The following is a 72089-nucleotide window of genomic DNA, read 5'->3' on the forward strand; positions in this document are numbered from 1 at the left end:
GATATCAGAAGAACCTTTATAATTTTTAAAAAATTGATTGGTTAATTCACTGAGCAAATATTTAATAATAAAGAACTTCTACATGTCATTCATTGTTCTGGGATCCAGGTTGTGATGGTGAGCAAAAACAGACAAATTATTGTAGATCTTCCAAAAATTCTTGACAGCGGGGTACCTTGGTGGCTCAGTCAGTTAAGCGGCTGACTTCAGCTCAGGTCATGATTTCGCGGTCTGTGAGTTCGAGCCCCATGTCGGGCTCTGTGCTGACAGCTCAGAGCCTGGAGCCTGTTTCAGATTCTGTGTCTCCCTCTCTCTCTGACCCTCCCCTGTTCATGCTCTGTCTCTCTCTGTCTCAAAAATAAATAAATGTTAAAAAAAAAACAAAAACAAAAATGCTTGACAGGGTCTATATCAGGATGATATATACAAAGCAGTGTATGATACTTATTAAGTGCTTTAGTGATTTTTCCAAAGCAAATTAATTTTCATTGTCAAAGGTATAAACCAATTGTAAATATCGTTATCTTATGAATTAATAGTGTTTGAAATATTTTAAAGAATTCAAGTCAATTAAATCTATGAAGGAAACTATATGTCTCATAATAACTGATGAAAGGCATGCATAGGACATTTTCATCACAAACAACTTGAGAATTTAATCTCTAGATATTCCAGAACAAAAAATAACTTTTCTGGTTGTTTTGCCTCACAGTGTTGAATAGCACCAAAAGGAGAGAGTATCTGTGTGGCCATCAAGCATGGCCCAGTCTGTTTAAACTTGAGTTTTCTCCTTGACTCCCAGTCTCCTACACGTTGCAGTTCATTGGCGAGTGGATGACAGCATGGGTACTATCAGTACAGAATTCAGTCGTGTAAGCTGCAAATATATCACCATGTATAAAATGCCACAGTTTTGCCTCTGAACTTGTAACAACCAATGCAACACTACTGTTTTTTCTCCTTAGAATAAATTATTGGTATTCCTTACATAATTCTCAGTTGTAATCAGGATTTATAATCGCTGCTCAATCCAATGAACCACCTGTTGCGTAAGAAATGCTTTGTTGTATGAAATAATATAACAGTTACTCTTGTGCTCTTTGACCATACTATGAAATACTTGAATACTGAAACCACGAAACCATAAACTTTATCTACATACTTGTATGGGCTTGCAGAGAAAAAATAATAATTTGCAGATACAGAGAATGTAAAAAAAAGAACTTAAATTTGCCTTAAGATTTTGATCAAAGTTAAAATGTATTATTTTAAAATACAGTTGAAAAAAATTGATATAGGAAATGTATTTTGTAAGGAGGTTTGTACATGTTAGCATGTGCTTGGAATTATTCATTTATATTAATGTTAATGTGTGTCTGTCATACCTTCCTGGTAGAAACAGGAACAATTTTAAATCAGTAAAGCAGATGAGTAGAATATTTGGAGATCCAGGCACAATAATAGGAAAATTAAGTACACTTAGGATGCTCTTAGGGTAACAAGACAGGAAGATGGACTGAATGAACTTGTTAGTTTATAAGCAGGATTTGAACTGAGGGTCTAAATGTATCAAAGCTGCAAAAGAAAAGGGCATGCTCAAGAGGGATTTTAGAGATCTGATGAGGTTATACACACACACACACACATATGAAATACTTACACATACATATGAAATATAGGTATAAGAAATATATACCTGTATTTCTAATATATGTAAGAAATTATATGCAGTAAAACCTTGGTTTTGAGTATAATTTGTTCCAGAACCATGTTTGTAATCCAAAGCAATTGTATATCAAAGCAAATTTCCCCATAGGAAATAATGGAAACTCAGATGATTCATTCCACAACCCCAAAATATTCATATAAAAATGATTACAATACTGTAATATAATACAAAATAATAAAGAAAATACAAAATATAAAGAAAAATAAACAAATTAACCTTCACTTACCTTTGAAAACCTTTGTGGCTGACGTGAGGGAGACGAGAGAGAAGGGTTACTGTATAGAACCACTTTCACACTCACTAATGGATGTTGCCTACAGTACAGTATTAATAAACTCTTGTGTATACCGTATTTAATGTAACTGGCAATAAGGCAGCAGAGGAAAGGGACTATATCTGCAGGCAGCCTGACCTAGAATGAAGCAAAGCATTTCTAATTTTACTCTTGTATGGAAAAGCAAAGGACAGTCTATAGGTACTTTGAAGTGAGAAAAAATACACTATTGCCAGTTGTGGGCACCTTCCAACATTCTGAAAAATCACTGATTTCTGCCAAACACTGGGGCCTGATACCCTGGGAGACAATCACCCACAATTCAGCAGAGAAAGAGAGAGAGAGAAGAATCATTGCCTCAGTTGTGATCATGTGACATTCCGGGTCACAAACTACTTGTATTGTAAGACATTACTCGTTTACCAAGTTAAAATTTATTAGAAGTGTTTGCTCATCTTGAGGAATACTCACAGAACAAGTTAGTCTCAATCCAAGGTTTTACTTTTGTGTGTGTGTGTGTGTGTGTGTGTGTGTGTGTGTGTGTATAAAAATTACTCTCTCTATACATATGTAAGAAAGTTGGGGAGACAGAATAGAGGAAGATGTAAGCCATCACTGAAATCTGGTGAGAACTTTCTTTATTCATTGAAAGCTTTCAAGTGGGATTCGTTACTTGGATAGGCAAGGACAGCCCATGCAAAATCATACCCTGGTAAGGAAAGAAACTAAGAAATAACACCTCAACTTGTCTCTTCTGCCTTCCACCTTTCCATTTTCTGCCAATGGTTTTCATTGGTTAAATGCTAAGAGGTGAAGAGTGCCTTGATACAGTCCATAAAGGCTAAAAAGGCAAATGCTACAAAGGTGAAGTGCACTGGAGAGGCAAACAGGGAATATGGATCCCACCATGGGACAAGGCTAGAGTTGTAAAGTAGGCACAGAGAGGCAGTGAGCTTGTGAACTCAAGAGTATCTTGGCTTCTATACCAGCAGATACTGAAACCAGAGAAGATAAATCAAATTTTCCATCTTGCCAATTCAATCCTTGCACTAGAAGTCACCAGAAATGATCCTCCAAGTTACTTTTATAAATTCATATGTGTGATAGACTGATCATTTGGTTGTTCTTCTTGCCTTTTACTACTGTCCAAGAGGTGCTTAGTAGTCATAGATGGGGTAAGATAGAAATGTCAAGGGGTATCTTATAATTGTACTTAAAATTAGTAGCTTAATTTAAATATTAAATTGTGGAGATGGTACATGAGAATATGAGATTAAAATATCTACCCAAAGATAATAGATATGAGAAATACACACCAACTATCTGTGTAACATAAAGTATATAATACATAATTTTATTGAGTTGCATAAAGCTACATCCAGATCGGCCTCACTTTAAATTATCTTGCTTCCCTCCTCCCCACCTTTTTTTTCATTGGAATATGCTTTATCAGTTTTCCTCTGAACATGTAACAAACCATTGAAGTCACCTGAGAAAGGCAGGCTGATTCTAGATCAATAATAGACTGGGATTTCTATGAAAATATCTAGAAAGAGAGAGAGAAAGAAAAAGCATCATCAAAAGAGAGACTAATCAGCTTGGTTCAGAGAAAATTGGAGAGAGGGAATGAGAGTGATGGTAACTACTGCCCTTCCAGTGTCCTTTGAAGGTGATTCTTTGATTCACGGATAGAACTTGTCAGTTCTAGTAGTTGTAATTATCCAGAACAACAACAGCAGCAACTATAATTGTTCAATAACTTTATAAAGCAGAACAACTTCAGGGTATGCACATGATCGTGTCTTTGATTATGGAATATTAAGTTCCACCAAATTGATGCTAACATATGGACCCCTTGGTTTCCTTATGGTTGCTTCCTATTTGGAGTTTAAAATGTTACCTTTTAAGGGGCACCTTGGTGGCTCAGTTAGTTAAGCGTCTGACTTTGGCTCAGGTCATGATCTCGTGGTCCATGGGTTCAAGGCCTGGGTCAGGCTCTGTGCTGACAGCTCAGAGCCTGGAATCTGCTTTGGATTCTGTCTCTGTCTCTCTCTCTCTCTCTCTCTCTCTCCCTCTCTCTCTCTCTCTCTCTATCTTTCCCCTCCCCCACTCATGCTCTGTCTCCCTCTATCAAAACTAAATAAACATTAAAAAATAAAATGTTACTTTTGAAAATTCAACTTCATAAAATTATACTTAAAATATTTTGAATTCCAAAGTAATAATGTGTCTATCAACATATATTAACCATTCAATAAATATGGGCTATCACTAAGCTTTTTATACATGATCCTTTATTGAATAAATTTATTGAGCATCTACTGAGTTTGCTAACTCATTTATTCTCTGCAAAAACTGTAAGAGTTATTACTATTTCTATCTAGCAAATGAAGAAAATTGAAGTTCAGAAAATTTCCACCTGGGTGATATTAGGCAAATTAATAGTTGAGCTAAGATTTGACACCAAGTTATCTGATGCTAAAGATTGAATTTTTAATTACTATTTTACTAGAATGCAATAATCTTTCAAATGTGGAATTAAGTCAAAAATAAGTTCACAAGTCAGTTAACTTAATGAAAGCTATCACTCTCAGGCAGATATACTCCAAGCAGATTTTCATACACCCAGTGCATGGTACAATTTGTGCCTTGTAGTAGAAACAGCATATTATGGAAAGCCAGACTAAGCAATCGATGACCAATGACCTTCAGTTTCCCCACAAAGTACCTGTGTGCAAAATCATGAATTGCACTAGATGGCCTTGTTTCTTTATCATTAACAATGATAATAAAAACAGTAGTTAAAAATTATACTTATGAAGTTCAGGAATCTATCTACCCCTTAGATGTTTGTATATATTTGTATATATTATATACTGAGTCCAAAAGAAACTAAGGAACTAGGAAAAAAAGAACAAAGAATTGCTGACACAAATAAAAAGAAAAAGAAAGTAAACACAGCTATTATCCGAATACTCCAATTAAAAAACATAAATTATAAGCTATCAGGATATAAAGCAAAACTCAAGTACATGCTTTGCAGAAAAACTAATTTAAAAAGATTCAGATAGCTTAAAAGCAAAGTTTTTTAAAAAGTAAAGCATACAAACACTGAAGTTGGAGTGGTTCTATTAATATGAAAAGTAGACACCAGGAAAAGGAATATTATCTGGAATGAAGGTTACATTTCATAGTGATAAAAGGGTCAGTTCATCACAAGGACATATATAATCTAAATGTGTCTGCACATAATAATAGAGCTTTAAAATGCTTAGGGTACATACTGCTAGAAGAGAAAGGAGAAGTAGACAACCCTAGATGTATAGTGGGTATTTCATATACCTTTCTTGGAAATTGATGTAAAAGTAGAAAAGGAATAATGACATAAAAGATGTAAGTACTGTTAACTAATATGAAATAATTGACATCTACAGGACATAGAAGGTCTATGAATATTTTTAACTAACTTGAAGTAAGTGTCATCTGTAGAAATGCCACAAAACAACAGAAAAAAATGCACACCCTTTTTAAATGCTCACACAAATTTATCAAGATAAAGTACATTTTTGGTCACAAAATAAGTTCTAACAAAATTCAAAGGATTGAAATAATGCAGAACATATTATTTTACCACAACATAATTAAGATAAAAATCAATACCAGGAAGATATCTGGAAAATCTTTATCTGTTTGGGAGTTTAAACAATAGAATTCTAAACGGCCCATGGGTCAAAGAAGAAATCATAAGGGAAATTAGAAAATAATTTGAAACTGAGTGCAAATGAAAATGCTGCACATCATGGTTTGTGGGATTCAGCTAAGCAGTACTTAACAGGGAATTTGGAGGTTTACATGCTAAAATAAAAACAAAAGAGATGACTAAAATCAATGGTAAAATATTTTCTGTTAAACTAGAAAAGGAAAAGGAAATTAAAATGAGGATAAGTAAATGAAACCAAATATCTTACTACATAAGAAAGTTATAAAGAAAGTGGGCAAACAATAGGAATAATCAATAAAAACAGAAGTTTGTTCTATGAATAAATCCATAAAATTGATACAGCTTTAGGTAGAGTGATCAAAAAACTGAGAGGACACTCTCAGTACTACATATGGAAGAAGAGATATTACCTGACATCCTAGAGACCTAAAATGAATTAATACAAGAATATTATTAACAGCTTTATGCTAATATATTTTACAACAAAAATGAAATAAATAATTCCTTAAAAGACATGATTTTTCCAAAACTGATTCAGGAATACAAAATTTGAATTGTGTTATATCTCTGATAGATATTTAACTCATAAATAAAAGAATTTTCATAGAGAAAGTGCCAGACTCGGATGGATTCACTAGTGAGTTCTGCCAAACATTTGAAAAAGAATATTACCATTCTTTTCATCAGAAAATAGATGAAGAGGGTATGCTTTCTAAATTATTGATAAGGCCACCATACCCAGGATATCAAAAGCAAAGATGTTACAAAAAAGAAAAAAATATATATATATAGACCAATATCTATCTTGAGCACAGATGAAAAAAGATAACATGATATTAACAAGCTGAAATTCAGCGTTACCTAGGGTTAGCTTTTTTCAACAAATGCAAGTTTGATTCAACATTTAGAAATCGATTAAGTTATTTAACCATATTAGCAAAATTAAGAAAATAGCCATATGATTATCCCAATAGAGGCAGAAGAAAAAGTATTTAGTAAATTACAATACACATCATGATAAAACTTTCAGTAAACAAGGAATAGAAGGAATGTTCTCTGCTTGATAAAGAATATTTATTTAAAAAAAAAAACAAAAACAATTTCTACCTAACATGACTTTTAATAGTGCAAAACTAATTGCTTTTGACCTAAAATCAAGAACAAGGTAAGGATACCCCACCCCCTCTTACCACCTCCATTCACCATTATACTGGAAGACCTATTGGTGCAGAAACACAAGATAAAGAAATAAAAGACATACAGATGGAAAGGAAAGGAACAAAATTGTCTTTATTCTCAGAAAACTTGGTAATATACATAGAAAATCCTAAGAACCCGATAAACAAGCTACTAAAAATAAAAAGGCAAGGGGTGGGGGGCCCTGAGTGATGAGGTGCCACAAGGGGAGGGAGCCTGGAGCCCAGAAGGAGCTTCAACCACCTCCAAGAGATGTTATAGGCAGCTCATAGGGGCCCAACGGACCCTTGGGCAGGTGGGGACTAGGACCATGTGGCCATGCAGAATGTCCCTGTCCTCACCCTTTCTCATAGACTCAGTGGGAGTCTCCAGGTACGCATACTTGGTTGGCAGTGCCCAGCATTCATTCTTTTGTCTGCACTGGGTGGGTTCAGGAGAGAAGGAGGGTTGGTCAGGGAGTTGTCCTGCCAGGATAACTGCCTCTGCACTGCCTGCTCCCTGGAGGTAAATAAATAGGTAAATAAGTAAATATTGCAAGGTCATAGAGTGCAAAGTCAACATACAATAATTAACAATATATGTATACACTAGCAATTAACAATTAAAACAATAAATATTTAAAATATGAAGTACATAGGAACAGTATTTTAAAGTATGATCAAGAGGCATATACAATGCTGAGAACAATTAATGAAACCACAAATAAATGGAGAAATAACACTAGTTTGCTATATTGAGTTTAATGTTGATAGGCCAATTGGCAAACTTGGAAAACAGGTATCAGGCTAAGTAAAAGTATTGGATCACTTCTACATCTACTGAAGCTGAAAACTTCATGATCATAAACCTAAATGAATGAAATAATATTATACAATAGTGATAGCTTTTGTATTTTGCTATATGTTTTAATCCATTCAGATTGCTATAATAAACTGGATGGCTTTTAAACAACAGAAGTTTATTTCTCGTTGTTCTGGGGGCTGGAATTACAAGATGAAATTGCTAGTATGGTCATGGTCAACTGAAAACCCATTTTCTGGTTCATAGCTGCATTTTCTCACTGTGTCCTCCCATGTTGGAAGGGACTAGGGATTTCTGTGGGGACTCTTTTATAAAGGCATTAATCCCATTCATGAGAGATCCAGCCTCATGATCTAATCACCTCTCCAAGTCCACACCTGCTAATACCATCAACTCTGAGGATTAGGATTTCATCTCGGGAATTTGGGATGACACAAACTTTCAGACTATAGCACTATCTAATATTTCTTAAATAAACATTTACTAGTAAGTTCTTCTAGACTTTGTTATCAGCAAAAATACACACATACCAGGTAATACTGCCTTCTTTTAGAAAATGAGACTCATAAAATTCAACAAATTTTCCTTTTGATGTTGGTTTCTAGGAAGTACAGAATGATATTTGGTAATAATAATTAATGTAATAAATACTATATTCCTGGTCCCCAGACAACAATTTACCACTTATTTGGTCACAGTTTCCCTTTTTAATATTGTTTAAATCATGTCAAATCATGGAGTGCCTGGGTGGCTCAGTTGGTTAAGCGCCCAACTCTTGATTTGAGCTCAGGTCATGGTCTCAGGGTTCATTGGATCAAACCCTGCACTGGACTTTGTGCTGACAGTATGGAGCCTGCCTGGATTCTCTTTCTCCCTCTCTTTCTCTCTGCCCCTACCCTGCTCATGTTGTCTCTCTTCTCTCTCTCTTTATCTCATTCTCTCTCAAAATAAATAAATAAACTTAAAAAAAATCATGTCAAATCATTTTTAGGTATAGAGCGTGAGGTATTAATGAGGTCTAACAAAATTTGCTGCTATAATCTAACTCAAAGAGTCCATATGGCTGAGAAAGGATGAAAAAAAAAAAAGGTAGGATGACTGAAGTGATATCAATTTAAAGTTCAGTATCAACTTTAGAACATCTGGAAGTGTACATTTGTGGAGTCCATCATTCTAATTTATAACCAGCTAGAGTGCGTACATGTCTGACTGCCTGTAATTATAGGGGCCTCACATATTAAGTGATTTTTTTAAGTATCCCATGCCAATTCTTACATAAAAGCAATCACAATCAGGCATTGTATATAACAAACATTGATTTGTTTCTTGGTCTCAAAATCCTCTTAAAAATTGTGTTTTAGAGATAGACAACTCACTGTCTTGCTTTTTTGTTTATGCTTCCTAGAGTTCTCAAGTGATTTTGAGAGTAAAACATCCTTCAAGAAAGTAAAAGGATCTACATTCCTTCTTCTGTGGCATGAATGGTTTAGATAACCTTCCCCTTGCTAGCAAAGTGTATCTGGTAGTTCTGCACCCACACCTTTCATTTTAAATTAAGCAGAATATTTTTCTCCCTTCTGGATTCTTCTAAATTATTGCCATTCAAACTCTCGATGATTTTTCTTTCAACCCACAGAGATAAGAAAAAAGAAATATTCTCTCAAAGGGTGTTTTCCCCTCTAGGCCCTAATCATAGTGGGAGGTAGAGCACTTTTTAACCTAAGACACCTTTGCTATTTTTAACAGCAAGACGAGAAATTTTGTTGTTTTTCTTTTAATAAAAATCTATTCCAGCAAGCATTGGAAAAAGTCAGGGAAGAAAGGAAGAAAGAAGAAAAAATGTTAATTGACAAAATTATGCATCAAATTACTTAAAAATCTGCATTATTTCTGTTGGAGTTAATATCTGTAAAAATAGATTACAGATGGATTATTAGATATATGAGTAAATGTGTACACATAAGGCTACTGTTATTTTAATAGTGAAAAACTTTAATAAACCTAAAAATCCAACGACAGAAGGATGTTTAATAAACTCTGGTACACACATTATTTTAATGGTTACACATTCTCCATATTATTGAGAAATTTTAAATGAATGTTATTCTACATTTTTCCATGTTAAACAAGCATAAATATAAATTTAACAGATACATATACACACAGAGAGAAAAATTTGGATGATATTTCTTAGAGGTGGAGCTGAATTAATTAAACTTTTATCTGAAACTCAAGAGAATACTGAATGTCTCTCCATTTGTTATATATATACATATATACACATATACATATATATGTATACGTTATACATATACATATGTATACGTGTGTATGTGTGTGCGTGCACGCGCACGTGGGTGACATTGGCTTACATGATCATGGAGGGTGACAAAAACCAACGTTGCTTGCAGTCAGCAAGCTGAGATCCAGGAGAGCTGACAGTGTAGTTCAGGCTGAAAGTTGGCAGGCTCAAGACCCAGGAAGAAGCTGATATTTCATTTCCATTCTGAAGGAAGGGGAAAAAAAACAAAAACAAAAACAAACAAACAAAAAACAATGTCCCAGCTTAAGGTAGTCAGGCAAGAGGAAATTTCTCATTTGGGAGAGGGTCAGCCTTTTGTTGTATTCAGATCTTTAGTTGATTGAGTGAGGCCCATCCATGTTAGGGAAATCTGCTTTATTAATGTATTGATTTTAATGGTAATTGTCAAAAAATGCTGTCACAGAAACATAGAATGTTTTTTCAAATATCTGGGCATTCTGTGGCTCAGTCAAGTTGACACATAAAACTAACCATCATACAGTGATTGCATTTGAAAAGTGAGTAACTGCATATTAATAAATAAAGATCATTGGCATAAAGTTATGGCTGGTATATTGGATCACAAGAAAGCATGGATTTTTGTCAGTAACTTTCCTGGAAACAAAGCAAGCTGACACATGTTCCAGAATCTAATCACTCACCCCTTATTTTGAGATTCTTCTACTCTCTTCAATGGCTTTATTAATTAAGCCTTCTAGTTGAGGTTCACAGGGATATAGTGAATATTTATTTATCCCAGTTATTACCAGCCTTCTCTCTAAGTTTATCCCTTTTAAGCTACCAGAGCAAACCCATCAAAGACCTGGAAGTGGGTAAAAGAGATTCCTGGGTCAATCCTCTAAGGATTGCCTGATTCCACAGGGGTGTCTTTGTCTTGATTGACTAAGCTATTTTACTGCTACATAGGGATAGAAGAAAACTAATATTGGAAGTAATTTAATGTAAATGCTTCCTGTCCAGAGCCATGTAATTTACTCCTGTTCATGATAATGAAATAAATTCTGTTTGATAGAGTATAAATCTCTGTAAATTAAACTCTCATTTGAACCAACTTCAATATATATCTGGCTCCCTCATTAATTAACAAATTATATAAAAACTTTGACATATGTTCATTTTATATTGTATAAAATATTTATATTTGCATTGTGCCTTGAACTTCTTTGTTAAATTCACTGTTCTTGTAATTACTCCCTCAAAAATCTGTTTTAGCCAGTGGATTACAAGCTCAGTGAAGGTAAGGACCACATTTGTCTTGTTTATTGCTGTATCCCCAGGGCTTACTATCAGGAATTTAGTAGGGCTTAGAAAATATCCTCATGGTTCCCTGAATTAGTAAATGCAAATGAATCAAAGATATTTCTGAGCAATCAAATGAGTCCTGGGGGAGAAAGTTTCAGTAGTATTAAGAAAGCATTGAATGGCCTCATTAAATCAGAACATGCAAAGTGTTTACATGCAAAATTTATAATGAAAAAGCCAACTATTTAAAGAGCTCTTTGAACACCATTGCTGAGAAAATGCAGTGTTTCTGGAGAGGAGTCCTATAGTGTCAAAAAGGCATGGACTTCGCTACCATTACAACTTGGAACAGAGACATCGTTGGGTAACAACGGGATTTACCTAGGGATTTACCTACACATTGCTTATTAATTTTCTGTATTTTTAAATTTTTCATTTTTAAGGATGACTTTTGTTATTTTTTTCAATTAAAATTTTCTGCATTCTATAGTTTTATATTCTGTAGAATATATTATATATTCTATAGAGTATTTTCCAAAGAATTAAGAAAGTCAAGCTCAAGTGAATATTTTACACTTCATCCAGTCAGACTTAGATCTCTTGCAAAAAGATGTAGTTTGTTTAGTACTACATAGGTGATTTTATATAGGTTGATGGAAACTGAAAATACATCTTTCCTGATAGACTCAGTATTCTTGTTAATATCTAAATTCCTGACACATAGCTTTCAATAACCATTGAGAAAAAAAAGTCGCCATTTCTTTGCTCAATAACACTGGTAATGAAATTTATTTTTTTGTGTCTAACTGTGGTGTTTGTATGTTACAGAGACAGGGAAATGAGATAAAAAGACTGGCTATAGATATAGTTTATTTCTTCCACAGAAGACAGCAAAAACAAAAACAGTAGGGAAAAAAAGAACTTTGAAAATCAATTTGTAATTCTGATTAGGCATTAGAAAACCAACATTCACAGACCATTAAACTTACATTAAGGTATTAAAATATCCAAAGATCTTTCCAGGATTGTATCTCTTTACAATTCTTCCTTTAGAGACACCAACGTGATAACCTATTGAGAGGCTTTTTTGCCTTGCATCAATATATTCAGTAACCATGAGAATCTTACCTTCTTTTTTAGCATAATTCCTAAGTACTTCCTTTCATTTTTTCTCTCCTATTACAAAACATTTCTGATGAGTTAATTATCATTTCCAAGTAACAAATATCTCCTTCTAATAAATGATATTGGGTAAATTAAATATCTTTGATTACCATCTAGATTTGTCTAATTAGTAATTAATATGTTTAAAATTCTAGTAGGATGGAAATGGTCATAGAAAGTAGAGATAGCTTCATCTACTGTCATGGTTTCTCTTATCTATTTATAAATTCATAACTGCAGAGACTTAGAAAAGAGACAGCTTGTCTAAGCATACTTTTTGAATGGAAAATCATAAGGCACTCAGCATTAAAATGGGGTTTTCTTATGGGTGCATCAAGACTGGGGTTTGAATTTTTTTTTTAATATTTTTTTAATGTTTTTATTTTATTTTTGAGAGAGACAGAGTGCAAGACAGAGTGAGAGAGAGAGGGAGACCCAGAATCCAAAGCAGGCTCCAGGTTCTGAGCTGTCGGCAGAGAGCCTGATGTGGGCCTTGAACTCAAAAGCCATGAGATCATGACCTGAGCTGAAGTCAGATGCTTAACCAACTGAGCCAACCAGGTGCCCCTGACATTTGAATTCTGAACCCACTCCTTTAACCAAGGTCATTCAATGATTAACTTTTGTGACCTTGATTTTCCTTATCTATAGGAATGGGATTGGAGGGTTGAATGGGAAAACATAGAAAGTACACTGCACAGTATCTGACCTGTAGCCAGCACTGAATATGGCAGAATCAACCGAATTTGTTCATAATATTGTTTATTGAAAGGAGTTGCTAATGTTACTGAAAACCCAAGTTCAGCTGCCAGTTGCTCGAAAGACCAATACTCAAGAAATGAGTGTTGATTGGAAATGAATTATGAGCTTTATTCAGGAGGCTGGCCACCTGAGGAGAAGGTAAACTCTTGTCCAAAGGCCAACTTGAAGGTTTCTGCCTGGCCTGCTGGCCTGGGGATTTTTAAAGAGTTTGGGTTAGTTAATTAATCAATAAAGGGAGTGCAGTGGTCTGTAACATTTCTTGATTACGTGCAGACTCAGTGGTGCCAACTACAGATGTTAACTCAGTGCTCAGAGGTTGTACAAGGGGGTCTGATACCTGCTTAATGACTGTGGGAGTGCTCTGTTCTTTCTAGAAAAGAATGCATGATCTGTAGATACACAAAGGAAGGTTAATTAATCAATCACACTGGCTAAGGATGTTTGCTAAGGTTTAAAGACTACTAGGTTAGTTGGAGGGGCTGAGATGGCTTTACTATGTCTGCCTTCTTGACTGAAATACTCACTTCAGCCAAAACTATTACACATATTTCTTTAGAACTAGATAGGAGGGATATCCAGGAAGACAACAAGAGAAAGGAACAAGGGAAATCAAAACATATAATGAAAACCTGATGAAGAAAATGACAGGTTGGGGCAAAAAGAAGGCAATGAAGGAAAGAAAAAAATTAATATTTTGTGTTGAGGTGAATTGGTACAGTTATTCATTTGCTATTTCATTTGCTAGCACTTATACTGCAATACAATTGGCAGTTGAGAGAACTGAATAGTTCTCATAACAACAGAACTGGTGGCCTGGAAAATTGAGACAGTTTTACTATTTATGGGCTGTGTATCTTCAGGCAAGGCACTTGATCACTCTGGGTTACTTTGTTCATTTGAGGGTCTTAAAGCAAATGCCTACTTAGCTTCTTTCCAGCTTGAACATTTCTATATTCTTTGATTTTTTGAATTCTATGCCTGTAGTTTTAATTTACTGTACTCAATTTTATCTGAGCCATTGGTCAAGTAGTTGAATTTTTTACTCTTTATTCTCTCTTCTCCAAGTCTATAATGCTTATCCCAATTAAAGGAAATACCTTTGGTTGGTTTATGAATGTTGGGGAGGAAGAATTTCCTCTACCTTTCAAGGTCCTTTTAGCTGGACTAGGAATCAGATTGACATGAGACAGATTAACAGTTTAATCAAATTAAGAGTGTACATATGGGGAATCCATATAGATATGGAATTCCAAAGACAGGCAACATGATGCTTATATGAACTAAGGAAAGGGATGGACGTTTGAGTTTACAAAGTGGGGAAAGACCACTAGCTGGAAGGTAACAGGAGATGTTTGGAAAACAAAGATTGCCCTGTTGTGCAGATAAATTGCTTAGGTAAAGAGGAATCTCTGTTAATAGCTCTGTTTCTGAGACAAGCAGGCAGTCAAGGGGGCATAAAGAGTTTTTTCTTAATCTGCTGGATTTGGATTGTTTTTAACTCAAAATAATGTTCATGCCAAACTGGGCCATCTTAGGCCAGCCTGCTTTTGGTCCTTATGTGAAGAAAAGTCATGTGCATAGTTACAGAATATTTTCAAAGTCAAATAGTGTTTAGTCATGAAATTTTTCTCTATCAACTTTATCAAAGTGGATAAATAATGTTGGAATTAGCTTCACAATCACATGGAAGATAAATGGCATAACTAATGCTGAAGTAAGTCAATGGAATAATTATCTGTGACTTGGCATCTTACCAGCAATGCCCCTCCCAACCACATTGTTCTTTAGAAAACAAAATTAGAGGCTTGTATCCATGAACCTCAGAGTTCTAATATGAAAAGGAAAGAAAATAACAAACTAGTACATTTTGTGAATCTATTTATATTTTGGAGATAGACTAAATAGTGAAAATCACATGAGGTAGTTAGTGCTGCCTAGAACTGTTATTCCCAAACTATGATGTGCAGAGAGGTACCCTGAGGGACTGTTAATATGTGCAGATTCTGATTCAGTAAGTCTAAGATTGGGTCTGGGATACTGAATTTCTAACAAGCTCATAGGCAATGCTGATGCTGGGGTGTGAGGGCCAGATTTAGAGTGATAGAGACCTAGATTGTATAATCTCAGCCTCACGTGAATTCTCTATAAATGTATGTTAAGGTGGAGGTGCCAAGGTGGGTCATTGGGTTAAGTGGTCGCTCTTGATTTTCCTCAGGTCATTACCTCACACATCATGAGATCAAGCCTGATGGCGGGGCTCTGCTCTGACAGCATGGGGCTCTGTGTTAACAACACAGAGCCTGTTTGGGATTCTCCCTCTGCCCCTCCCCGCACCTGCACACAAGCATGCATTCTCTGTCTCTCTCTCTTAAATAAACATTTTTTAATGCATGTTATGGGGTGCCAAGGTAGCTCATTCAGTTAAGGTCCTGACTCTTGGTTTCGGCTCAGGTCATGATCTCCCAGTTTCGTGAGCTTGAGCTGTGCATCAGGCTCTTCACTGGCCGTGCAGAGCCTGCTTGCAATTCTCTCTCTCCCTCTCTCTCTGCCCCTCCCCAACGTGCCCTGTTTCTCTCAATATAAATAAATAAACTTAAAAAAAATTTTAATGCATGTTAAGGTGAAGTAAACACAACTTCTCCACTGTTTTGCTTGAGATGTGCTCATGGGATAGTTGTTTTGTCTTTCAATTTTCTTCTCTGAAAAAGGGCAGAATTTTCCTTGTTTTGGCAAACAGTTAAAATATCCAGTGTAACAGTGATAGGAGATGTTTTCAGATGTTGATTCCCAATCCTCTCAGAAGCTTCTCAGGTGAAATCTGAAACAGCACCTCTATATGGAGGGCAGGGAGAGACCAAAGCAAATGGCAGCCACTCTAGGTTGTAGGGTGGAAGTTTTAATAAGCAAAGAGAACTTAGATACTAGGCTTGTCTTGGGCAGCAGCAAGACAGATGGATCCTGGCACCCATCTTATCTTGAAAATTAATGCCACATCACTGTCTTAAGGCTGTGACCTTGGAGCAGCCTCTGGGAATGGGAATAGCAAGTGGAACCCACATTCCTAAGACAGGGGAGAGAGGGATGAGTCTCCAAGTGCCTGGGTCCAGGCTCATGGGTCAATCAGTAGTCACATCTTTTTGATGAGCTCCCCCAACATTAAACAGTCTATTAGTAGGAAGTTACTGAATTCTAGTGATTTCAAGGATGTATTCTTTTTTTTAATGTTTATTTTTGAGACAGCACAAGTAGGGGAGGGGCAGAGAGAGAGGGGGACAGAGGATCCAAAGCAGGCTCTGTGCTGACAGCATAGAGCCTGATATGGAGCTCAAACTCATGAACTATGAGATCATGACCTAAGGTGAAGTCAGACGCTTAACCAACTGAGCCAACGACACATCACCACCCCTCTGGCCCCCAGCAAGGATATATTCTACTTAATTAAGAAAAGAAGAATCTTCTAAGATACTACACACAAGTAAAAAGAAACAATAGAAGGGTAAGTTCAAAAAGGCCTTCGAGGTGTCTTGAAGGGCTTCAAGGAGTGTACATATAGGTTTAGTTAGTCAAAGTCTACATAAGAGTCAAGGCTTGAGAGATGTCATTAATAATCACTGATATCAAATATTTGAGCATATGATTTATTAGAATTTCAAATAACCATGTTGTCTCCATCTTTCCCATTAAGATGAGATGGAGAAAATTAGTGATAGAAATGTAGAGAGTATTCAGTTTTCCACGCTTTGTGTCCTAAAGTCCTGGGCTAGAATCCTGGCTCCATAACTAACCAGTCATATTACATGGCATCTCTGAAATTTGATTTCCTCACTTATAGAATGAAGAGTGGGGGTAATTAATAGTGCTGATCTCATTGAGTCATTCTGAGGTATAAATAAAATTGTGCATATAAAAGATTTTGTACTATGTTTTGTCATATAGGGAATGCTTTTGAAAAAATCTAACTGTACAATGTACACATATACTCACCCAAACAAAATAACAACAACAACAACAAAATTTAAAGCCAAAAAAAAGAAAACACACACACACACAAAAAACACCCCAAACCAAACAAACAAAAACAAAAAACTAATCCTCCAAGAAGGGAATCTGTTTTCTGTATTAGTCTCCAAGATCTTAGGTTAAGAACAACATATTTCAAGGATTCATAAGGCAGTCACTATGACACGCTGCCAGATTTTTCTTTTCCTTGAAATCTGTTTAATTCCTGCTGTTTATTGTGCTGGCCACAGGGATGCACTGTGCTTCTTTCAAAATCTCTTTCAAAGCATTATCAGTTTGGCTGATGGAACATTTGAGTCAGAAAGTAAACTGAGGAAGAACAGCCCAGGAAGACATCGAATATGTAGTAGAAAACACTTGAGACTTACAGAGAGGTTCCAGTAAATGTCAAAACCTCAACAAGTCTCATCTGTAAAATGGAGGTCATAAACCTCACTTCAAAGTGAAGTTACAAGGTTGAAAGAGATAGGGGACAGAAAAATACAAAGGAGATGGCAGATAGCTGTCCTGGTAGAAAATTATTTTGGAAAGCTTCTCATTATTGCTTAGACCTGTATGATGAGAATTTCACTTTAGCTTTTGGTCCTCATTTCTCAGAGAAATATAGAATTCTGTCACTTAGACTTTCCAAGAGATTGATGTTATAAATAAAGGGGTTTTCTCTTCACTTCCAGGTAACCAAGGTCTCAGCCATGTTCACAACCATTTGAATTAATTGAGATTTTATAATAGGATCAATTCAAAACTGTGATTCACAAGTAGGTACATCCTTTAATCTTGCTTGTGGGCTGGTATTGAGCAGTAGCATATAGCTCTTGACAGCCTCTAGCCAGTTCCAGGGTCCTTCCTGAGGTCTGTGCTTTTCTTTTCTTTTTCTTTTTTTTTTTCAACGTTTATTTATTTTTGGGACAGAGAGAGACAGAGCATGAATGGGGGAGGGGCAGAGAGAGAGGGAGACACAGAATTGGAAACAGGCTCCAGGCTCTGAGCCATCAGCCCAGAGCCTGACGCGGGGCTCGAACTCACAGACCGCAAGATCGTGACCTGGCTGAAGTCGGACGCTTAACCGACTGCGCCACCCAGGCGCCCCAGAGGTCTGTGCTTTTCAATTTTGGCTTCTCAGCCTCGTAGATTGCACTGGATCAGGGAGGGCATAAGACTTCTCAACACAGAAAGATGAAACCTGGGATTTTAGATATAGTCAAGACTATGTCCTTAGAACATTCCTTAAGCCTTGGAAAGAAACAGTTCAGTAGCACAAGACTGTAGCTCAAGACTAGTCAATATTCAGAGATTCAATAAAAAGGCTGATCAAGACATGCAACATGGCAAATTTTCTCCTCAAATCTGGGAAACAGTTTTGACATTTCCCTTTTTGTCATAATATAATGCACTTTCAGTACTGTAGTGGAATCCTCTAAGGGTGAAGTCATTTATCACAAGACTAAATGCATGAGCTGTCTTGCTTCACTCTGAATCCGGACTGGAACTTTCAGTGGACTCTAAAATGTGTAATTAACATTTGTGTCTAACATTCTGAGATAATTCCCCTCTCCAACTCTGACTCCAGGTTACCAAGTATAAATTTCATGAATTTCTATTCTAAAATAAGGGGAGTTTTGCGGTATAGGTGGTAGCTTATTGCCATATAATATATATTATATATATTTATATATAATTATATATTAAATATATATATTTAGTTTAAGATCACATGGCCCTTAATTGAAAAAAATATGATTTTGTGCGTATTAGCAATAAAAACAATAATAACAGCTATCATTTTTGAGTGATTATGTGTGAGGCAAATTGTGAAATGCTTAATACATAATTTTATTTAATTTTCACTAGGATCCTGCCAGCATATGCCTTATTTTATAGGTTTGGAAACTAAAAATACTTAAAATCATAATCCAAGACTAGGAATGTCTGTTGAAAAGGTATATGGCAGTTTTTGAAGTTTTTCTGAGCCTAGTATAATTAGAAACATTAGAAAAGCAATTCTGAGCAGAAACATCTAAAACAAAATGGGAATATTTCCACTTTTGAGTATATGGAGTAGATATCCTTTTTCCAATTTCTTTTGCTACATACAACTAAAATCCCTGAATATTGTACATAAAACACAGATAATAAGACTGTGGAAGTTGGAAAGAAAAAAAGCAGGCTGACTAGGAACATTGGGACCTAAGTAATGTAATGACAATGGTGAGTTCCTTAGGTTTTCTTTTTACCTCATGTTTCCCAGCCTTGAAGCTGAAAAATGTGACAATCTGGAAATGCCAACAGAGAGAAAAAAGGCTTCCAACAAAAGCCTGTTCCCTGTAGCTAGAAGACAAAGGGAGGGTGGACCCAACAAGATGGAAAAAAAAAAAATTTAGACACAGTAATTTTATTTCATCCAAAAGTCTCAGAAAAAGGTGTTACCTTACTGCTGCACATTCTATTTCAGGCCAGATGAGGAGCCTCGTAACACTTACCTGGCTTTAGTAAGGCTGATGGGTGATGTCAAAGAAGGCCAAGTCTGGAGCTACGAGTTTCATTCCTACCATGAATAAGGAGACCAGCCCTCCTTCCCCTCAGTGAGACCACATGGGAAGCCTGGACTTAATCCCAGCTCTGCAGTAATGAGGTGATTTCCCCTCCCACTCTTCATACTGGGGTGGTGTCATAGGAGACCTCTGAAATAATTAGGAAATTTCACCACTGGTCAGCAATAACAAGGCCACTTCCCCAACCTTGGTATGAATGAAAGTCACGTAGGGAAAAGTAACAAGGAATGCCTATACTACTGAGGCAGAGAAGTATCAGTGGAGGCCTAGTGAGGAGCTGGAAAGCCCATTTACACGAGCTGTAAAGTGGAGCTCCTTTCTTGGGTATCAGTGGAGGCCAAGTGGGGAACCTGGATGTCTGTATCTACCTGATTGTAATGAGACACTGTCACTCCTTCCATTTCCCAAGTAATGTCAGAATAAGCCAGATGAAACAGAAATTCAATTATGATCCAGAGTTTCATAACATAATAACCCCAATTTCCAGGTTTCAATAAAAAATCACTTGTAGTACCAAGAACCAGAAATATCTCAAACTGAATAAAAAAGGCAATCAATAGACACCAACAATGAGATGACAGAATGTTAAAATTATTTGACACATATTTTAAAGCATCTGTAATAAAAATGGTTCAATGAGTAAAGAATATTCTTAAAATAACTTAAAAGTTAGACAGTCACAGTAAGAAATAAATATTCTCGGTAAAGAAATAGAAATATAAAGAAAAACCAAGTGAAAATTTATAAAAATTTGAAAAAAATCTTGGGGCGCCTGGGTGGCCCAGTTAAGCATCTGACTTTGGCTCAGGTCATGATCTCGTGGTTCGTCAGTTCGAGCCTGGCTCTGTGCTGACAGCTCAGAGCCTGGAGCCTGCTTCATATTCTGTGTCTCCCTCTCTCTCTCTGCCCCTCCCCTGCTCTCCCTCTCTCAAAAATAAATAAAACATTTATTTAAAAAATAAATAAATAAAAATAAAAATATCTAATAACTGAGATAAAGTACTTAATAAATTGATTCAATAGCTAAATGGAGGAGACCAAGGGCATAAATCATTGACCTTGACAATAGAACAACAGCACTTATACAATCTGAACAACAAAAAGGAAACACCCACACACCAATAAGAAGAGTCTTAGAGACCTGTGAGAATATAATAAAGGCTCTAATCATTCACTGGAATCCTAGCAGAAGAAGATAAGGAGAGTGGGGCTGAAAAAGTATTTGAAGAAACATGGCTGAAAAATATCTAAATGTGTCAAAATTCATAAACCCATAGATTCAAAAATCTGAGAGAAACCCAGTCAGGATAAATCCAAAACCATCCATCCCAAGACACATTATAGTCAACCTTCCGAGAAATAAAGACAAGCAAATCTTGAAAGTGGACAAAGAGAAATAATGCCTATCTATAGGGGAAAAAATAATTCAAATCACAGAGATTTTTCTCAGAGAGGTTATATGCCAAAAAAGAAGGGACACAACATTTTTTCAAACAAGAAAAGAAATTGTGAACCTAAAATCCCATTATATGGCCAAGTTTCTTTCAGGAATGAGGGAAAATGAAGGCACTCTCAGATGGAGGCAGAACTAGGTGTCTTACATGATGCTCACTATTTAGCCCACCTCAAAAATATAAATATATACAAAACTCTGCTAGTTTGACTGCTCTTTTTCTTTTCATAGTAGAACTCTGAGGTTTACAGATATAAGACTAATTTTGTTTTCTAAAGAATAATACCAGAGTGTGGGGAGGGGTTGCTGGTAAGATACCACACAGACAATTATTTCATGAACTTACTTCAGCATTAATTAGGACATTTATCTTCTGTGTGATTTTGAGGTGTGACTAATTACAACATCATTTATGTCATGATATCACACTATTAGATTACAGAGTCACATTCATGTCCTCATTCTAAGAGCAAATCTCTTCCCACCACACTTAACGTATATATGCTTAACGTATATAAAGGGCTTTCTTCTATGTTTCCTTCATCTTTTTTCCCCCTATCATCTTTCAAACATCTCATTTACAGTAAGTCCTCAGCAAATAGAGTTGAAGAGAATGAGATCATTTTCTTCACATAGGGCACCTCTCTTCCTTACCATGGTCTTACCACCTCATAGTTGAGATTGTAAAACTTGGCACTTTCCATTCACAGCTTTGAATGATTTAAAATTCTGTTTTGCCTTTCAGTTTTGTCTGAACCCATATGGCAAAGTCAAAACTCCAGACAAATCTGATAAATTCCATCTTGTGCTAGCCATTCCCTGTGGCTTGGTAAAGCACTGCAAGTTTTTCATTACTTAATTCTTCTTTATTCCATGGCCATCTGTATCTCCATCTTCAGACTTGGATGAGTCTCACAATTGTCTCTGAAACTCAGTATAAAAGAGCCCCAGTATGTTCATTTGTTAAGTGCTAGTCTTTGAGAGACCAAGACAGAAAACAAACCAACTTGAAAACACAGAGTTTGTAGTACTGGAGCAGCATAGTATTTCAGCACAAGTGTGTTCACCTATGCAAGATTGCTCTCAGAGTGAGAGTCCACATTTACAGTTCATAGGTTGTCGCTTAGTAACGAGCGTGAATTTTAACAAATAATAATATTATCAAGTACTAAGGACTTAACATATATGTTGCCCTAAATTCCCCAAATGACCCTTTGAACCAAACACTGGTGTTATCCCTATTTAATCTTTTAGCTTAGTTTCTTGATCTATAAAAGTACTGGGCACCCAAAAACCAAGTTACTATTTTCCACAAAGTTTAGGTTGTACATAGGAAGACCCAGACTAAAATACAGAGGTAGGCCTCAGAGATTTTACATTTGAGCTGTGTTTTGAAGAATGAGTGGGATTTGAACAGACAGAGCAAAATGTGGAAAGGATATTTTGGGATGAAAGACCAATCTGTACAAAAAAAATCCACTGGAACTTCTAATCGAATGATTTACTCAGACAACAACATGGCAAAATCTGTGGCTAGAGAGCAATGTGAGAAGGTGTCTGATGACTAGCAAAGTCACTCTGGGTGTATTATGGGTGGACCTGAATATACCAGCAATCTGAACTTCATTCTCTAGGCCACTGGGGGGTGGAAATGTGGAATGCTCTGGCCCTCTGACAACAGTGCAAATGATTCACTGAAGAGGAATCAGACAGAAACGTGAGGTAGGTCTTCTCAGACTAATTGGTCGAGGGTGAAAATGAGCCTTGAGCTCATTAATATGCTTTGCTCTCTATTAGACTTTATGTCCTGTGGCTCATTAATTCCCTGTTGATATAGCCTCAGGCTGTGTTTCCTTCTCACTGAGTTCATGGGGTAAAGATTTTCCTCTCCCCCTTAAAAGTGTATCAACATCCAGCCTCGCAGGGCTGTGCAGCATTTGCCAACTCTTCGTGTGAGTACCTCTGACCCATAAGTGACTTCCATTTCAAACTTTAACTCAAGTGCAAGGGGAAGAAAAAAAAATGTGCTGGGATTTGGCTGAGATCCTCACAACATCTATTTCTGAGACTTGATACAACTGAGATACGGTTTCTTTGTTTGTGTAATTGATCTTATTTCTCCAGAGGGTGGTAAGTGTGATGATTTGGGACTTTTATCATTCAGCATGTTTGATGAGAAGGGATGGATGAAGCCAAAGGAAAGTCTTAAGTAATTGTCTTTCTTTTTTAATCGATTGAAAATACTCATATGAGGTATATGCCTCTTGCTATATATAAACACATAAAATTAAAAAAAAATCTAAAACAAATGGATGAAGAAATTGGAACAAATGGAAAATTAGAATCAGATGATAAAATGAAGAGCAAAGGTACTACCCACAATGTTTAGCTTAAAATCCTGCACACCTGTAAGCGGCAGGCCTATAAGTTGGGTTAAGACTCTCCTTTAACCAACCCAGCAATCATGAGCCTTTTCAGTGTCTGTTAAAGGGAATAATAAAAAAGTAAACAGAAAACAAAAGCATGTGTTCACAAGCATGCCGTTTGTGTTCTTAGCTCTCCAATACTCAGTGGTACCCAGGGGAATATTACAGTTTATAATGAAAACAGTCCTTCAAAAATATTCTTATAGTACAGCTGCCACTTCAGAGAATCTTTCTCAATTTTGCCCATTAGTTTATGATTGCAAAACATTTCAATAACATTAATGCTATGGGGTTGGTAGTGGAAGGAAGAATACAGTAAGGCCATTCAAATATGAAGTTTTCTAATCATCTTACATAGTAAGAATGGGTGAAAGCAGGCATTATTCACCTCAGGTGATACTGGTCTCTGGAGAATCTTTCCAAGTGTATGCGTGGGGACAATCCTAGATTTGTTAAAACATTTCATCTTAGGGGCACCTGGGTGGCTCAGTCGGGTGAGTGTCCGACTTCAGCTCAGGTCATGATCTCACACTCTGTGAGTTTGAGCCCTGTGTCGGGCTCTGTGCTGACAGCTCAGGGCCTGGAGCCCGCTTCAGATTCTATGTCTCCCCCCTCTCTCTGCCCCTCCCCTGCTCATGCTCTGTCTCTCTCTGTCTCAAAAATAAATAGAAACATTAAAAAAAAAAAAACATTTCATCTTAGACCAAGTTTCTTTATAGGGTACCACTAAATTAAACTGGATGCAAGACATACAGCTAAGGAAGCAAATGAACTAATTTGTGATATGGTAATAGTAAACATGTCAATTTCATATTGGGAGACTTTACCAAAATTATTGATGTAGATTTTACAATAATTAATTGTAATTTTGACTTGTTAATAGTAGTTCGTTGACTTTTCAAGGAAATACTTAATTGATTTGTTTCTGAAATGAAACCTAAGTACAAAGTATTTCCTGGAATAAAAATCAAGGTGATGAAAGAAAATATGGTTCCTGAGGATCTCAGGTGCCTAATACATTGGAAGCTGGGGAGATAGCTGGGGAGAAATGGAACACTTTAGAGACCAACTTCTGCTTCACAGCCTTGCAAGTGGCTGTTCCAACTAAGGAAACATGTGAATTGGATCCCATCCAGTGATAGGCTAAAAACTAGAGGGAGAGTGTTATTTCTTGCTTTCTCTACTGAGCATTTTCAGCATCTTTGCTGCACAACCTCACAAAGTTATTTACCACAGGTGTGCTGGTAATTATGATATATTATAAACATTTACGTTGTATAATGGTCCTCAAAGTCTTCCACCTGTGACCTGGTACCCGAATACCAAGCAGTCATGCAAAGCAAGTAGAAAAACAGGCTGCCTACTTAAGATTTGTTTTCCTCTCTTCAAAGGTGCCATTCTCTTAGGACATGAATGTTTACCTAGGGATTTTTCTCCTCAGTTTTCTAAACTGTTAAAGTGAATCGCATTTTTAAATCTTAACGTATTAATTTTGAATAGAAACCTTTCCAAATGACATGCATGCTTCATTGTCTTCTTCAACTAAGTTAAAACAAATTTACATTTATTCTCTAAATGACCAAGATCTTATTTTATCAATAATTAGACCATGATGAAATGTGCCTTATTGGTGTGTATTAACAATGCACAAGCAGATTTTGCTTGTGCTACGTGGTTGCATATGTCAGTGTCTTATGAACTCTTGGCTTTGTTTTAATTTTTTTAACATTTATTCATTTTTGAGAAACAGAGAGAGAGCATGAGCCGGAGAGGGGTAGAGAGAGGGAGACACACAATCCAAAGCAAGCTCCAGGCTCCAAGCTGTCAGCACAGAGCACAACATGGGGCTCAAACTCACAAGTCATGAGCTCATGACCTGAGCTGAAGTTGGATGCTTAAACGACTAAGCCACCCAGCACCCCTTGGCTTTGTTTTATAATAACGATAACATCTTCTATTACATTTTGGCCCAACTGCTCTTTATCAGTTTGGCTTGCTGATATCAATGTTTCTGCATTTAGTATCATTCTTTAAGAAAAAGAAATGGGCATCCCTTTTTCTTAAAGCACACCAGCTATAATAGCAGCAGCAGTGGTAACAATCACCACCTAGAGCACTTAACCAGGGCCAAATGTAGTCCAAGAACTCCATGAAAAACTTTACAGCTGGTGCTTTATTTTCCTTCTCAATTACTTATGAGCTAACAATAGCTCTATTATTAACCCACATCAGGAAATTTTTAAGATTAGAGAGTTGAGACAAAGAAAGCATTTTGGTTTGGTTGCACATAACCAGAGTAGAAGTTGGTAGTAAATAAAAGCTCCTTTTCACTCCTTTTGGAGCATCCAGTCCTGAGGATAAGCACTTTTGCTCAAAGGAGACAAGAGACTTTACCTCACAGTTCTCTGGGATTGAGGATGTTCGAGATCTAACTTCCACAGAGGCAAGATTGAATTTGCTAAAATCCTGTGACTAAGAGGATGTTAGTTTCTTTTTTCTTCTAGTGAGATCATTAAGTTTACAGAAAATTAGGAGAGAATACAAATTAACACAGCCCTAGAATCCAAACGTTTCAAGATAATAATGTGGTGTTCACACAGGGAAAAAAAACCTGAAATAAACACAATAAAATATTCTTTGGAAGGAAATCCATGAGAGCATCTGTGAGACAGGTAGATAAACTAAAGCAAATATATCTAAACAAAGAAACTTAAATCCCACACTCAGAGGAAATCCCATAGACATATGAAATTTGCATCTATGACAACATAGAACATTATAAATTTTTGAATTTTTTTAGAGCATAATCCTTTTCTTTAGCTCTATTCTGTTTACTAACTTCTCCTGAAATACAACCTAAGTGGTCAAAGAGGGCCTGGGATATGGTGAGCAAGAAAGATGAAGGGGCCAAAAAGCCACAATGAGAATACTGTCCTACATGCTGAAGATGCTATTAAAAAGCTTCAGGGATCAAGAAAGGGAGTTGGTTTGGGAAAAAGAAGCTCAGTTACTGTCACGTTGATTTGGAGGTGTCAACAGTGTATCTAGAAGGCACTATTCAGTAGGCACCTGGCTGTTCTGTTCTTAGGATCCAGGAGAACAGAGTTGGACCTGGTGACTCAGGAGATACTTTCACATGAGAGGTCTGAGAAGGTTAGTCAGTAGAAGCGGGGAGACAAGAACCCAGGTGAATGCTGTATCCCAGAAACCACAAAAGAGAAGATTTCAGAAAATATGGGGGGTGGGAGTGGTGTCAGGACTGCCAAATTATTCTTTGAAAAAAACATAATCGCAGTGATCCTTTTATGCAAGAATGTGAGTTGAACCCCAGGGTGCTAGTAGAACATCAAGTTTGTTGGAAATTCTAGCCTTCCTTTCAGTTTACTGTCTTATTTGACCACTCTTTGAGAATAGTCTGTTGAATCCAATTTGTGATTCACCTGGTTTCTAACCTAGATGCTTATCATTTATACCTCTGTCTCGTCTCTTTTCACCTCTGTCTCAATTTCCACTTCTGTCCACAATTTTTCTGGTTATTCCTCACCTTTATCATGTTGTTTTACCAGCCTTCTATAAGAATTTCTCAGTTAAAAATGTGCCCTGCACCTGTCCGTCCTTGTGGACAAATTTCCATAGGACACAGGTGTAGACCAAAGGCCATATTAAGAGTGCCTACACACAACTGGAAAACTCCACATAATTATTTTGTTAATCCAAGTTTGAAACATCAGAGCCTAAAGGAAATATATTTGCTGTTTTAAGTGTTTATATGTAAATTAAGAGGTCCCATTTTATAGTTGATAACACTTGGAAAACCTGTTGCCGCTGAATATCACATTCTTACCTTGTTCATAGATAAAAACTAAACTGCTTAGATGAAAAAGGACAAGGATAGCTTCTGGAAAGGGAAATAGGTGTGAACAAAATACACAATATGTCCACCGTATTAGTTTGGTCTGCTATAACAAAATGCCATAGACCAATTGGCTTTAACAACAGACATTTAATTCTTAGAAGTTCTAGAGTTGGGACACCGAAAATCAAAGTTACAATGTATTTCTTTTTCTGGCTTGCAGTGGGCTGCCTTCTTGTCCTCATGTCCTCACATGGCCAGTCTTTCCTCAGTGTACTAATCCCATTATTGGGGTCATACCCTCCTGACTTCATTTAAACCTAATGATATTCCAAAAGGTTACCTCCAAATACAATCCCATGGCAGTTAGAGCTTAAGGGAGCACAAACTTTTAGTCCATGAAATTCAGTGAGATGAAAACCTCCCACTTCTCACTATCCTCTTGTCTCCTTCTCCCTGGCTGACTTTGGTTTAGGTTTGTTTTGTTGTTTTATAAACTGTCACAGCACTGCATCCAGATTGAAGCTCCAGGCAATTGCAATTAAATCAGGAAAAAGATATGCATTCACCAAGGTTAACACAAGTTGCAGCTTAATCAGGATGTAACAAACAGATAAACACATCCAGGACCTCAAAATAAATACAGCCATCTCAATCACATTCTCCTTAGTTTTTTTTCCCCCTAGGAAACCTGTAAAACGTACACAATCAAAAACTAAATAAGTTCCCAAATCAATATATATGTTGCTAAAATTTTCAAGCTACAAATGTAACGTGTCATTTCAGGTTATGGGCTATTGTTTTCAAAATAAGTTATGTTATTATTAAAGGCAAACGTTGATATAATAGAACCTCCTTATATATAAACTCTACAAATAAACATATTATTGCTCTAATTAACAGGTAAATACCTGTAATGAGCTCAATTGCCTTAATCTGTGTTTGAATACGTGTCTCTTTTCAAATTTGATTTCCAGATAAAAATTTTAGGAAATTTTATTTGGTGCTTTTTCTATAGCCTTATCAAGCTTACATCTAAGTAGATATACCTACTACACATGCATTGAGGATGGTCATTCACATATAATAGGAGATATAAAGTTTATATTCTTTTGATGTGGTAATACATTTATCCTTATCCCTTGGCCTGGTTATTTAAAAATAGCCTCCTATTTCACTTAGATGCTTTCAATCTCTACGAGGAACTCTATATTACTGCTGGTTATTATCCTCAAAAAAAACCCTGATTATTCATTTTCTCAAAAATGTTTTATATATCCCTATTTCCTACAGATTGTATTCTAAACTCTTCACTCTAATTGCTATAACCATACATGTTCTGTCCCACACACTTGTTTTTCCTGATTAAATCATGTATAGGGATTCACTCCAACAAAGCCTGGACTATACACTTGATGATGTCAGTTTTGGCCAAGCCTCTATAGCTTGGATCGGTATTTTCCTTACCTTCATCTCTATCAATTTTCTACTCTTCCTTCGAGACTGAAGTCAGACCCATTCTCTGTGATGCCTATGTGATGCTTCCAGCTGGGTTCACTGTTTCTTTTGCACTGCTCAGCAGTACTTTGTTTATACTTTTTGAAATAGCATGTATCTCACTCTGCTGCCTTATTTTTAGTCATTTACATGTGTATGTCTTGTTCTAAATCCTTAGCATCTTAAAAGGGCAATATCCCACTCATTTATATATACAATCTAAAATACTTTCACATAATCTAGAATACTTTTGTTACCTGTGATTTACACTGTGATTTACAGGATTAATTTATCTTTTTATCTTTCCATCTATCTATTCATTTAGTCATTATCTCCCATATGTGATATCCATTGGTAATGAGGACACAGTAACTGAACACAAATAAGGTACTACCTGCCTTGGTTCCACTGATACCCTAGTACCAGAGGCAAGCTAACAGGTAGTTGCTATAAAACGTGCAATGGGCCTTGGGCATACTTGGAACTTTGGGAAAAGGAGAATGATGTAGTCCAGGCGTCATAAAAATCCTCCTTAAGAAAGTGATATATAATATGAAGCTTGAAATATCAGAGAATCTTCACCACTCTAGGAAGTAACAGGAGGAGAATATGGGGTGTCTGAATAAGCTCTGCAGAAAGAAAAAGAATGTGGAAATCTGAAAAGATGAAAGAGGCTGTTTATGGTTATTTTCTGAAACATAAAGTGAGAGGAAAGAATGAAATAGAAAGACAGAAGACCCTGGAATAATAGTAGTTTTATGGACTGAGATCTCTTGAGGACATAGAGAAACCATTTAAATTTAGAGTTCCAAAATATGGAAAGAAATAGTAGGATATTACAAATATTACATTATATTCTGACTTCTCCAAAAGAGGATTAAGGAGGATGCTAAACAATAGTCAAGTTGTAAGAAAACAGGGAAAGTTGGAAGTACTTCTTTCTAAAACATCTTTCTAAAACATCTAAAAAGGACAAAGATGTTTGTTATTACTGAACAGCAGAGTGCCTGTGTCTCTGTGCTTAATTGGTTACTTTTAGAAAACTATTAATGTCTGTTCATGTTTAATTCTCCATTCCAACTACAAGCCCCAAACCTTAGTTGGTGTCCAACAAATAATTGTTGACTGAGAGTGACTACATAAAATTTTGCGTATCTTCCAAAATGTGTAGAGAAGGTTGCATTGCTCACATGTGACAGAGTTACTACTTCACCTTCACATGTCTCTGCTGTACATTTTCACTTTGTTAGCTTCCAGCCTCATACTCCCACCTTGAAGTCAGCCCTAAGAACATTGTTAGGCGATGAGTATCTCCCTGCTCACAATGTTAAATGTCTCCCCTCTGCACCATTTCTCTCTAGTGCCCATTATTTTCAGATGTTTCTGATGCTAGGATTCTTGACTCTCTCCCCTTACATTACGATTTCATTTATTCTCTTAAAAATTAAATTAAAATCAGAATGACTTCCTACTAAATGCTACTATTTTTCCTTCCCAATGCTGCTTTCTTTGTTTTTTCTTCTGTGTTTTTTGTTTGTTTTGAAAGAGTCTCAAAAATCAACTACTTCATCTGCCTCTCTCAGGCTAAATCCCCTCATGGCAATGCCAACTAGTGGTCATTTTATTCTGTTTAAACAAGTTAGTTATGGAACAGATGGTGTCCGATACCCCCCAAAAGTTATTCGGAATTAATTATTAAGATAGTCTTCATTCTAATGAACTGAAATTGGTATCTTTGTAACCTTTGTAAAAATCATTTTCCATTATACTTTGTGGAGAGACGAAGAAAAAATTTACTCCCTTCCCTGTATCATAGATTTCCAGTATTTTAAAGCAATTCTTATGGCACCATATGTCCTTCCAAAGACACTGTGGTCCAGAAGACAGGTCATGTGTCCTTAGTCTTTGTGATTTTCATGTGCTTATGTCAACCTCTATCCCTTGTTCCATAGAAGTCTAAATCAACCACCAACATTTCTGGGACTTTATGGGTTATCTGCATTGTTAGAGGATACTTATGAAATAATGTACCTGTCATTGTTCCATTGTCTTTAATTTTGAAACTAACCAATATATTTATCTAGAAATAGAAGCCTGTTAAGCCATATATATATATATATATATATATATATATATATATATCAAAATCAAATACTTTGCAACTTTTTATTTTGATATAACTTCAACCCCGCAGGAAAGCTGCAAACCCTATATTCAGATTCACCAGTTGCTTGTTTTGCTTTGTGTGTGAATGTATGCATAAAATACGTGTTACACATATAAAACTCAGCTGCATGGTATAATTTTATATACACACATACTTTTTAAAAAATATTTAAGAGAAGGTTGTAAAGATGATGCCCCTTTTCCTTGAAATTCTTCAGTGTGTAATTTCTAAGAGCAAAGGCATTCTGTTACATATGCACAGTATAGTGGTCAAAATTAGGAAAATTTACATTGATACAATACCATTGTGTAATCTATAGTCCATACTTAAAAGTTGTCAATTTTCCCAGTAATGTTTTGTATAAGTATTTAATTCCTAATCCAGGATCCAATCTAGGATTACACATCATATTTAGCTTTCATGTATCTTTTCTCTTTAATGTGAAACAGCTTTTCAATCTTTCTTTGTATTTACTAAGCCTGAGAATTTAGAATAGTACTAGACAGTTATTTTAAAGTATGTCCTAAATTTGGGTGTGTCTGATTTCTCTTAATAATTACATTCATGTATTTGGAGTACTTGAAGGAATAGCAGAGAAATACTGCTGTATTCTTCTCAGTGTATCACATCATAAAGCACGTGATGCCAGTTAATCCCAATATTGGTGATGCTAATTTTGATTACTTGGAGTGTCATTGAGTTTTCTCCACTATAAAGTTACTGCTTTCCCCTTGTAATTAATAAGGCATTGCAGGGAAACATTCTGTTCTTTTTCTTATCAAACTGTAACTCAATAGTTTTAGCAGCCATTGATGATTTTCCAAATCCAGCATTCCCTCTTTATTAATCATTGGGCATTCATATGTAAGGAAAAGCTTTCTTTCTCTTCCATATTTGTTTGCTTACTTATTTATCAGTATTAGTGTACATTCATGAATCTTTTTATTGCTCAGTGAGTAATAGTCTGTTACTCATTTTGATGTTCAAATTGTCTCAATCTTGGCCAGTGGAAATCTCTTCAAGCTGGGTACTGTGCTTATCTTTCTTTACATAATTCCTTATTTTATGGCACATCAAGAGTACCAAGTTTGTTGTTAATTTTCCCTGACGTCCCCCCCCACCACCAATTTTTTTCCCCTGATACAACCATGGATTCAGCCTTTCCCTCAAGCCATCCTGACTCCTTTGGGAGAACAGTTACATTTAAAAGGCAGGTAACCAAGTTATGGAAAGAGCCCAAATGTCTATCAACTAGTGAATTGATAAAGAAGATGTGGTGTGTATATATACAAGGGAATACTACTCAGCAATCAAAAAGAATGAAATCTTGCCACTTGCAACAATGTGATGGAACTCAAGTTTATTATGCTAAGCGAAATAAGTCAGAGAAAGACGAATGTCACATGATTTCACTCATGTGGAATTTAAGGAACACAACAGATGAACATAGGGGAAAGGAAGGAAAAATAAGATAAAAACACAGAGGTAGGCAAACCATAAGAATCTCTTAAATATAGAGAACAAACTTAGAGTTTCTGGAAGGGGGTGGTTGGAGGTATGGGTTAAATGGACAATAGAAATTAAGGAGGGCACTTTTAGGGATGAGCACTGGATTTCATATGTAAGAGATAAATCATTGGGTCTACTCCTGAAACTAAGACTACACTGTACTTTACCTAACTCGAATTAAAGTATTTTTTTAAAGGAAGGATATGAATGCTATGTGTGTTTGTTACTAAGGATATGTCATTACCTTTAAACCTTTTCAGTGGAAAAACAGAGAAATTATGTGTGTATGTGTGTCTCAGAGAGAGAGAAAGAGAAAGGGAAATAAAATATTTCACAGATTCTTCTGATAATATGCTAAAGTCAGGGATGTATATCTCTTGAAGAAAAAAAAGTCAAGAATTATAACTGGTATTTAAACATACAGTGTTCTAATTGGTCTCCAAAATATCTTTTGGTTGGCAGCAAAAAACTGTTGCTGAGACTCAGTTTAATAGCAATATGGACTGATACATCTTTCCAGAGATTGGGCCATACCATACCTGGTAGAGGCAAATGAAATAAGAGAATGATAAATCTTCTCAGAAACAGTTTTTTTTGAAAAGGATGAGTTTAAGAATAAGTCTAGGATTTTTAAGAGTCTCTTAAAAACAGAATAAACTGAGGGTTGATGGGGGGTGGGAGGGAGGGTGGGTGATGGGCATTGAGGAGGTCACCTGCTGGGATGAGCACTGAGTGTTGTATGGAAACCAATATGACAATTTCATATTGATAAAAAAGAATAAGTCTAAGAATATTGGATATTTAGGCTTTGATTTTAAATTGTGCTCCCGTATATATGAACTGATTTAGGAAATATACTTGACATTTTTTTTCTTTTGAAAAAAATGTTTATTTTTGAAAGAAAGAACATGAGCAGGGGAGGCGCAGAGAAAAAGGGAGACAGAGGATCTGAAGCAAGCTGAGTGCTATCAGCACACAGCCCAATGCGGGCCTCCCACAAACTCTGAGAGCCAAAGTCAGACACTTAACCGACTGAGCCACTTAGACACTCATATACCTAATGTTTTTGAGTCTCATTCTTCTTCTGTTACTATCTCTTTCACTCGTTTTCTTTTGCCTAAGACGCATGCATACCACCATTTCATCCATAAATAACTAAAGCTTTGTTGTCTAAAAAGCTTTTCTTTGTGAAGAGCCCTTAACCCTTTTCACTCCATTCTGATGACATTCGGTAAGGATTAAAAGTTCTACAAATTCCCTGTTAGCTCAAACACCCTCTGATGAAATCACACACTTCTATTCTAGGAAATCAGGGTACATAAAGGACTAGAACTCTCTGAGATCTCCCAATTAGTACATGGCTGTGTCTAGGCTAAAACTTAGCTCTCCTAATTTTGCATTGCATGCAATTTATACCACAACTATCTCTCTTTTTATTTCACTTCCTCCTCGGGGTATAAATGGTACAAATTTCTTCCTCAACAAAATGTTTCATGCAAGAACCTCAGGGCAGAACATCAACAGATCCTCTCTGGTTATACATATATATACCTATATATGATAGGGCTTAATTTTTACTACATCAAAGGTGAAAGGAGGAAAATATTCAGGAGAGGGCCTGTATGCTGTTAACTTGATGTGGGTTTTTTATTCAATATTTATTAATTACTATAGCCTGGTGCTATGGTGGACCCTGGAGAGAAAGTAATAAGTAAGATACAAGGCTTTTCTGCATGGAACTCAGAGACTAGGGAGGCCTGTGATTAATATATTATTTTGTTGTAGACATAAAATATGACATAATGAAATAAGTGAGTACTTAAAGGAGTCACAGAACCAAGGATGTTTGGCATTTTGAAGGATCAATAGGATTTGTCACAGGTAGAGAAACGTATAATACGGCTTCCCAAGCTAATGTGGACTCTGTGGTACTACCCTCCAGACTCCCCCCTAGGACTGAGTCATTCATTCTTTCCTCTGCTTAGAGCACTGATTGTTGATAGCTCATGGCTGAGTATCGTTCTGTGACTTGCTTTCAGACATACCAAGATGCCTTGCCCAAGGTTATGCCCCCTCCTCCAAGTCAGACTACATTCAATAACTACATTCAGTGACAGTACTGACTACGATGAGCTAAAGCTTCTATTTCAAAGCCTTGACATCTTTCACTACCCAGTTAGACATATTTTAATTAATTTTGTTCCAGAAAGCACACACCAATAAATCTGCAATTCATATAAAGTTCTCTTTACCTAAGGCATAGAGAAAGGGACTATTTGTTCAAAGTACAAGGGGATTCAAGAGTGGGGTTGAACAGCTTCGATGCATGGATTTGGTAGGATTGGAGGGAAGGAGTGATAACATGACTGAAGAAGAAGATTAGAGACTGATGGCCCTGCTGAGGGATTCAGAGTGAATCTTGCAGATACTAGGAGATCAGTCAAGGTTTTTTTTATATGGTGCATGACAGAAAGAGGAAGGCCAGTCAAGTGACCAGCCATTCATTGGCAAGAACACAGATTGCAATGGATCCCCATTCTATTTCCTCGTCCATCATTGGAGTTTTCCATAGTGAGTATTGTCCCTTGCTACTGAGAACAGAAAATTACTTTTAAAAGATGTTCTTGCAGCGTGTGAAAAAATGAGGTCATAGTTTCTCCTGTTAAACTTTCAGAAATTATCTGAGTTGCAAACTATAAGGGAAAAGGTTTATACCACCATAAGGAGAAATACTGAAGAGGAATTTTGAGAAAGATAATAAAAATAGTATATGGAAAGACTTTCAGATCATATTTAAATATTTCTTACCCCTCAAGTCTCAAGTAAAATATCACTGAAGACTTCTTTGTTTCTGTCAGATAAAAATTTTATCTTCTTCAGTGATATTTTACCTAAGATTTGAGGGGTGAGAAATATTTGAATATGACCTAAAGGTCTTTTCATATGGTGTTCTCATATATTGTGTCCCTGGTTTTCCTTCTTCCAGTGTGGATTTTGTGGTACAATGTGCTGCCACAGAAAAATCCTTAGATGTGGTATCACAAGACCTGAATTCTAGTCCTACTTCTTTGCTTTACAGTGTGTATCTAATATGTACAGTGATTATCTTATTGCAAGTTCTACATTTTCATAAGCACAGCTGTATTACTTGTCACTTAATTTTGAGGGGAATCACTCAGTTTTCTGAGCTTCAGGGTTTTTGTTTTTGTTTTTAACGAAAAGTGAGGAAATTAATCCTTCTTGGTGTACATCTGAGCATCCAAGGTGTTAGGAACATGACAGGCTTCTACAAAGTGTAAGACATAATATGGCTGGGACCCAGAATAGTAAAGTCCTGGACAAATCAAGTAACTCATTTCACAAAGTGTTGGATGACTGAGTTTTAAAGCTTCAAGCTCTTAATATACTATTCAACACCCTGAGACATAAAGTCGAGAGAGGGAGAAGTAAGGAAAGGACTACAGCTACTTGGAAGAGGACCTGAATGCCCATTAAAATGCATCTAGCAGAGGACATAAAACCAATGAGAAGGAGCAATTTACTTTTACTGCTGGGGCAAGAGTCATGCAACTGTTTTTACTAACTACGGCTGTTCCCAAGTCTGTCAGAGTTCTTAAAATATTTATGGAAGCTATGTCTGTGTAAGGCACTGTCTATTGCAAGCAGAAGAGCTAACCTATGGTGGAATGTGTTTGTTGTCATTTTCTCGTCTCATAAGTAAAGCAGTTGAAATAGAGAAGGGTTGCACAAAATCCTCGTATAACACATCAAGAAAAGAAAAATGAAGAATCTGTGGCACCGTGCCAGGAATGAGAGCTTTGCCAATTTGGCACTTTGCCTACCTAGATTCGGGGATTACCCTGTAGTATATTAAAGTATCAGCTTTTTAATTTACCATATTATTTTCCAGATGTTTTTGGTAGAAAGGGACTTCTCAGCAAACACTTGAGTGCTTGTCAGAGAATTACACATTTAATATTACATTACTCATTATTTTAATTAATGACAGGAAGAAGTTGCTTGAAGACAATTCTTAGTCACACAAAAAGGATGTTAATATTTTATGAGGGAAGGAAATTATCTTTAACATTGATGAATTAGAATGTTCAGAAATGATAATAGGAATATTACTGAAAAAATGAGCCGGTTGTAGTGCCATTTAATATTACATACCAATTCTGATAGAAAACTGATATTCAGGCATCATGATATAATATTAAGAATAGCATATGTGAAACTGACATGCACCAGGCATGAAAGGTCCATAAATAATAATTCATTTAGAATTTGGAAATAGATTTGTAAATAGTGTTGGATGTAGGAGACATAAATCCTGCCTTCTGGTCTATTAGCCTTTTCTGTATCAACACTACCACTATCATTTATTGAATGCTCCCTACGTGTCAGGCACTTTGCTAAATACTTTACATACATGTTAGAATTCAGAGCAACCATTTGTTATTGCTGAAGAGAGTGAGGCTCATCGAATTTAAATAATTTGTTCAAGTTCATTGAGTAAATAAGTAGCCAATCCATTCCACAGTCTAGGTTTTGAACTATGTTATAATTTCCTTTCTAAGTCTCCCAGAAAAAAAATAAATTAAAAAAGCTTAGTTTCTCCAGCTGTCAAATGAATTGGCTGCTGTAGGAATTCTATCGGATCCCGTTCAGCTGTGAAACTGTGAGGTTTCGTCTCCAGTATGTATTTATTAGTTCCTTCTTTGATCCAGAGTCTGTGCCAAACACCGTGCTTCTTAATCACTTTCATTCCATTTATGAAATTTGTCCTTCAGTTCCTGCTTAATGTCCTCCCACTGAACCCTCTGTGTTCTGGCTATGTGGAAAGAAACTTTCTCCCCAACATATCTGGGAAATAATATGATACAATTGACAGATACTGCACTGACTCAACTAGGGTGATAAAGATGAAACATGTGTGACTTGGGATGTATACAGTTCTTTTTATAGAAGCCTCACCTTGCCAGAAGTTAATTTATCCACTAAAGTCCCTCTGAGCTTATCACACAATGATTAGTTGTTTTGATCCTCCTTTGTTCTCTTTAGCTAGGCCCCTCTTTAGTAGCTCTTCCAACAGAAGAGCTTGTATTTTAAAGATATTTTCTTGTATTTTAAAGGTATGCAGCATTGGTATCTTTTTATCGGTGAGGTGTATCTTGAGAAATGTGACAGTTAATTTAATTGTACTAATGTTAACCATCAAAACAAAAGGCAATCTATTGAATAGGAGAAGATATTTGCAAATGATATATCCAATCAGGGGCTAATATCCAAAATATATAAAGAATTTATAAAATGCAATGCCAAAACAACAAAAAATTCTATTAGAAAATGGGCAGAGGACCTGAATAGACATTGTTCTGAAGAAGACATACTCCTGGCCAACAGACATATGAAAAGATGTTCAAAATCACTAACCATCAGGGAATGCAAATCAAAACCACAATGAGATATCACCTTACACCTGTCTTTTTTTTTTTTTCTACAAAAACTTTTTATTTTTTTTATTTTTTTTTTCCACATTCTGGAAGAAAACTTTATTTTTTTTTTTCTGAAATTTATTGACAAATTGGTTTCCATACAACACCCAGTGCTCATCCCAAAAGGTGCCCTCCTCAATACCCATCACCCACCCTCTCCTCCTTCCCACCCCCCATCAACCCTCAGTTTGTTCTCAGTTTTTAACAGTCTCTTATGCTTTGGCTCTCTCCCATTCTAACCTCTTTTTTTTTTTTTTTCCTTCCCCTCCCCCATGGGTTCCTGTTAAGTTTCTCAGGATCCACATAAGAGTGAGACCATATGGTATCTGTCTTTCTCTGTATGGCTTATTTCACTTAGCATCACACTCTCCAGTTCCATCCACGTTGCTACAAAAGGCCATATTTCATTTTTTCTCATTGCCATGTAATATTCCATTGTGTATATAAACCACAATTTCTTTTTTTTTTTAAATTTTTTTTTTTTTGATTTTTTGTTTTTTTTTTTTTCAACGTTTATTTATTTTTGGGACAGAGAGAGACAGAGCATGAACGGGGGAGGGGCAGAGAGAGAGGGAGACACAGAATCGGAAACAGGCTCCAGGCTCTGAGCCACCAGCCCAGAGCCTGACGCGGGGCTCGAACTCACGGACCGCGAGATCGTGACCTGGCTGAAGTCGGACGCTTAACCGACTGCGCCACCCAGGCGCCTAAACCACAATTTCTTTATCCATTCATCAGTTGATGGACATTTAGGCTCTTTCCATAATTTGGCTATTGTTGAGAGTGCTGCTATGAACATTGGTGTACAAGTGGCCCTATGCATCAGTGCTCCTGTATCCCTTGGATAAATTCCTAGCAGTGCTATTGCTGGGTCATAGGGTAGGTCTATTTTTAATTTTCTGAGGAACCTCCACACTGCTTTCCAGAGCGGCTGCACCAATTTGCATTCCCACCAACAGTGCAAGAGGGTTCCCGTTTCTCCACATCCTCTCCAGCATCTATAGTCTCCTGATTTGTTCATTTTGGCCACTCTGACTGGCGTGAGGTGATACCTGAGTGTGGTTTTGATTTGTATTTCCCTGATAAGGAGCGACGCTGAACATCTTTTCATGTGCCTGTTGGCCATCCGGATGTCTTCTTTAGAGAAGTGTCTATTCATGTTTTCTGCCCATTTCTTCACTGGGTTGTTTGTTTTTCGGGTGTGGAGTTTGGTGAGCTCTTTATAGATTTTGGATACTAGCCCTTTGTCCGATATGTCATTTGCGAATATCTTTTCCCATTCCGTTGGTTGCCTTTTAGTTTTGTTGGTTGTTTCCTTTGCTGTGCAGAAGCTTTTTATCTTCATAAGGTCCCAGCAATTCACTTTTGCTTTTAATTCCCTTGCCTTTGGGGATGTGTCGAGTAAGAGATTGCTACGGCTGAGGTCAGAGAGGTCTTTTCCTGCTTTCTCCTCTAAGGTTTTGATGGTTTCCTGTCTCACATTGAGGTCCTTTATCCATTTTGAGTTTATTTTTGTGAATGGTGTGAGAAAGTGGTCTAGTTTCAACCTTCTGCATGTTGCTGTCCAGTTCTCCCAGCACCATTTGTTAAAGAGGCTGTCTTTTTTCCATTGGATGTTCTTTCCTGCTTTGTCAAAGATGAGTTGGCCATACGTTTGTGGGTCTAGTTCTGGGGTTTCTATTCTATTCCATTGGTCTATGTGTCTGTTTTGGTGCCAATACCATGCTGTCTTGATGATGACAGCTTTGTAGTAGAGGCTAAAGTCTGGGATTGTGATGCCTCCTGCTTTGGTCTTCTTCTTCAAAATTCCTTTGGCTATTCGGGGCCTTTTGTGGTTCCATATGAATTTTAGGATTGCTTGTTCTAGTTTCGAGAAGAATGCTGGTGCAATTTTGATTGGGATTGCATTGAATGTGTAGATAGCTTTGGGTAGTATTGACATTTTGACAATATTTATTTTTCCAATCCATGAGCAGGGAATGTCTTTCCATTTCTTTAAATCTTCTTCAATTTCCTTCAGAAGCTTTCTATAGTTTTCAGCATACAGATCCTTTACATCTTTGGTTAGATTTATTCCTAGGTATTTTATGCTTCTTGGTGCAATTGTGAATGGGATCAGTTTCTTTATTTGTCTTTCTGTTGCTTCATTGTTAGTGTATAAGAATGCAACTGATTTCTGTACATTGATTTTGTATCCTGCAACTTTGCTGAATTCCTGTATCAGTTCTAGCAGACTTTTGGTGGAGTCTATCGGATTTTCCATGTATAATATCATGTCATCTGCAAAAAGCGAAAGCTTGACTTCATCTTTGCCAATTTTGATGCCTTTGATTTCCTTTTGTTGTCTGATTGCTGATGCTAGAACTTCCAGCACTATGTTAAACAGCAGCGGTGAGAGTGGGCATCCTTGTCGTGTTCCTGATCTCAGGGAAAAAGCTTTCAGTTTTTCTCCGTTGAGGATGATGTTAGCTGTGGGCTTTTCATAAATGGCTTTTATGATCTTTAAGTATGTTCCTTCTATCCCGACTTTCTCAAGGGTTTTTATTAAGAAAGGGTGCTGGATTTTGTCGAAGGCCTTTTCTGCATCGATTGACAGGATCATATGGTTCTTCTCTCTTTTTTTGTTAATGTGATGTATCACGTTGATTGATTTGCGAATGTTGAACCAGCCCTGCATCCCAGGAATGAATCCCACTTGATCATGGTGAATAATTCTTTTTATATGCCGTTGAATTCGATTTGCTAGTATCTTATTGAGAATTTTTGCATCCATATTCATCAGGGATATTGGCCTGTAGTTCTCTTTTTTTACTGGGTCTCTGTCTGGTTTAGGAATCAAAGTAATACTGGCTTCATAGAATGAGTCTGGGAGTTTTCCTTCCCTTTCTATTTCTTGGAATAGCTTGAGAAGGATAGGTATTATCTCTGCTTTAAACGTCTGGTAGAACTCCCCTGGGAAGCCATCTGGTCCTGGACTCTTATTTGTTGGGAGATTTTTGATAACCGATTCAATTTCTTCGCTGGTTATGGGTCTGTTCGAGCTTTCTATTTCCTCCTGATTGAGTTTTGGAAGCGTGTGGGTGTTCAGGAATTCGTCCATTTCTTCCAGGTTGTCCAATTTGTTGGCATATAAGATTTCATAGTATTCCCTGATAATTGTTTGTATCTCTGAGGGATTGGTTGTAATAATTCCATTTTCATTCATGATTTTATCTATTTGGGTCATCTCCCTTTTCTTTTTGAGAAGCCTGGCTAGAGGTTTGTCAATTTTGTTTATTTTTTCAAAAAACCAACTCTTGGGGCGCCTGGGTGGCGCAGTCGGTTAAGCGTCTGACTTCGGCCAGGTCACGATCTTTCGGTCCGGGAGTTCGAGCCCCGCGTCAGGCTCTGGGCTGATGGCTCAGAGCCTGGAGCCTGCTTCCGATTCTGTGTCTCCCTCTCTCTCTGCCCCTCCCCCGTTCATGCTCTGTCTCTCTCTGTCCCAAAAATAAATAAACGTTGAAAAAAAAAAAAAAAACCAACTCTTGGTTTCGTTGATCTGCTCTACAGTTTTTTTAGTTTCTATATTGTTTATTTCTGCTCTGATCTTTATTATTTCTCTTCTTCTGCTGGGCTTAGGCTGCCTTTGCTGTTCTGCTTCTAGTTCCTTTAGGTGTGCTGTTAGATTTTGTATTTGGGATTTTTCTTGTTTCTTGAGATAGGCCTGGATTGCAATGTATTTTCCTCTCAGGACTGCCTTTGCTGCGTCCCAAAGCGTTTGGATTGTTGTATTTTCATTTTCATTTGTTTCCATATATTTTTTAATTTCTTCTCTAATTGCCTGGTTGACCCACTCATTCGTTAGTAGGGTGTTCTTTAACCTCCATGCTTTTGGAGGTTTTCCAGACTTTTTCCTGTGGTTGATTTCAAGCTTCATGGCATTGTGGTCTGAAAGTAAGCATGGTATAATTTCAATTCTTGTAAACTTATGAAGGGCTGTTTTGTGACCCAGTATATGATCTATCTTGGAGAATGTTCCATGTGCACTCGAGAAGAAAGTATATTCTGTTGCTTTGGGATGCAGAGTTCTAAATATATCTGTCAAGTCCATCTCATCCAATGTCTCATTCAGGGCCCTTGTTTCTTTATTGACTGTGTGTCTAGATGATCTATCCATTTCTGTAAGTGGTGTATTAAAGTCCCCTGCAATTACCACATTCTTATCAATAAGGTTGCTTATGTTTATGAGTAATTGTTTTATATATTTGGGGGCTCCGGTATTCGGCGCATAGACATTGATAATTGTTAGCTCTTCCTGATGGATAGACCCTGTAACTATTATATAATGTCCTTCTTCATCTCTTGTTACAGCCTTTAATTTAAAGTCTAGTTTGTCTGATATAAGTATGGCTACTCCAGCTTTCTTTTGGCTTCCAGTCGCATGATAAATAGTTCTCCATCCCCTCACTCTCAATCTAAAGGTGTCCTCAGGTCTAAAATGAGTCTCTTGTAGACAGCAAATAGATGGGTCTTGTTTTTTTATCCATTCTGATACCCTATGTCTTTTGGTTGGCGCATTTAATCCATTTACATTCAGTGTTATTATAGAAAGATACGGGTTTAGAGTCATTGTGATGTCTGTATGTTTTATGCTTATAGTGATGTCTCTGGGACTTTGTCTCACAGGGTCCCCCTTAGGATCTCTTGTAGGGCTGGTTTAGTGGTGACAAATTCCTTCAGTTTTTGTTTGTTTGGGAAGACCTTTATCTCTCCTTCTATTCTAAATGACAGACTTGCTGGATAAAGGATTCTTGGCTGCATATTTTTTCTGTCTAGCACCCTGAAAATCTCGTGCCAATTCTTTCTGGCCTGCCAAGTTTCAAAAGAGAGATCAGTCACGAGTCTTATAGGTCTCGCTTTATATGTGAGGGCACGTTTACCCCTTGCTGCTTTCAGGATTTTCTCTTTATCCTTGTATTTTGCCAGTTTCACTATGATATGTCGTGCAGAAGATCGATTCAAGTTACGTCTGAAGGGAGTTCTCTGTGCCTCTTGGATTTCAATGCCTTTTTCCTTCCCCAGTTCAGGGAAGTTCTCAGCTATGATTTCTTCAAGTACCCCTTCAGCACCTTTCCCTCTCTCTTCCTCCTCTGGGATACCAATTATGCGTATATTATTTCTTTTTAGTGTATCACTTAATTCTCTAATTTTCCCCTCATACTCCTGGATTTTTTTATCTCTCTTTTTCTCAGCTTCCTCTTTACACCTGTCTTGAATCAAAAAGACGAGAAATAACAAGTGTTGGTGACAATGTAGAGGAAAGAGAACCTTTGTGCACTATTGGTCAGAAAGCAAATTGATGCAGCCACTGTGGAAAAAAATATGGAGTTTCCTCAAAAAATTAAAAGCAGAACTATCATATGACCCAGTAATTCCAGTATGGAATATTTACCCAGGGAAAATAAAAACAAGAATTTGAAAATGTATATGCACCCCTGTGTTTGTTACTGCATTATTTACAATAGCCAAGATTTGAAAGCAGCCCATGTCTGTCTATAGATGAATTAATAACGAAGACTTGGTATACATACAATGAAATATTCGCCATAAAAAAGAATGAGATCCTGCCATTTGTGACAATATAGATGGACCTAGAGGATATTATGCTAAGTGAAATAAGTCAGACAGAGAAAGACATATACCGTATGATTTCACTCGTGTGGAATTTAAGATGCAAAACAAATGAAAATGAAGGGGAAAAGGGGGATAAACAAACAAACAAAAACAGACTCTGAAATATAGAGAAGAAACAGGTGGTAGTCACAGGGGATGTTGGGGGGGGTGGGTGAAATAGATACAGGGGATTAAGGGGTACAACGTTCAGTTGCAAAATAAATAAATCAGAGAAGTGAAAAGACCAGCGCAGCAAAAAGTGTCAATAAGATATTATAATGTTGTTTGGTGACAGATGGTGACTGTACTTACCACTCACAGTGAGCACTAAGTAATGTATAGAATTGTTGAACCGTTATGTTGTACGTCTGAAACTAACATAACACTGTATGTTAATTACACTTAAATAAAAAGAACAAAATCGCCTATTAGAGTATCCTAGTACAAGAGAAAGCAAAAGAGAGTAGTAAAGACGTTAGGAGTTCTAGAAGCCTTTATTAAGAGGCATTTATTTAAAAAATAATAATAAAAACAAATAAGGATTTGAAACCTTTATTAGCAAGGTGAACCTGGAGAAATCAAACAATTATGTTAATAGTACTCATGTTAGAAGATTATTTCTTTTCATAATAAATGAATACAAAAGCAAGTAAGACCTCTAATGGCACTCTAATATACTTGTGTATTGCTGTAATACTTTCTTGAATAGAAGAGAAAAATAATGGAGAGACGCACATGCATATTAGTAGATACAGTAACGGAATCTAATTTTCATAGATGTAATAATAAGCCATTTGTTTTGTACTAGAAAAGGGTAAGAATAGTGGCTCTAGCTAAATACCAAAATCAATGTGACTTCTTCGGTGTTTCACTATGGGACCCATCCCACAGTGACTGCCACAGAAGCTTTCCTTTGGGTAGTATCACGGAAGATAATACTGATACTGCCCCTGGCTCCTCTCAATCCGAACCAACATTGTTAGAGCACAGCGAGACTCACATCTACTACCACCTTCACAGTCACAGCCTCGGCCATTCCTGAGGTTCTGTTTGTGTTCCTGGGTCTCGCTTGCCCAGCACAGTTCATTTTGCGACCCAATCCCTAGTGATGGTTTGTATATCACTTTTCTTATCCTAATTACTTTGCCCTTTAGAATGAGTCTTTATTCTTTTAAGAATAATTATTTCAGCATTCGGAAAGAATATCACAGAGTACACTTTGTGGTTTAAAGGATTTATAGCAATGAGTTTGCATTTAAAACTCAGTGCAAGAACTGTCCGACCATTTAGTAGCCTCATTTCCTCAGCTGTGTAGGGAAAGCCTGAGGCAAATGATGCTTTTATCATTTTATTATGAATGCTCACATATGTTCTAAATAAATACCCGAAGTCAGATATTAGTTATATTTTAAGGGATAGATGATAATTTAGTTTCAGGACTTAAGAACCAATGGGTAGCTGTCACAAAAATTTGGACTTATAGTTCAAGCGTTAACATCCCTAAAACCATTAGTTGTCAAGTTCTAGGATAACAGTTCTTCTGCCAGGACACTAATCATACTCAGGTTCAGGAAAGATGATTGCTATCCATCCTATAAAGAAACTAAACTTCTCAAGAGAGACTCAAATACATTCCTACTAGTGGTTTATATCCAGTCAGAAAAATATAAGGACCCTGGATATAAAGAAGCCAGTCTCAATGCCAGCAAATTGGATAGCCTAGAAGAAATGGATAAACACTTAAAAATGTACAACCTACCAAGACTGAATCATGAAGAAATAGAAGACCTGAACAGACCAATAACAAATAAGGAGATTGAATCAGTAATCAAAGAACCTCCCATGAAAGAAAAGCCCAGGACCAGATGGTTTCACTGGTGAATTCTACCAAAATTTTAAAGAAGAATTAATGCCAATTCTTCTTGAATATCTTTGCTAATCAATAGGGAAGTGCATTCAAAACCACAATGAGCTATGCCCTCATACCTGTTAGAATGGCTCTCATAAAGACAAGAAAGAACAAGCGTTGGCCAGAATGTGGAAAAAAGAACAACACTTGTGTACACTTGGTGGCAATATAAGTTGATGTAGCCACTCTAGGAAAGCGTATGATAGGTTTTGTCAAAAAAAAAATTAGAAAATAGAATTATCCTGGGGCACCTGGGTGGCTCAGTTGGTTAAGCATCCAACTCTTGATTTCAGTTCAGGTCATGTTCTCACAGCTTGTGAGATCCAGCCCCACTTGGGGCTCTGCATGGACAGTGTGGCCTGCTTGGGATTTTCTCTCCCTGTCTCTCTCTGCCCCTCCCCCACTCATGTTCTCTCTCAAATTAAATAAACTTAAAAAAATTTAAAATAAGTATTACTCAATGATCTAACAGTCTCATTTCCAGGTTTATACAAAGGATATGAAAGCAGGGTCTTGAAGAGATACCTGCCCTCTTGTATTGTAGCATTATTCACAGTCACCATGATCTGGAAAACAATTTAAGTGTTTGTTGACAAATGAGTGGACAAAGAAGATATGTATTATGTGTGTGTATATATGTATATATGTGTGTGTGCATGTAATATTCAGACATGAGAAAGGACATTTTGCCATTTGCAACAACAAAGGTAGACCTTGAGGGTATTATGCTAAATCACAGAGAAAAACAAATACCAAATGATCTCATTTATACATGAACCTTAAAAAAAATCAAACTCATAGAACCAGAGAGTAGAATGGTGGTTACCAGGGCCTGTGAGTTGGGGGGAAATGGGAAGATGTCAAGGAATACAAACTTCCACTTATAAGATGACCAACTTGTGGGGAATCTCATGTAGAGAATGGTGATTATAATTAATGATAGAGTATTATATACTTGAAAGTTGTTCATCTCTCTGACACTTGCCATATACGCTTAACCTCGCTCACAGCCCCCCAAATTATTATCCTGTTTAAACGTCCACTCAAATTCAAGAATCTTAGCATCTACTACAGCAGGTCCAGGTACGGATGAGGCCCCTCAGGTATAGTTCCCTAAGTACAGCCACTCAAATGCAGTTCTTCTCACCCTATAGAAATAAAGAAACAAGTTATCTGCACCCCTCTACGCAATATGTAAAGATGGACCGGAAAGAGGGTCACTGCTGTAGACATCAAAATGTTGGAATTTCCTTGATTAGGACTTAAGAACTGGGGATAATTCTTCAAGCCTCTTCACTCAACACTCTTTAAGATTTGGTTTCAACCTCTTAGTCACCCTTCCCTTTTCATGAAAGTTATTATGTGTTTGCAACTGAGTAATTCTCGCAGCCTACTTCGTGTCAGTAGAATTTGGGGTGTCTAAAGATGTCTTTTCCTTTTGTACTCTTAATCTATTTGGGCAAAACATTTGACTTCTAAAAACTTGGTGGGCCCTCTGTGAATCTTTCTAGCATCTAGTCCTTTAGAAACACACACACACACACACACACACACACACATATCTTTGAGGTAATCCTTTACTACTACCATCTACTAAAATTGCTGAGGGCAATGTCCTTAAGCTTCCTAGAAGCCCTGTTTTTTTCATTCAGAAGATACATGAGGCACACCTTTAATTCCTTGAGGGGGCTATTTGACCTACTAGTACTCTGAGATACCACCTTTGATCTTTCTGAGGTCTGAAAGAAAAGATATTAGAATCATACCCTCAGCTTTGTCTTTGGATCATGTTTTGTTAACTTTAGAGACTGGGGATTTTCAGAACCATCAAGTTCTGCTGTCTATTTAAGTGTTCTTTTATTTTATCTGTCTTCTCTCCCATTTCACTTAAAGCGGCAGGAAAAAACCATATGGCATGTTCACTCTGTTTGGAAATCTCTTTAGATTGCTTGCTTCATTAGGTACATTTTCTACATTCCATGTAACTGCAGGCAGCAGTGTTACTAAATATTCTGCACCTACATAGCAAGCATCTCCCTTTCTTCAGTTTCCAGTAACATTTACCTCCCTCTCTCAAGTCCTCACCCTCAGCCTTATCAGAGACCATGAGGCTTCCAGTAACTCCTTCAAGAGGCAAGGCTTTCACTAAAGCTCTTCAAAATTCCAGCTCCCACTTCCAAAACCACACCTACATTTTATATTTTTACAACAGCCGAGCTCTACTTCCAGGTACCAGAATCTGGATTGGTTAGCTATTACAGCATAACAAATTATCCCAGGATTTAGGAATTTACAAAAAAAAAAAAGTATTACTGTGCAGTTTCTGTTGATCAGGAATCTGTTAGCAGCTTAGTAGCTGGCTCAAAGCCTCTCGTAAGTTTGCAATTAATCTGTTGGCTCTATTGGGAATGGGGAATCCATTTGCAAGTTCACTCACATGGTCCTTGGCATGGGCTCTTCCATAGGGCTACACAACACTGGAAGTTAAGTGAGAACAAGAGAGAGTGTGGAGGAAAGATTTCTCATGACACAAGCTGTGGTCTCAGAAGATATGATGATACAGCCTCAACTTCTGCCATATGCTACTGATCACACAGACCAATCCTGCTACAGTGTGGGAGACAGCATGAATGTGCCAGTGCCAAGGGGCAGTGATAATTAGGAACGGTCTTGGGGACTGGCTACCAAAATTAGGTTCCAGTCATAGGCAGAACTTGGGTAATGGGAGAGAGAGATGAAATAGATAGAGGACTAGAATTAGGAGATTGAAAGTTTACAGATATTAAATTGATGTTTACCTGATTCCAGGTGCATCCTTCACTGCATTAAGGCTGAGATGCTGAACAGATTTCACAGGGACAGGTAGGTGGCATATACGTATCAAGTCAATCTAATTGTGTAATAAATGACTACTGTGAACTAAGAACAATCGTGTAGAAGACTATATAGAATAATATTCAATACACTGAATATTTTTATATAGAATACCCTATTGTCTAGTGAGATGTTAAACCTATATCACCAGACTTCAAGTGATAATCCTGATATCCCCCCTTCCTTTTTACTTAGTTCTAGTTATTTTTCCATTGTGATTCTAATAACTAAGGTACTAGAAACTATCTGAGAAAACATCTAATTGTCTCCTTACAGATGAGGATACTGATGGATTTAACTTGCTCTAAAATGTCCCTGCTGTTGTAGACTTCCTGATGGTTTGCCTTATATACCCAGAGTAAGGAAAAGACTAAGCATAGCCAATCAATATATATTTTTCTTTTTTAAAAAAGTAACAGATAGATTGGGTATGGGTAGCTTGGAGGAGAGGATAGGCAATCGATTTCAAAGAGCTTTCCCTAAGTACACTAATTCAAAAAAATTATTTTTCTTCTGTGATTCCCCAGAACATTCTTGTATATACTGACTCTATTTTTCCCCTTAAAGTGCTATATCATACATCTCTCTATTCACAGATAGGCCCTTTTCAGGATGTAAAACCAAAATATACACTTAGAAAATAATTAAAATATATTAATAATAAAGATTAATAAAAAATAAATTTATTGAGATATGATTGTTACAAAAGGATCCTAAACAATTACTTTGATGCCTGAGTCATCCAAATTTCTCTATTTGTGAACACATAGAATATTGACTGTCCTATTGATGTACCTGATGGGGGATTGCAAAGGAGACAGAAGTGAATATCCCCTTTATGCATTTTATGTTTTAAAGTAATTCCCTCACCAACTCTTTTTATCAAAATTTCCATTTGGTGTTTGAAAGTTATGGAAGTCCAGTTTTCCAGCTCACACGAATGCTAAAGATTTCTCATAATACTTTGGTGCTGATTAAATCTAAGAACTTTTCAGAGTCTCACCTTCATTTAACTATTTGAAGAAGTTAAGAAAAAGGAATTACTGAACTTAAGGGAGGCAGCGTAAGCATCCTCTATATATTCCTTCAAGCAAGCAAATACTCCCCGGAAGAGGCTAAAGAATTATTTTTATCCAACTTGGTGTGATGTCACAAAGTGTGAAGTACGGACACATCTAAACATAAGTCATATCAGAATTATTGAGGACCATTCACACTCTGGAAGTTGTTTTTCTGAGATCATTAGTTTCTTCTTTAATGTCTGTCTCTTTCATCATAAAGATAAAGTAAGGACTCTTTTCAAAGTAGTTCTAATGCCTTGACACCCGAACACATAGTGAATAAGGCTCATAGTGTCTCATTCTTGGGGTATTATAATTATCTGGCATATAAGCATGTACATTTCTGTGTCACTGAGGAAGTCTCAATGGGAATAATTAATAGAAAAATTATCCTGCTTTAGTAAGAACATTTTTTTTCTTTATTTCTGTTGAGGACATTTTTTTTCTGATTAATAATTCTCTCTGAACAAAAATATTTCCTAATACCATCATAGTTTTTTTTCTTCCTTTTTTTTAACCTTAGTCACCTCTGAGAAAGTGATTATGTTGACTGGATCGCAGGGTCTGTTATAATTATATGCTTAACTGCTGTGAATGACAATATAAACCCTTTCTATTGTAATGTTGAGGAATATTTTCAGTCCTGATAAAATATTGCTCATTTTAGCACACACAGTGCTTTACATTTGTTAGCCTTTATAGTCCTCATTTTTCTGCAGGTGTTGCTATTGTTGTTGCACAATAAGTATGGAGCTTCTCTTTGTCAGTTGCTTGATTAAAATAATGGAAAACATACACTGGAAAGAATATTCCACTGCAGTTCACTCATTAAGAAAAGCTTCCTTTTATGACCATCGCTCTTCCACACAGAATATTAGTCTGTGTTCTCAGAGGTGATTTACAAAACTCATTAAAGATATGGAAATTATTTTAGAAACTATCTAAATTGAATTTAGGAGTGGTAATAAATCCGATGTATGATTTCAAACAATACACATATCATGTGAAGTAAAGCTTTTCAATAAATATAGAAAAATGAGACAGAGTTTCCAAGACAGATGAAATTTTGACTGTTTTTCATAATGTATTCTAAATTTGGACTCAAAAAAAATGTGATCGTCTTACCTAGGAAATAGAATGTGGAAAAGCATGTCAGTTTTTTTTTTAATTTTTTTTAATGTTTTATTTATTTTTGAGACAGAGAGAGACAGAGCATGAACAGGGGAGGGGCAGAGAGAGAGGGAGACACAGAATCCGAAGCAGGCTCCAGGCTCTGAGCCATCAGCCCAGAGCCCGACGCGGGGCTCGAACTCAGGGATCGTGAGATCGTGACCTGAGCTGAAGTCGGCCGCTTAACCGACTGAGCCACCCAGGCGCCCCGAGGATCAAGGTTTTTAGTTAATAGACCATTTCTACCATTCATGGGTTCTTGAATACTATATACTTCAGGGAAAAGTGCAGGTAGTTATTCTTCTGTTCCCACCATTCAATGACTACTTGTTACTCTGAAAAACAAAATGAAACAAAACACCTTTAACTCACTGGTTCACTAAATCCTATTTACATCTCTGCCTTCTCTATTGCTGTGTACATTGTTAAATCCCTATAACAACAGTCACATTGAACTTTAAACAAATGGCATGATCCCTGTGGTCTTGAGTTGTTGTGTGAGCTGTCCTTGTGCTCTAAATTCTTTTGCATTTCCTGATCTCACTTGGCAAACCTAATCATGTTTCCTCTTAATCAATCAGAGTTTTCCTAGTGTTAAGTGGAATCTACACTGAGTGGGTCTTGTCTACTTACTATCATCGTCCCTTGTCCTTCCATAGACCATGTCACATCACATTGCATTTTCCTATTCTCTATCAAACCACTTGACAGCATTGAAAGCAGTGTGAAAACAAGTACCATGTCTAATTGGTAGACATTGCATTTCAGATACGAGGATGGTATATAACACACAGAAAAAATAAAATCAATAATAGTTTTGGTTGCCTGAATGAGGTGCATGAGAGGAAAAAAGAGCCAGCGAATTAAAGAGTTTAACCTTAGTTTTCTCTTTTTAAATAAGGTTTGTTGGGACAGTCAGCCAGTTGCCTGTTTCCAAGTCAGTCTCTGTCTCTTGCTCACTCTCTCCCTCCATTCCCTACTTCCTCCTCAGGAACACAACCCTTATATTATTCAGGAGCTAAATGTGCCACTTTTCCCAGTGCTGTCAAAAGATTATGTGTTGGGGGATGTGATATAAGCAGAAATGCCACATGAGACTTCTGTGAAGGTTAAAGATTAAAGTTGGAGGAAGTAGGACGAACCCTGTCTCTTTACTTTTCTGTTCTATGTAAAACAGAATGATTGGAATCAATGATTGGAATTCCAGCATCCATCTTCAACCATAGTGACCTTGAAAATAGAAATGATGCCCTAGCATGACAGAGCAGAAAGATGGCATAGCTTGGGTCCCTAGTATCACTAGGAAGCCAACAAACCAGCCCTGGGCTGACTCTTCTCAGACTCCTACACGAGAATAAAGTAGAGTTTTATTTTGTTTCAACTCCTGTTCTGTTGCAACATTCAATTTTATGCAACTGAAATTTCATCTGAACTTAACATGTTTAGTGCAGACCTCTTGAAATAATCCATATGAAGCTATTAGTACAATGCTGTTAAACATCATGATATGTATTGAAATGAGAGAGAGACATTGTTCCTTTTGTTTTTCTCAAGAATAAACTATCAACCAACTTAGGGACATGTGGTCCATGGAACTTACTGAGAAATTAACTCTTCACCCCTCCAACCTGACCAAGATGTTGCTAAAATAAATTATAAAAAAATTTCTGAGAAGATAACAATCAGTGATTTTGTAGACTTATGTCCTGCATAGATACCTTGGCCTCAATATATACACACAGACCAGACTGCTTTGAGTGTAACAGCCATTGGGCACATTAGGGAAACTGCAAAAACATAAAGCCCTGATACTCAAACTATTGAAGTCCCATTCACACTAGTTAATAGATTATTGTTTTGAATACGTAGAATGCATATTTTTGTTCCTCGAAATGTTTATTGATAAATACTTGGTTATTTGTATTAACACTTTTGTCTTTGATTTCAAAGGCACTGTTTTCATCAGGGGTTGAAAATATATTTTACTCATGTAAGACGATTAGATTCTAGGGATACTGTACAACATTGTGCCTATAGTTAACACAACTGTATCATACACTTAAAAATTTAAGAGGGTAGGGGCACCTGGGTGGCTCAGGTGATTAAGCGTCCGACTTCGGCTCATGATCTCACAGTTTGTGAGTTTGAGCCCCATGTCGGGCTTTTGCTGACAGTTCAGAGCCTGGAGCCTGCTTCAGATTCTGTGTCTCCTTCTCTCTCAGCCCCCCACCCCCACCCCAGCGTATGCTCTGTCTCTCTCAAAAATAAATAAACATTAAATTTTTTTAAATTTAAGATTATAGAACTCATGTTAAGTATTCTTAATACAATTCTTCAGTGTAAAAAAAATATATATTTTTTAATGGCTTCATGCATTGTTATGTCAAATGAGTTGACCATAAGTACTTGCCTTGATCTGATTTACATTCAGTCTGGGCTTCAGCTTTCATTCATATATTTAAGCTTAAATCACTTCTGTTACTCTTAAATATGCAAAATTTTGAGCATTCCCACAAATGCTAACATAGACTAGTCCTCCAGAACAGGATGGGTGTCTTAATGACATTTATATTTCAAGTAACAAACACAGTGCCCAGCTTGTTGTGGTACTAAAAAATATACCAACATGATAGTGGAGTGCTTTAAAAAATTATTTTCTTATAAATTTGTTACAACAGATTAAGCTCTAAATGGAAGTATTGTTTCTGATCATTCAGGCTTTTCCAAAGAAATCTTAATAGATTTTCCTTCACCTTTCAAATTATCATCCTTAGTTAGTATTGATTCAAGGATCTTTTTTAGCTCTGTTCCCTGTACACTGCAAAACAAGCTCAATCAGCACTGTTTCTTCTCTTAAGGAGCCCTACATGTAAGAGACCTACCAATGGTCAACTCTTTTTTTCTTAATGGTGTTATCAAAGAATGGGTATAGCACCCATGGGCAGAAAGAGCTGCCCCAATGGTCAATTATTCAAGGAGTTGGGGCAGCACATGGTATCCTATTTTTTCATCCCAGAAAATGATATTTGTGAAGCTGAAGAGTGAGGAAGACATATTGAATAGGGGATTCATGGCTCTCTTGGCTTTGGGTCTTTATACAACTCTGACTCTTAAAGTAAATGTCTCTGTGAAGAACCATAGAATATATTGATGTTTGCTTTGAAGAAAATTTCAACTCTCTGTCAAGCTCCAGAATTTGTAATACTGCTTTGGAGATACCTGAGCACATAGAATAAGATAAAGATGTGATGTCATTTTGTCTCTTCATGGGCTAGGCTATGGTTGCAATGATAATTGTTTAAGGTCCTATATTTATGAAACTTTTTTTATGTCAGCTGCAATGAAACCTTTGTGTAGAAAGGAGTAAAACACAGCAGTGAATAGGAACAATGAATTAAAATGCTTTTCACAGTACTTTTGTAAGAAATTAAACATCATAAAAGTCTTAAAAGTGCAAACTATTTTAATGATGATAATGGTGATAATAATCTTCACAACACTTGATAATAAAAGCACATATTAGGCATGTACTATCTGAAATGCTCTGTGACTATGATCTTATGAAAATTTCGCAATAACTATACAACATAAAGGTCGTGCACCTAGCTTGACTACAAAAATTCCTCCAGCAATTTTTCTCTACATGTATTTTTTTCTTCCACTATAAACCTTCAATTAGGCAAAGAAGGTTTGTGATAGTGATGGATATGGTGATGCCCTGAATTTATCTTTCCTGGCAGCAATTTATATCAACCTGCCAGAAGTTTGTTTTGTTGCTTACTGGTGACTTGATCTCAGAGAATGAAATAACAAACAAAAATTTATCATACATTTTATAGAATTACTCCTCATGGTAGTAAACTATGAAAATTCAATATCAACACTTGAAGTTTTTACAATCCCACTTAAAGTAAAAGATGACTGAAATACACAAAGCAGTAATTAAGTTTTTAAGCACTCATTTGCACAGATATTTCATTCTACACTTCTTTGTAATAAATTGGGTTCTTGTGTCTCTGCAGATTATTGGAAGCTGGGGCTAGCATCATTTCTCAGTTTTATTTAAGGTTATTATACTCATTAAACACTGAAATAATAGTATTCATCCATTTTTTCATTCATTAATATAATAATGTAGTTTCTATTTGAAACAAGCTGTCTCTAAATTGACAGATGATAATGCCGCTTCCACAAGGAAGAATCAAAGCTCTTTCTTTACAAGATGTCAGGCTGTTATAGCTGATAGAGCAGTAGAATATTTACTGGTTAAAAATAAATATCAGAAATATGCCACAGTGATGTGTGTATCAGTTCACAGAATTCACTCAAACATACATGCTAGCCTCCAAAAAAATAATATGCCAAAGTCTAGAATAAAAAATACTACCATATATTCAGTGAACAACAGCAGATACTCTCATGGTTCTTTATATATATAATTTTATTTAATCTTTTTATGAATCAAATAGTGTAAAGGATGTTTTCTGGCTTTTCCAGGATCATTCAGGCTTTTCCAAAGTCCAAAAAAATTACATTAATTTTTTCTAAATTCCTTAGTGTTAACTAAGCATTAACTAAACTGTTCCTTTATGAAGTTGCTATAAAGATTTAAGTATAACATGTTCCTTTGGCCTTACTAAAAGACAAACTGAAAGCATCTGGATGGTGACCAAATGGAACAGATAGGATATTTTTTTAAGTTTATTTATTTATTTTGAGAGCAAGACAGAGAGTGAGGGAGAGACACACACACGGAGAGAGAGAGAATCCCAAGCAGACTCTGAGCCATCAGTGCAGAGCCAGACGTGGGGCTCCATCCCATGAACTGTGATATCATGACCAGAGTTGAAATCAAGAGTATGAGGCTCAACCGACTGAGCCACCCAGGTGCCCTGAGCAGACAGGATATTCATTTTGCCTTACGTGATGTGTAAACACTTTGCACACTATACCAAGGATGATGTTACTTGAAATAGAATGTATATTGTTGTTGTTGTTATTCTCAGATACAGCTAACTTAAGATCCTAAATTTCTAATGATAATGCAGTTAAATTTATTTTATATGAATTTGAAATGGTGTTATCAAAATAGAAATTTATGTTGAAAGCTTCAAATCTGTGAATATTGCTTTCCACCTAGCTTATCCAGTGATTAAAACAAATCAATCAGTGAAATTTCAAACATGTTTGTATACATGAAATAATTTTACTGGGCTGGTTTCTCTGTAATTTAGTTGAAATTTTAAAGTGGATGATAATTTTTTTTTTGACTATTTGGGAGCTCTTGAATTTGCCATAGATGTATTACAAAATTGGCCATAATTTCTTCTCCTTTCTCTATATCCATGGCTCATGGAAAGTGATTTTGAATCTCCTCCTATGAAGAGGTGACATGTATCTCCCGTCCCTTGAATCATTGCTAGATTTGTGATTTGTTCTGGCCAACAGAAAGTGTCAGATGCAGTGTTTTGGTATGTGCTTCCTTAAACTCCCTGGGAACCCAACCATTGCCCTGTAAGCGAGCTAAAGCTAGTCTGTGGGATGATGAGAGATAAGTAACCCAGTCATCCTACTGCCCTAGCTGATAGCCATCCAATCAAAAGGCATGTGAGTGAAGCCATTCTAGATAGGCCCACCCCCAACTGACCTGTCACTGAGTGCTGATACATGACCCTGGCCCGATTGACCCTGATGACCCAGGAGCTCATGAGCAACAATAAGCACTTATTCTTTAAAGCCACAGATTTTAGAAATGGCATTTAAAAATTTTTTTTAAATGTTTATTCATTTTTGAAAGACAGAGACAGAGCTCAAACGGGGGTGGGGTGGAGAGAGAGGGCAACACAGAATCCAAAGCAGGCTCCAGGCTCTGAGCTGTCAGCACAGGGCTGGATGCAGGGCTTGAACTCAGGAGCTATGAGATCATAACCTGAGCCGAAGTTGGACACTTAACCAACTGAGCCCCGAGGTGCTCCAGAAATGGTATTTTTGCTGGCTAATACAAAATTTATACAAGAAAAGACTTTATTAACTCATTTAGAGGAAGACGAAAACTTACCAAGAAGTGGTACAGTACCTGAAAACTTATAAGTCTCCAGTACGGAGTCTGTACCATTTCCAATAGTTGTGTTCGATTGTCCTACTAAAAGCATCCAAAAGATAATGATTCTTTCTCTCATTCCACTAAGGGACCATTGACGGTGGAAGCTTAGACTGAGTTCACATTCATCTGAGCCCCTATGAAACTGGCTAAGAAAGGCAAGGATCATGACAGGAACCCATGATTTTGCTCATGGCTATAAAGATGACAAAGAACAAGAAACAGGTGTCCCATTACCTCATTCCATTTGGATGAGGGCAAGCATCTGCCCTTCTAAACTTTGGGTTCCTAATGTTTATTGATTTAACTGGCAATCTACTGAGACAGAGAAGACTTTGTTTGAAAACTGCCTTAAACATCTAGGTAATGTAGTGAACTCAGTAGGAGCTGTCATAGGACAATGGGCCTCCTGCTTAGAGAAAAAGAGCATCAAGGTGAAAGAACATCATTTATCAATATATAAGTATAGAGGCAAAGATGGGAAGTTTCAAGGGAAGGTATTTATCATGAGATATTGTTCTATTAAGCTGGCTTTATTTTGGTTATGTCAAGTGATTGATGTGCAATAGATGTAATCATTTTGTCGAAAAGATGTTAGCTCGGCAAAGTGTCAACTGTTCACTGTACCATTATTAAACAGCTGCTTTCTGATTGACTTCTGAACAAGAGACTTTCAAGCTTCCGTTAATCAGAAATAGGCAATCCAAAAGCAAAGTCAAAAGGAGTGACAAAAGTACTTGATAGACTTTTAAAGTGTTAAGAGAAAGAACAAAATTACATTAAATACAAATTGCCGTTAAAGAAAAGGCAAAAAATCACATAAGGCAATAATTGGAAAATCATACACTCTGTAACTTTTTTTTGATAATTGACTTTTATCATTATCTCTCTTGGGTAAGATAATTAATCTTGGGAAATTGTTGATGGCTTTAAAATTAAATTTCTTTGAAAAACTGAATAGTAGATTTCTTTTCTTTTCTTTTCTTTTTTTAAGCTATTCTGACCTTGGACTTTATTCGAACTGAATATCCTTGAGCTGCTGACATTAAAAAAAAAAATTGACATTTGAGTGAGTTTCCCATGACATGGACCAAACTTTGTAAAATGTTTCTCTTATTTAAAAAGTATAATTAACACTTATTTTATGAGCATTCACTGAGTCCCACCCACTGTTTTAGGCATTGGGAATATCAACAGGGAAAAAAATTGTAAATTTGGAGGATTTAATTTCCTTTCTTTCTGAGTTTAACCAAATTGACTTTGGAGACCCTTGAGAAGTCCTACTTTTTAAGACCCTACTAAGTGTCATGGGTGCCAAACTCTAGGCGTGGCTGTACTTGAGTGGTGTAAGTCAAGGAGTCTGGGAAACAGGTGCCATGAAGTTATGCACACACACAGTATTGGTTTATGGCCTCGTCGTTTCCTAGCTTGTGATTTTCAACAAGACATAAAATCGTTTGTTCTTCCCTCTTCATTACTAAAGTGGGGATTATTATCATTTCCTTATAAGACCATTAAAAAGTTAAGGTTACATGTTCTAAGCTCTAGAAAAAAATGTGTATAAAGTGACTAAGACAGTAACTGCGTGTAATAGTTGGTCAGTGAATTAACGTTAATGTAGAGTCTTGAGAAATAAGGGTTTTGGATTTTGAGGTGTTTATTTTTGGTGTTTATTTTTTTTTTCCTTTGGAAATGTGATGCATGACTTGGCTGGGTAATGGAAATGTGGAAGGTTCTAAGACTCATTCCACTATTTATAACCATGTATAGAGGAGCATAGTGGATGTGGAAATATTTCTAACTGATGAGGTTAAAATGCTTTCTAAGGAAAAAATTATTTCTGTGACTTTGTTTCAGTTGCCTTGTTTGCTTTGGTTTTCCTTCTCTCTGTTGTGAAGCACAGGGCTTGGTCTACGGTAGGGAAAGTGAGATACTTGCCTCAGGGACCAAATTCAAGGGAACATCAAAATATTCAACTTTTAAGGTAAATAATATTTTAATAAAGTATTTTTATTAAAATTAATGTTAAAAAGTCCACAGTTTACCCAATATGAATTTTTTAAAAGATAGAATCAGTATTATTTAACTTTCCTTTAGTCTCAGGCAACATACATGCAAAATAGTGTACATAAGTTTACAGCTCAATGGATCTTCACAAATTAACACAATCCTTGAAACAAGTGTTCGGTTCAAAAAGCAGAACATGGTCAATATCTCAGGTGCCTCTTCGTATTCTCTTCTAGTCACTGATCCCCTTTCTTCAGAGTTACCAAATTCATGACTTTGAACACCGTAAGTTAGCTTCACTTATTTTTGTAATTTATATAATTAGAATCAGACCGTATGTTCTTTTTTTTCTGGCTTCTTTTGCTCGACATTATGTTTGTGAGATTATCCATATTTTTGTGTAGTTATGGGACATGCATTCTCATTGCTGGAAAGTGTTCCACTGTGTGAATATCAGTTATAAACAGAGAGGGAGGGAGGCAAACCATAAGAGACTCTTGAATACAGAGAACAAACTGTGGGTTTATGGGGGGGGGAGAGGGGAAAATGGGTGATGGGCAATTGAGGAGGGCACTTGTTGGAATTATCACTGGGTGTTGTGTGGAAGCCTAATTTTATATATATATATATATATAAATTATTATACATATAAATTATATATATTATATATATTTTATATATACATATAAATTATTATATATATAAATTATTGTTGTTATATATATTATATATTATATATATAGATTTTATATCTATATAAATTATTATTATAATATATATAAAAATTATATATATTATATATATTTTATATATATATAAATTATTATTATTATATATATATAAATTATTATTACCAATGGGCATTTGAGCAGCCTCCCGTACCAACTTAAAGAGCAAAAAGAATGTGGATATAACACCACAACAGACAAACAAACAAAAAAGCAAATCAAACCAAGCAAACAAACCAAAACAATGTTATGGGTATTTGCTTCCTTTGGTCCTTTTGTTTTGTTTTGTTTTTTGTTTTTGGTAATAGAACTTTAGATATCCTGTATGAAACTTCTACTCCCACATTCCATATTGTGCTGGTGGAGATCTCCATAATAATGCTTTTCCCCCATGTCTCAAGCAGGGTAAATTCATGACCCAAATTAAAACAATCCCAATCCCTGGAGGATTAGGGAGTGCGCTTGTCATGATGAGTACCGGATGATGTATAGAAGCGTTGAATCACTATTTTGTACCCCCGAAACTAATACACTGTGGGTTAACTAACCGAAAGTAAAATAAAAACTTAAAAAATAATAAAATGGCAAAAGGAGGTAAAAAAGACAATACCTAAAATTAAATTCTTAGCAGAGTGATATTCTACAAATGTTAGTGCTACAAAGAGTTTGTGCACCTGCTACTAATATGCTTCAATATTCCACAATTCTCCTCTTCCCAGATAGCCAGTGGCTCACCTTGACATTTGGTTGTACGAGTGCCCCAGTGTCCTTTCAATCAATTGCTTGAAAAGATTAAGCTAGCCAAATTATGTTTCTGTTGCTTGTGTCCAAAGAATCTTAACACAGAGAGAGGAATTAGAGCATTTCACATGGGAGGAAAAAGACAGCTAGCCCGAATAAATATAAAAGGCAGAAAATGTAAAACTGTGTTACTTGTATGTAGGAAGAGTTTTTTTAAATCCCCTTAGTATGTACAACAGTATGAAATAAAAAGATTTGAAAAATCCAATGAGGATTTATGCTTTAAGTGGAATTTTAATCATCATTGCTGACATCCTGTCTCTGCAGGCTTTGGAAAGTGTAATGACCATGACTTTTGGAAATGTCTACCCAGATGTTTTATCACATATTCATAACTGCATTTCCATAAGTGTCAGCAGGGTGAGAGCCTTACATGAGCAATTCAGTGCATAGAGTCCGGCAACTGTCCTCTCCTCAAGGACTCCAGCATCTGATAATGGAGGCAGGCCTTAGTGTGGCTTTCCCAGGTTGGAAGCCTGTCTGATACATGATTGGGCATGACTTGAAGGAAGCAAAAAGCATAAAATGTTTGTCGGTAGCAGCACAGAATACAATCTGTCATATTTAGTTTCCTGTTCCTGAAGACTTGGAAACACTCTTGAGGCTTTAAAGAGGAGCACAATAGTTCATCATGGACTGTTGCAAAAAGACTTGTCAATCCAATGAGACTCACGGATACTTGTCTCTTTGGGATACCTGAGAAAGTCACTGTTCTATTATTTTGAGAGGTAAATGTTCCTGTATTTTTTTCTTCCTTTATATTTTTAAGCCTTTAGACAACTCATATAACCAGACTAGCTGAACTTTTCCTATGATATCATATCTTCTGAGCAGTTGTCACCCACAATATAAAAAATAGATATATATATAAAAGTCATGAAAATAGTAACTATGAATCTCGCCTACTTCATCTCTGTTCTTTTTGTGTAGAAGAAAAGGCTACTTGATATAAACCATATGTGCCAGCATGGCATTTTGAAATAAATAGCTCCGCATTCAAAGGTAGATATTTTGAAGTCAAATTTAGGATGAGTCTAACATGTAGAAGTGAAATAAATGGAATGTAGTGTCTGTTTTTTCCTACTTAAAACAGGTTGAATAATCTTGAAGCATCTGTCAACCTTCTTAAATAATTTCAAAGCTACTCTTTGCTTGCTAGGGAAGTGTAAGATGCTGGCTGATTTCTCATACCATCTTGTAATTTTAGTTCTACAAATAAAGCATGAACAGTAGCTCCTTGGAATTAATTTGGACTTTGTAAATGCAGAAGAGCTTTATATATCTAGATTGTTTAAATTGTACCTATTCATCCAACTTGTAGGCCAAACAAGGAAGGAAGGCCAAACTTCCAAGGAAGTTTCCTATGATTGTTTGTTGGTAAACTCAGTATTTCAACTGAACTTGAGTCTAATTTCAACCAGAATAGGAAGTCTGAGGTCAAATAAGAGTTTAGTAGGTGTGTGACCTTGGACAAGTTACTTAACTCGCTCTAAGCATCTGTGTACTTACCTGACACTGGGGGATAAAAATACCTACCTCGTTTGATAGATATGAGGATTAGGTGAGGTAATATATGTAAAATGATCGGAAAATGTATGAGGCTTTACATGCATTTGTGCTGTGTTCCCTCCAGCCTTAAAACCTTTGCATATACTGTTCCCTCAGTCTAGAGCGCCTTTTATCCCTCTCTCCTTTTCACCTACATAACTCCTATTTATTCCAGTTGCTTCTTAAATACCCTGAGCCTTCAGACTACATCTGGGTCCCTATCATTCACTATCAGAGCCTCCTTAATAGTGTTTCTCATAGACATTGATTAGAACGTAATAGGCAGTTTATTGCATTGAACCCTTGAGACTATAAACTCTGTAATAATAGAACCCACATCTGTTTTGTTCCCCATTATCACGGAATAGAACTCAGCACTTGGCATATGGTGGATATGGAAGCCTCTTTCTTATAATCACTGCCCACCTGTAAAGGCCACCATCCTTTCTACTGGTCCTACTTTTTATGAACAAGATGATAGAGGTGATGTTGTTAGCAAGGACTTAGAACACCTAACTAACCCCTGGATGAAAGTAGTTTGCCCAAATCATGAACTGCCTTTCACGCTTAGCCTATCTGATCCTGTGCTTTAGACTTTGGAGTGTTGGATGAAATTTTTCCTGTTGTTAAGTAATCCCCCCCTTTTTTTTGCTGCAATTATTTATTACTGTGATTAAAACAGTCACAAATTTTTTGAGGTTTCTTCAAAACCTCATTTTGGGTTCATCCATGTCAGTGATTGCCATCTGTAATCTAGACTCTTCTTACCTTCTACCTCATGATCAGCTGTCTTGTTGGGTGATAAAAATAAATAAATAAATAGATAAATAAATATATACATTAAATATATATTAAACATATATTAAACATATAATATGTTTATATATCATTAATTATCATCTATCAAATGGTTATACAATCTGTGCATGTGTGCATGTGTGCCCGTTTGCAAAGAGTTGAACAATTCTTTAAGCCTCTAAACAGATACATATATCTTTTTAAATGTTTATTGATTTATTTTGAGAGACACTGTGCATGAGCAGGGTAGGGGCAGAGAGAGAGGGAGAGAGGGAATATCAAGCAGGGTCTGTACTGTCAGCACAGAGACCAACACGAGGCTTGATACCACGATCCTGAGATCATGACCTGAGCTGAAATCAAGAGTCGGACACTTGACCGACTGAGCCACCTAGGCACCCCCAAATAGATATTTCTAATGTATGAAGATGATAATAGCTACAGAGCTAGTACAGAGTTAGTGTTAACCCTTCGAGTGAGGATGAGGTAGTAATCCCAAACCTGTCTAATTCGAAAGGCTCCTCACTAGTTCTATAATGTTCAACAATGTTAGTTGCAGTTAGTTACTTTCACAATTTCTATTTTGCATATGACGTGGAAAGGACTGCTAAGTGAGAGGAAGCCTCATATTTCTCAGTCCATGATTATAGGATTTAGCTGCTGGCATAGCACCTGATAATTAAATGTTCAGTCATGAACAGTTAATATGAGTATGAAATATGAATATCGTGGCTGAATTTGGCCAACAAAGTGGGCAAAGTCTCTGTGTTTCTGGAATGTACTTTCTGTTGGGGAACATATTTATATATTTATCATTTTAACTACTTTTACTTTTAAAAGAAAATAAGTGTCTGCCTGTAAGAGTATATAAAGGGATCAAGGACGTAGGCTGGTCTGAGACAGGTGGAGAGATTTTCCTGGTGATGAGACACTTAAGATGGGACTCAAGTGCCTTGAAGGAACACAGAGCAACTTTCTTGACCCCCTTCCTCTTTCACAAATTATACAGATCCAGGATAGGAAAGAGTTTGGCCTATATGAGGTGACCCACGTGGCTGATGCAATAGCACAAAAGGGAAGAATATCACAGAAGTAGTAGTCAGGGATGAAATCATGGACTGCCTCTAAGCCTCAATTTCCTTATCTATAAAATTGAGCTAATGGTGATTGCCTATGTATTTGATAAAGCTGTCAGAAAACAATAAACGCTCAATATAAAGTCATATGTGTATTTTAATCTGATCCATAAAATGTTAGGCAGTCACATTAGATAAGATCACATACGCATGCATGAGTTGTATAGTGAGAGAACAACGCATGATACAGCTATGCAAATGTAAAACGCATCTATGTGGAGCCCATGCCCAGGGTATATGCAACTGAACTTAAATTTTTCACAGGGAGAGACCCGGATGAGTGGCATCTTAACATTTGTTCCACAACTCACAAGCTGATTCTATAACAAGACTTTGAGCAGGGTTTATTTCAGACCCAATTTGAGCTATTGAGTACATACCAATACGAATGCCAGCATTCATTAGATTTGGGGAGACAGATGGTCTGGACTGAGACAACCAATTAATGTAAAATGTGTTCTTTGTTGGCACTTACCACAAAGGAAGATCTTTTTTTGAAGTACCTTGTTCTTAAAGTTTATTCTATTTTCAGACTAATGTTCCTTTATGTAGAAAGTAAGAGTACTTAAGACATGAATGGATAAAATTTCACCTAATTTTTATGACATTTATGGAAAGCTAGTGCATATGAATAATAATTTTTTATTTTAAAGAATATGAAATGAGATACTTGTAATATTCTGATATTTCATTAATAACATTCGTCATCTGGTTAAAAGTATAAGGAAATTGCTTTGCCAAAAGGTTGCTCATTGAGGTCATTTACTGCCTTCCTAAAAGTTTTTTATTCACTTGTATAGATGTCACAGGATGTAAGAATTGCTCTGGGTTGTTTGCAGAAGAGAGAAAATACAAACACACCCTTTATTTACAACACATACCCTTTTAGGTCCTGCCTATGTCGTCAAACCATGGAAAACATTTTTATAGCTGAAAATGTTCGAAGGGATCTTTGCCAAATGTCCTATTATATGTTATTGATGCTTAGGGTCACACAGTGAGTATCCTCTTACCTCCTGTCCCATGTCAAATCCAAGCACAGGAAAGCATATTTACCTGGAATGGCAAAAGAGAGATAGGAGCTAGGTCTGGGGCAATTTCATGGTAACACATATTTCACATTAGACTTTGAAAGCTGAACTTGAGAGGTTAAGTATTATCTTCTGAGCCAAAGTGAGGTGAGAAATAGAATCTATTGGGTTGTGGAAAGAAAATATTAGAATATGTTTTAATATATTTATCATCTTTTAGAATTTATTATCTTTTAAAACATCTGCATGTTTTATAACATATAGATATATTAGTGGGGATGTCCTTATACATGTTTTACAAATAAATATACACACATTGGTGATACATGCTTACATATTTTACTGATGAATCCCTGATGAAAAAAGTTTAGAAATCACCAATATAGGCAATGAAATATTGCTTTTAAAAAACAATGAAGAAAAGAGAGGAGACAGAAGGAGAGAAAAGGAGGAAAAATAAACATATATGCTTATCACAAATAACATGCACATGTATATCAGATGACAGGGACTGATAGCAGTGACCATCCTGTATCTGGGAACAGCTCTATATGTGGACTTAAAGCACATGAATCTTCATAGACTTGAACCAGGTTGCTCTTTAAAGTCAGCTTGATTTTACCCCTAGAGGTGCTCCAAAGGTTATATAAGCCTCGGGGGTCATGTTGTTTTGTGATCTCTTGTATGCTGTATTTCAATAATTTTTGTAGTTGTTAATGTGCAACACTAGGACATTATTTCCCAGAAATGTAGTAGTAGCAAGAAGTTGAAAGTGCTAATAAGAAGTGGTTCAAATTATCACAGAAGTAAAGGTAGAGATGATGGTGATAAATATAATTATCAATTCAAAATGATGAGATTAATGTTACCTGTGATTATGGAACAGATGGCTTAACATAAAGAATAATTGTGAAGGAGAAACAACAATTTAAGTAAAGTTTGAATATATCTTTATCTAAGGTAGGAAAAAATGTTTTGGGGAAGTGAGTTATTTTTCTCTGAATTGTCTGATTTCAAAACATATTCACGTACATGTGTATATACACAACATAAAAGATGTATGTGTATTCACGGTGTGTATTTCCCAAGAGAATACAAATATCATGGACAGAACGTGAAATTTTAATTCAAATGAGGAGTTATCTATCTGGTTCCAAATCTGGCACTCGCAAGCTGTTAACTTTGGAGAAGACACTTAACCTCTCTGAGCTCAAGGTCCATCATCCATTAAGTGGGAATAATAAAACCCAGCTAAGAGTATTTTAAATGATTCATATGAAGTCCCCAGCTAGTAGGCATATGGGAGGTCTTCAATAAGTGGAAGCTATTATTGGAAAATGTCTCCTAATCTATAATCATAGTAATAAATTAACATAATAAAAATATTAGGCAAAGGAATATTTCACCTTTCTTGGCACTTAGTAAGGCATGCAGTGAATGTTAGTCTTTTTGACTCCATTTTACTTATTCAATTAAATCAAGTAAGAAATGCACAAATAAGTTTGAATTTTGATAGGGAAATGAAAGATTATTATTAATTTGCTTATTCTTACACAATGAATGACTGAAGTTTATTCATTTAATCTTTTTTTAATATTCTCTTCCTAGCTCAGAAATGATAGCATTTTGCCAAAGCAAAATTTGATCAGTAGAGAAACAATAATATGATCTCTTCTTCATTTTTATTAGAATAGATTTTGCAAAGGTAGACTAAACCATGTTTAAACAAAGACAAAAATATATAAATAATGGGAATCTCTATAAGGTCATGACTCTTGCAGTTGAGCAAGGATGACTAGAAAACAAAATGGATGGGAGAAGACTTTTCAATCATCACAAGATTTCACGAATGTACCTAGGCTAAGAAAAACAGGTAATAAGTAGTACATTGTGAAAAGTGGGCAGAACGAGGTATGTTTGGGTGAGTCAAGCATTCTGATGATAGTTAGATGATGTTTGAAGGGCATTCTAGATTGATAGTCTGTTGCAATTCTGACAGGAAACCAGAACTGGAATAAAGGAGGAACAAATCTTTAAAATCTCTTGACCTGATTCTTTCATCTTTCATTTTAGCAATTATCTGGAATGAAAATATCTGTTATTTCTTTTTATAACTAATTAAATATTTCGCGAATAAGGAGGTTAATAAATTTCCTGGCACTAACTCTGTGTACTATACATACGAATTTCTACGTGAGTTTGTTTATTTGTGTGTTTGCCTTTTCTGAGAAGCATATGGATACAGGACTCTTCAAGCGTGTGGAAGTAAGTGGGGCACATAATATCGAACGTAATGACTTTTTCTGGGAAAGGGATAGTACCCTCTTGTTGACTGAAAAGTTTCAATACGTATTAACTAGCAGTGTGTGTGTGTGGTGGGGTGTATGAAGATGACTTCACATGAATTCATTTCTTCAATATTCTGTGGCTTACAAGGTCATAGGCAGAAAAAGGTTATGAATATGCTTTCAAGATTATGCTTCAGAGCATTCAAGTTCAAAGATGGCCTGAGTCGATTCTAGGGTTGACTTCAATTCTACAGGGGAAAGGCTATGCCATGGGGCAGAGTCACAAATAAATGGCTTTGTAATACATGTCAGGGTTGTCTGCAGATGGAGTGTCCCTTAATTGACAGCCCCTACATTGATTAAAGATCTTGTCTCCTCCTATCTGCACCCCTCCAATTTCCCTATATCCTTCACCTCTTGCCTTCTAGGAAAGACCAAAGTAGTCATCTTAAACAGTCTGACCAAAGCATTGAGGTGTCTGAATTCTTGTCATAGAGGAGGGGCTTGTGTCGTTGAAGTATTTTTTTTTTCTAGAGAGAAGGACACAGTTGGTCCTGAAACCTCAGAACTGAGATTGAAGGTAGTAGATGAAAGTTACCTACTTCAAACAAAGGAAGAGCAATTCTGAACCAAAGAATAAACTCACAACTGGTTGAGAGGAAGGGATCAGAGAAATAAGAACAAGCTCAAATTATTTCCAGGAAGAAGTACAATTTGAAGCAGTCTGGAGATAAGGCATGGAATTTTAAAAATTGTTGTTTTGAGAAGTGTACTCAGAGGTGGTTAACAGAAGCCCTTCCGAAATTCTGGTCTATCACCACCAGCCCATACTTTTTATTTAGTGTACTGCATATCCAGTGTGGAGTTCTACTGGTGAATTTAGTAATGTCTTGTTTGGTGTGATGGAATTAATTCCAAATGAGAAAATTAGAAATAAACAAGATTTGTGAATTGGCGCAAGTCATTTAGAGATTTGCTACTCAATGTGCAGACCAGTGGTGGCATCACAACCAAGGAGCTTGTCACAAATGCAGAATGTCAGGCCCTGCCACATGATTGCTGCATAAGAATCTGTACTCTAACAGGATCCCTCAGTGGATAATATGCATATTAATTTTATGAGGATGGGTCTGGAGAAATCCTCTATCTTTTAATGAATAAGTTACTTCTGAGTGTCTAGCAAGACCTTGGGGATAATGGCTTGGGCTACCTCCTGAACCATCCCAGTGTCCAGTCATATCCAGTCATACCTTTTGGATTCTGTCAACTAAAAGAGTGACAAAATCCTTCCTCTGGAATATCAACATTGGCTTCATTCGAACCTGGTACTGAAAGTGCATCACAAATGAAAGCGGAGGTTCAACAAACCCAAGTTAGACTCTGTGGGGAGTCCCTGTTTATGACTGCTACCCTTGTACAATTGTTAATAGTGTCCTATTTTACTCTCCAACATATCTGGGTTTGGATGACAGCGTACAAGGTCACCCTAAGAGTGGGTCAGGTAATTGTTACTTAAATACTTGCTTGCTAATAAATGGTTAGTGAAGAAACGTATGTATGCTTGTAAACAATAAAACAAAAAACACACCAAAAAGACTCTCAAGATGTTTATTTAGGCCATATGCAAACATCTTGTGAGCCGCGACGAGTAACAGAAGACAAGCTTTGGAGAAGTAAAAGCTGCCCTCGCAGGAGCTGGCTGCCTTCATATTTGTGCCCCTGCAGAAGGGCAATTTGGGCTGTTTTCTAGGAACAAGTAACAGTCCACTGGAGGGGAGCTTTCAAGCCTCTGACTCTTGCAAGACAGACACATTTCTGATCTTGAAATGTCATTTCTTTGCACATTCTTCTCATTTTGACCACAAAGGCTTGAAAGATTGTTGGATCAAGTTTTATTCAGAGTTCAAGTTGAAGGTAGTGTTTCCTGCCTTCTGCCTTCTCTGAGGGAAGAGAGATTTACCAACTGGCCAAGAAGCTCTGTCTTTGATAATACAAGCGAGATTTGATTTCTCACCTCCTTTCTTGTGTGTGTTAGAACCACTACAGCGACCCATAGGACACCTTTTTCATGGGCGCTCTAACCTACTCTAAAAAAAGCCTCTGTACTTGCGTAGAGTGAGCATTGTTGCCTTTATTTCTTCCTACCAACCATCTCCTATCCTTTTCAAGTTTAGTAAATCCTTCAGTAAAATGGTTATTTTCCCCTACCACCTCTCAACAAATATTTCAAACAAATAAACAAAAACAGTTGAGACAACTCAAAACAAGAACAATAAATAGAAGAAAACATCAATATCAGCCATCTATATGAAATTTACATCAGATGAGAATATTTTATATACCACAATAAATATTTTATTTATTTATTTATTTATTTATTTATTTATTTATTTATTTATTTATTTATTCATTCTTGAGAGAGAGAGAGCAGGGAAGGGGCAGAGAGAGAGGGAGACACCAAATCTGAAGCAGGCTCAAGGCTCTGAGCTGTTGACACAGAGCCCAATGCAGGTCTTGAACTCACGGACGGTGAGATCATGACCTGAGCCAAATTCAGATGCTTAACTGACTGAGCCACTTAGGCGCCCCCACAATAAGTATTTCTAATTGTCTTTTCTTTGAGGTATTAAATACGTATTTTACACAAATCTCAAAATATTGTTTCAACAGTCAAAAACATAGCAAAATGGGAGGCATATTATTGTAATTAAAAAAAATTGTTTTCCCCCCAAATGAAGCCAGAAAAAATAGTAACAAAGAAAAATCACTGTCAGCAGAGATTTCCAACACAGTGGAACATGTTCTTAACATTAGCACCACCCTCATTCTGTGTAAAAATCAGCAAAGAGAATAAGATGAGCAAGAGGAGAAGAATCAGATCACCACCCGAGTGTACTCTTGACTTTGCTTTGAAATTGATTATTTAACTCTTGTATATGTTTCATGTTTATTTAGAATTAACAATCTTCTTCTTCATAAGGTGTTTGAAATTGATTACAGTAAAATCACTTTTATACCACTGTAAAGGGTATGCAGAGATTCAGAGAAAAATAGGTATCATGAACGGAAAAGTGATAATTATACTAGGAAACAGAGCTGATGCGTTTGCTCAGTATGTTATACTCTGTGCTTCCTGGTAGCCAAGGCAAAGAGGGAGAGAAGGAGAGAGAAGGAAGGAGAGCAGAGAATGTGGGCAAGAGAGTAGATAAATGACACAGTTATTATCACAGGACACAGGAAAGACCTGAAACTCTTCAGAGCTACACAAATTCTGTTGTGTAAACACAGCAGTAGGGCTGGCTGCCTGATCAGTGTCTCCATGTAGCTTCAGCCTGCTCTTTAACATCCTTATACGTAAGCAAAGTTTATGCTGGGGTATACGTATTGGCAGAAATATTTCCCTGCCTTACATATTTCACTTTATGGTTTATTACTCACATTTGCTTTTAAATACAGTAGTTTTAACAGCTGTCTCTAGTTTCTATCGAAGTACCCTAAAAATCCTATAATAATATTTTCCACCTCATTTCCTCTTTTCTTTCCACTGCATTGTGATAAAGCAGTGTGTCCGATAAGGCAAAGTGACAGCCTTGTCAAACTCTCTAGCAAGCATTTGCATACTGTTATTTTATTCAGATGATTAGAGCAGCCACCAGAAACTGAAGGAATTTACTTTCCCTAAATAATACATTTTCACTGATTATGGTGTTTTATCCTACAATCTGTCACTCACAAACTACCTCTTTCATGGCTGTTTGTGTGTGTGTGTGTGTATGGAAGAATGTTCTTTATTTTTTACTATAAAGTATATCGTTAAGGAAATAAAATCAAGAGAGAACACTGGGCACCATACTTATTTCTGATGAGGGATTAGATAGTAGTCATTAACATTAATGCATAGATAAACCCACTAATTACTTTAGTGTTTTTAATGAATATGAAAGTGCTTTACAAATCTGAAACAAATATTGCAAAGGTCATTGGTGCTTCTTCAAAAGATTTTAACAGCTGCTTCAGAAAAATCTTATTTCTTTTCCACAAGTCACTTAACACTGCATTTGTATGAAAAAAAAAGAAAAAACTCCTCACTCAAGTACATTCTATATTACTCTCAAGAGGGTAGAGTATCTTTAAAAAATTTTTTAAATGTTTATTTATTTTTGAGAGAAACAGAGTGCAAGCAAGGGAGGGGCAGAAAGTGGGGGAGACAGAGAATCCCAAGTGGGGTCTAGGCTCCAAGCTGTCAGCACAGAGCCTGACACAGGGCTTGAACCCACAAACCATGAGATCATGACCTGAGCTGTAGTCAGATGCTTAACAGACTGAGCCACCCAGGCACCCCAAGTAGAATATCTTTTAATGTTTTTGAGCTTCTTTCTCAGGTTCATTCATTCAGAAGGTGAAGTTGGTAGATTTGACCATTTTTCTCATCAGCTTTTGTTGTAGTCAACGTTGAAGTCTATCAGCCAGGAAGCTCTGATAGAAATTACGCTAAGAGATAGATTTTTTCCTTTAATGATTATTTGAGTGTTAGAATTCTAACTTCAGAAAAAATAATTTTCGCAGGAGGGGACAGAGATCTTTACAAATATTCTATAACATTTGCTCCAGTTTACAACTGTGGTTCCTGTCATTTTGTCTAGTTGCATGCAAAGAGCATGGTCTCTGTGATGAAACATATGTGTTTAGATTCCTATTCTTTCTTTACTACTTCTGTTTCTTTTGAGAGTTACTGAAGTATTCTGAGTGTGTATTCTCATCTGAAAAATGGTGACAGCTACATACTATTATTTTTCTG

This window comes from Prionailurus bengalensis, chromosome E2, assembly GCF_016509475.1.
Source record: "Prionailurus bengalensis isolate Pbe53 chromosome E2, Fcat_Pben_1.1_paternal_pri, whole genome shotgun sequence".
Classification (NCBI taxonomy): Eukaryota; Metazoa; Chordata; class Mammalia; order Carnivora; family Felidae; genus Prionailurus; species Prionailurus bengalensis.